At 34.9% G+C, this 61,599-nt stretch overlaps 1 protein-coding gene across 3 annotated transcripts; it reads right to left on the minus strand.

Annotated features, from left to right (window-relative positions):
• Positions 1 to 8,675: 8,675 nt before the first annotated feature.
• On the minus strand, positions 8,676 to 40,908 carry LOC131928564 (beta-adrenergic receptor kinase 2). 3 transcript variants are annotated; one of them, XR_009383802.1, is made up of 18 exons: positions 40,813 to 40,908; positions 39,551 to 39,637; positions 38,105 to 38,166; positions 37,370 to 37,421; positions 36,926 to 37,017; positions 36,035 to 36,134; positions 22,117 to 22,329; positions 17,778 to 17,872; positions 17,474 to 17,581; positions 17,228 to 17,294; positions 15,970 to 16,011; positions 15,173 to 15,273; positions 14,714 to 14,876; positions 14,366 to 14,528; positions 13,967 to 14,124; positions 13,592 to 13,705; positions 11,923 to 13,358; positions 8,676 to 10,596 (listed from the first exon to the last, which is right to left on the minus strand). XR_009383802.1 is itself a non-coding variant. In XM_059284632.1 (16 exons), exons 1-16 carry the CDS (start codon positions 40,837 to 40,839, stop codon positions 13,170 to 13,172), a joined length of 1,791 nt encoding a protein of 596 aa, XP_059140615.1. In that variant the 5' UTR covers positions 40,840 to 40,908; the 3' UTR covers positions 12,923 to 13,169. The 3 variants fall into 3 exon arrangements, 2 of the variants coding, with proteins under 2 accessions (XP_059140615.1, XP_059140614.1); XM_059284632.1 differs by lacking the exons at positions 8,676 to 10,596; positions 15,970 to 16,011 and having other exon boundaries at positions 12,923 to 13,358; XM_059284631.1 differs by lacking the exons at positions 8,676 to 10,596; positions 15,970 to 16,011 and having other exon boundaries at positions 12,923 to 13,358; positions 17,216 to 17,294.
• Positions 40,909 to 61,599: the final 20,691 nt, after the last annotated feature.

Raw genomic sequence — 61,599 nt, forward strand, 5'->3', positions numbered from 1 at the left:
ATTATCTGTACCCGTGTGTCTATATTTTAAGAGTCTCTGACTGTAACTGTATATCTTTGACAAACTGTTAATTTTTCTTTTGTTAAAGCTAGCTAAAAATGGTAACATACTGTGACTTCCTGGGAAAACCGCTGCTCTTTTCTAAGAGTAAGGTTGAAGGCTACTCTTAAGGTACCATGAGCTTAAGGTTTGGATTAAGTATCGCTGTTGTAAAATTATCAAAGTAGATTTGGTCGTTCATTATTTTCTTGGCTGCCTATGTAAGTTCTAGAAAGTTATTGATTAAAACACGCAACACTGTTCAAATAGAACGCATTTAATTAATCATAACTGACAAATTGCATCGCGTAATGAACGTGGTACTGAGGCCTGAATTATGCATGAAGAAGCTTCCTGTTGCCTCGTCAAGATCCACCAAATCAAAGTGTAACTACACAACTTGGTGCTGGGGGGACCAGAGTTTCTTCAAGGTTCGCCCCCCCGAAAATTTTTTACCGCCCCCCCCCCCCGAACGAAATGAAATTTATATAATTTATATAGAAAATATATAATTTTAACAGTGTCCGCCCCCCCCCCGAGAAAGTCTACCGCCCCCCCCGAAAATTTCAAGTGCCCCCCCCCCCCCCGGAGAAAAAAGTCTGGAAGAAACACTGGGGGGGGGGGGGGACTTTCGTTCTCCTTTCCTAATTTCCCACTCTATATACATATATATATATATATATATATATATATATATATATATATATATATATATATATATATATATATATATATATATATATATATATATATATATATATATATATATATATATATATATATATATATATATATATACGTGGTGTGTTGTGGAGGTGATGGGGTGTATTGTGTGGGGTATAGGTGTGGGGTAGGGGTGGGTGGGTGGGTGGATGAATGAATGTAGGAGGGTGCGTGCGTGTGATTGTGTGTATGCCTGTGCTAGCTACCTTCCATTTTCCTTACAAGAATATGGCTTTGTTCTTTAAACCTTCGGACGCAATATTCTCCCAGTGTTTAAGTAATTTACACCCCCCTCCCTTTTCACTATGTTTCATGTTTTGTCCCTCGAGGCTCTCCCTATAAATGCTATCTTCCATGCAAATCATCCCGTCTTCGCAAAGGAAATTCCAAATGCCTCTACCGATGTGTTTAAAAACACTTAATTAAAATAACGGATCAACACCCCCCCCCCAACCAACTCAAACGTGTCACTGATTTAATCCACTGATCCAACATTCGACATCCTACAGCTCCGGAACCGATATGGTCTGTCCGGTTGATAACTACGAATTCCGTTAGTTCCGATATCGGATTTTTTTTTAAGAAAAGACTTTCTAGCCGCACAAATAAAAAAAAACAACTAAGGAAAGCTCAAAAGAAAACAAAGTAGCTCATAAAGTATTAGACATAAAGCACACACTAAACCCAGACTTTTCAATGCGGCAAAGAAAGAAAACACAGCTCAAAATTTTTTTTTATCCACATTTTCGGAAATTGGAGAAACCGTAAATAGTGCCATGAAGAAGTGATAAGGGGAGATAAACTCAAACAGGGGACGTCACCAAAAACGACTAATCTGATCTGCGGGATCCTCTGTTCAATGAAAAGTTGAAATGATTGGAAAAAAAGAAGGGGTAAAAAAAAACACGGACTGTAAATCAATACACGTCTTAGGTGGCTGATAAGATTTCACAGACCTATTGGCACACTAGACAAGTGTGTACTTAGGGCAGATTATAAGCAATTTATTATTAGTATGTGTGAGAATTAACTTTAAAATCGAACGGGCTTACATATGTTAAAGTTAAAGAGATAAAATACATACGGTAGTCATTTCTTAATACGAAGAAGATTTTAAAATGGGTTTAGAGTTTAGAGTGCAGGCTTTGGTAGGCATACCCATGATCCTTTTTAATGTATGAGTAGGTTTGAATTAGCAGAAAAAAAAAGATAAAACTAGTCTATTTTTTTAAAATGCTATGGAAAATGAATGTGGTCTATATTTAGAGATTAAGATATCTCTTAGGGGGTTGTTATTCATGTCGTTATACTATGATCAGGGGCGTAGCAGGGGGGGGTGCGGACCGCACCGGGTGACACCATTTAGGGGGGTGACACCAAGGCAAAAAATAGCAAAATATATAGAGAAAAACTTGAAGGGGGTGCAAATCGAAAGTTTGATGGGGGGGGGGGGTGCAAATCGAAAATTTGAAAGTTTGTCCCCGGGAAGGGTCGCTACGCCTCTGGGGGGTGACACCATTAAGTGCCGCACCGGGTGACACCCGACCTCGCTACGCCACTGACTATGATATATGGGGTAGTGTGCTTGTATATAGCAATTTAACGCTGCCTAAGATTTTCTTTATTGTTATTTTTGCAAAACGTTGGCTAATCTCAAAAATTTATATTACTAGGTTGACACAATTTGACACAGTTCGATTATTAACTTAAAATGAGGCCTTACAACTTTTTTATGTGAAGATACTAGTAATTTTCTCCACAGTTATGTAAGTTGGCCTCACATAAAATATTTTTTAAACGCAGTTTTTGCAGTAACAAAATGTGTCGTTGTTTATGGAGGGGGATAGGTCCTATACTTGTTATAGGCCTGTAATGTGAAGGGTAAATGTCTATGGAAATGTTCTTCAACGTTATAGACTTTTGGGTAGGGAGGTGTGTCCCGCGTTAGTGTTACAGGCCTATAAAATGTGCACATTTGATTTAACCGTCATTATATTTGGTAGATAATTAATTAGATGTAATGGATTTTTAAAAGGCTGTTTTGAAACACACAAGTTAAATTCTGACCCGGCCTGGGAACAATCGACTAGAAACACACGTACACACACACACACACAAACACACTAACACAACAACAACCTAGGCTTAGACACACAACATAGATCTGAACACACATACACACACAGACTCACACCTTAACAAACACAAAACAACAATCTAGGCTTAGACACACAACATAGAGCTAAACACACACACACACACACTAACACAACAACAACCTAGGCTTAGACACACAACATAGATTTGAACACACATACACACACAAACACACATACACACACAAACACACACTTTCACACACACACAAAACAAAACAACAACCTAGGCTTAGACACACAACATAGATTTGAACGCACATACACACACAAACACACACGCTTTCACACACACAAAACAACAACCTAGGCTTAGACACACAACATAGAGCTGAACACACATACACACACACGCAACAACAACAACAGCAATAACAACAACATAGGTTTAGACACATAACATAGAGCTGAACACACAAACACACACACTTTCACCCACACAAATCAACAATCTAGGCTTAGACACATAACATAGAGCTGAAAACACACACACTAACAAACACACACAAGCTCGGGTTACCTCTACGTCAGTTCTATGACGACCTGGCCTCCGTCACAGGTGATATCCGCTCCAGAAGCTTAGGGTAAACAGCCAGACAACACACTAGTCCATGGTCGCTTCAGTACAAGGGACTTGTGGTGCTCTAATTATAATTTATACATCAATATATAAATAAATGTTACATTTATATTTACAAATATTGGTATTTACGTTTACACACACACACACACACACACACACATACACACACACACACACACATATATATATATATATATATATATATATTTATATATATATGCTTATATATATGTAGGCTATATATGCTTGTATCAGAGTTTTTTCCAGGCATCTCTTAGGGGGGGGGGGGGGGGGGAATTTATATAGAAAATATATTCTTTTGACAGTGTCGTCCCCCCCCCCCCCCCCCCCCCCCCTGGAAATTACAAGTGCACACTCGGAGCAAAAATTCTGGAAGAAACACTGACTTGTATATTGAATATAGGCCTATATATATATATATATATATATATATATATATATATATATATATATATATATATATATATATATATATATATATATATATATAATTATATATATGCATATAGGCATATATGATATATTCACTTATTTATATACGTCTATATAAACCAATGGGTTACATTTATTAAATGGGTTAATATAATATTTACTATACTTATTTAGTAGCTATTCTGTTGTTCTGTTGTAATTAAGAACTATCTACTTACACAATGTCACAGAAAATCAATGCAGCTCAAGACTTAAACCGTGTGCCATAAGTCGAAAAAGTTGATATAAAATAAATAAATTACGGCTCTTTGCACTACACCTCCCCTTTTTCTTTCCCTATTCCAACACAGTCTATCTCGTCAGACGAGCGTTCGTATCCTCGGACTGAAACGTTTCTAATCTTGCTCGGCTCTACTCGGCTCGCTTCATGTTCTTTCGTTCGTGTTTTTATTTCACCCCCGCCTTTGGTAACGTTCGTGAAAGGGCCCCGTATCCAAGGACGCAAACAATAACGACAACCCCGTAGAGCGGAGTTACCTCCCTTGCCCCGTTAAACAAACGAATAGGGCTGGATTATAAAATCTCAACACAAAAATCGATTTGTATAAAGAGTTCGGTCTATGTTAACAGCACGGTAGCGTTATAGACTTGTTTCTTTAATGGATTTATTTTATTGGTGTGTTCATTAATTTTTTTTAAATAATTCAAAAGAAACAAACCAAGCCGATGAACGAACAAAGTAAAAAAAAACGTTTACGAAGAAAAATTTTCGGCATCGATCTTATGCCTTTGATTGTAGTGATTTATATGTTAACATGATGACCCCGTGCACTTTATGGACGATGCAGATTGCTGAAGCGATTTAAAGAGGAGGAATAATTAATGCTTCATCATAGGTAATTCGATATAAGCAGTGGCAGAGACAGGTTTTCGACAGTAAGGAAACGGTGTGTGTCATATAAGGCGCACTTAGATACATACATATATATATATATATATATATATATATATATATATATATATATATATATATATATGTGTATGTATTATATATATATATTATATGAGTGTGTATGTGTGTGTGTGTGCGTATATACAAGTTGTGTTGTGGGTGGGGTTTTAACACCAAAATCACAGATCTCTCAAAATAAATTACAGCATTTATTAACCGCATTTGTGTTTATATATAAATGTACACATATATGTATATATATATATATATATATATATATATATATATATATATATATATATATATAGGCCTATATATTTATAATTTGAAAGCTACCTTGTTATTTAAAAAAAAATATTCTTAGATTCAAATGGCTTGGTTACTTCCCCTTACAAAATGGAAACTGCATATTTTTTAATTTATCAAGGGAAAAACGGGGTTTAAACCAAAAAAAAATTCTAGTTAAAGTTTACTCACCTTCTCAGCCTTAGCGTGTGATAGATCTCATTCAATCATGATTGATCTCATTCAATCACTGTGGCACCAACGTGCATAAAAACAGCTTAAGCACACAGAAACACAAAGCAATAACCCACAATCCAAACCAAACACTGAAGAGACAGACCATATCATCAACACTAAAAACATCAAGTATTTGAGAAAAATCATTTATTCTGGTAATTAAAAAAAAAATTATAATATCCAGACTTTCTCTCACAAGTAAAGATTTTATACAGCTAAGCTGTACTAGCTCATCATTGGACACACCCAACAAGCACTCACACACAGGACCGGCCAGATACTGAACCATTCGCATGGGCAACATGATGAACAACCACCAAAAATATGGTAGAGACAATCCAAGACCTTATACCACACTTAAACAAATGAAGAAAAAAAAATGGTTTGATACAAATAGTCCACTTGTTATTCAAGTGAATTTGTACAAAGAAACATGTAAGACAAGCATTGTTCTAAGAATAGAGAAAAACATGTTGAATAGTTTAAGATATTTTAAAAAGATCTTTTTAACGTAAAATTCATTACACCTTTGACTTTGCAATTAAAAAAAAAAATTAACAATATTTTTACATCAACAGTTCCAAGATTAATTAAAAGTTACTTTTTAATAATAATCTTATATTTTATGTAATTATTTTTTTTTTTTTACAAAAAAATCAATTATAATATGTCAAACTGGGAAAACAAAGTTCTAAAATAATACTAGATGAAACCCTCTAGCTAAACAGCAGGATTAGACCCCAGCCACGATACAATTTGATGTTACAGACACAGTAATGAAAGAAACAAGTCCGCCATTGATTACTACAATTCATAATACCCAGAGCAATAGATTAAAGAAATATCATTAACTTTAATTCTCTGAGTATGATAAAATAAGTTTAGTAATATATATGAAAGAGATATTATAATTGCGTGAATATAATCTATTATAATGAAGTAAGCTCAATTTTGCAAGAGATGCTGGGTGTTTTAAATATTTTGTCAGTGTAACTGTAAGTACCCTCAGAAAAGTTGCTGATTAAGGTAGTCTACAACAGTGAAAGGTCGTTTTAAATTTTTCTTAAATTGACAGTGCAAAACCAGTATACAATTAGCTTTTCAAGGTTTCTAACATTAATTGTTGTTCATTTCTGTAAAATCAGGCAAAAGCATATCACTTAATTCAATTTAAAACTACAAATTACTGCGTTCTTTGTCCTTTTGTCAACATTGTCACTATATCATGCAAGTTATACATGTATTGAATAAACAAAATACTTTTGGTAAAATGGTACATCTTTTAAAAACTTACCCAAAGCTAGAACCTTATGTGATATTACATACATTTTTTTAAACACTTAAATGTTTATTTAATATGACAAATTTTATGAAAATGCAATCCTATTATTTAAGCTCTTAAAAATTCAATTTCGGAATTGGAAATTCCTTGAAATAAAAAAATAAACTAAAACACTCTTGAAATATACTCTATATGAAGATATCTAAGAACAGTAATATCAGTTTTTAGTTTAACATAATATAACATGCAATGAGTTCAGTGTTTTAAAAGTGTTACAATCTTTTAATAGCAGAGTGTCTGTGTCCCTGATGTTTACTGTGGATTTCATAACCATGCCAGCAAAAAAAAAAACAACATAATGGTTTAATTCCTAAGTCATTATTTAACCTACCAACTAAACATAACTCATATGCTAATGAGTTATTTGAACAACCACAAAATGTAGTGTTAAACAGCAATTACTGAATGTATTATTAAAAAGCACATACTGAATGTATTATTAAACAGCACATACTGAATGTATTGTTAATAAACAGCAACTGCTGATGACATTACTTAAGTTTAATACACACTTGGCACATTGCTTACTAGTCAGAACTTTTGTTAAAGACCCACTGAACTATGCGTTCATTGATAAACAAAAACAAATTATGTATTATGTCGAAGCATGCATCTGGTTTAGTACTTAATAAAACAATCCATCTGTAACTGCATTTTATTTTGTCTATTGTCTAGACTGGTGGACAACATTGAGAGTCGAGTCAAACAGAAAGAGAAAAAAACCAGTCAACTGCACCTGATTGCGATGTAAAACAAAAACCCTGCTTAAGACCATCTTTGAGGGAAAAGTAAATGTCAAACTACTATTTCATTGAAATTTTTCTTTTATACTTCTCTAACTATATCAGTATTATATATATATATATATATATATATATATATATATATATATATATATATATATATATATATATATATATATATATATATATATATATATATATATATATATATATCCTTATTTCTTTAGCCCAAGAAATTGGGAACTATTGCAACCAGTCAGATCATGTTTGCTTGTTCTTGACAGGAGGGATAATGTAGATGAGATTCTTAAATGAGAACAACAAAAAAATGAAGGGGTGGGGAAATTATTCGTACAAACTTATCAGCTTGACACTATTCTACAAAGACTGCTTCTATCCAGCACAGTAGGTCTACCTCTTTATTATAAGGAAACAGCTTTATTAATTTGTTTTGAAATAGTTTTTGTTGACAGAACACTGTTTAATTAAAAGCTGTATAATTTTATATACATATAATTTTGTATAAATAAGGTTTAAAGTATTTTACTTCAAAAAAAAAGCTATTACATAGTGTTAACTTAAATCTAAAACAGTAAAAGTGAAGAAAAAAGTTAATACATGAGAAGTTATTTCTTTCTAAGTCCACTGTCACGAACTTGATAATTTTATATTGCAAAACAAAAAGTATGTGGTCTATGGGCTTCTATTTACATACTGGGGAGATACAAAGTATACTGGGAGCATTTACCGAAACAAAATGTTTAGTGTCAGACAACGGTACAGAATGAAACAGATGCATAAGGAAGTGATGAGCTCTAGCAAATATACCATCAAATAGGGAAAAACCTCACTTGCATCACACCCAAGACTACAAAAACAGTTAAAAAATGGAAGCTACTCAATCTAAACTATTGAAATTGAAAAGTGATTTATAAAGAAATAGGTAAGCATCACATAGTTTTCAGCACCTCCGAGTTTGAGGTACTTCTTCATCAATCCCAAGACAACCAGTCTTAGGCGGTTAATGTACATAAATACACTGAGTGGAACAGCTCTGCATTGAGATTTTATAAAATACCTAAAACATACATGTTTTAAGATATTTCTTTCGTTTATAAAAATAGCATTTTAAAATTACAATTTGCTGTTATGGATATTTAAAAAAAAACAGATAATTTAACACTCATCAAATAATTATTAAAATGATTTCAAAAAGGTGGTTTGTTTTTTTTTAAATTAAAAAAAAAGATATAAAGACTAAGGGTCAGAGTTTCTGACTTTAAAAATACACATAACAGTAGACACTATCAAAACAAAAGTTGTGGCAATTTAACCTAGCATTTATTAATCACAAGTTAAAGGAGTGAGCATTTAATAGACAAACAAATAAATTAGTTTTGAAATTAAAGTTAAAATTATCAAACATCAATTGTATTCATGTATGACAAGATGAAATTTCAAATCTGCTGAATAATAAAAAAAAAAAAAAGTTAACATTAAACTTTGCAAGATATCACATCTAGAAATGTGTGTGAAAATGAACATCAGAGTGCTAACACACTCAACAGAGTGAGGGGGAGGTGATTTGAAAAATAAAACGCATACAACTTAGACAGCATGTTATTTTAACATGATTTTTAATTGGATAATAACAATGAAAGAGTTACTTTATACAGTTGTTGTAGTTTCACAAGAACAGGTGTCCCCCTTCAACCCCATGCTGAATTCATACATTTTTTTTTTTACATGTGCAGGCTAACACAGTAATCCATTCATATGACAAGCACACATAAAAATATAGAAATAACACAGTAGCCCATTCATATAACACACACATAACAATATAGAAATATGATATCCAGGGCTGACAGTGATTTTTGAGGGAGAGGGGAGGGAGAGAAAAAAAATAATCACATCTGATGGTTTATTATCTGGGACTTGGGCGGCAAGTGGCTCATACACGACATGTCATGGTGCTTAATCACATGTCCAAGTTGAACACTAATATTTATATTTAACTATGCTCCTAATGGAAGGCCCACAGAAAGAGTCATTTGTATACATGTGCAAGCAGTGATGAAAAATAATAAAAGTGAATAGTAATGTTATTTTTACAATATGTATATATATATATTTATATAAATAAATAGTGGTAGTCGTAACAACACTGCACCCCAACAATGCAGAGAGCAGTATTTGTAATTTGCAACACTAAATACAATATTAAACTACAGAGAAAGTGTAGAAGGGGGCTGTTGCAAGGGGTATGTATATAAGACAAGCTGCTAGTTATTATATAGTTTTTAAAAAAAAAAAACCTGGTATGATGGTCAGCAAAGGGAAGAAACTTTAAAAAAACATTCATACACTCTGTGATATCTGTTTGAAATTGCTATTGTTTTATACAAAAAAATACTCTTGAGGTTCAAAACAGTAAATATACTAAACGTTTAGTTACTGTCTTTTACACTGGTAATTATAATAACATCCACTGGTAAATATATTTTTAAAATACTTAATGCGTTAAATGCAATGAATCTTGTACAATTTTTTGTTTTATTGTAAAAATACAAGTTGTAGTGAAAAGCTAGGACTATGTAGTAGGGTATACTGCCATCTAAGCCAGGGCTTACCACCATACAGAAGAACATCTAAGATATGAGAAGTATTAAAATACTGTACAATATGGGATAATCACAATAAGGTAAGTGATAAAGAATGAGACTAAATTAAGATTACTGTTGATAACATATTTTTTTTTGGTAATGGGGTTATATTTTTTGGCTTTGTTTAGAATACAGTACCAACAGACTTGGGCATTTCCTTCCTTTCTTTTTTATCAGGAAAAAAACAGCATACTTTGAACACAAAAATAAGTTTCTGTTTTAATACAATACTTCAAATAACTAACTATAGCAACACATTTACTTATTCTTTCAATGTATACACTTTTTTTGCAAAAATTCTGTGAATTCAATATTCCATAAAATTGCATTTAATTTTGGGCCAAGGTTGGTAGGTTAAAAAATCACTGCCTGCAGCGAATGTAGAGGGAAAGTGTTGAACATGAAAAATAATTATACCTGAAATTGAAGGGAGACAATCAATACAGTGCAAGTATTGGCAAACACTAACAAATTATCTAAACAGCAAGCGACTTAAAAATAACAGCTATTAATGACTTATGGATGACTTATAATAAATCAGTGGGAGAATTTTTAATTGGGATATTTTTATTCAATGTTACAATGTCTAATATATAATAATCCTAGAAATGTGAGTTTTATAAGATGGTATCTAAATAATAATTCATTGTAAACTATTTTATACAAATGAAATTTTTTAGTGTCAAAATCTAAAATAGGTCATCAATGAATGATAGATTCTCTTTACATGACACCTATAAATAATAATTAAAATATTGCACGTATCACCTAGCATTAGAACAATATATATTGTTTTCAAAATATATCATCTCCATTTCCATATATACTGTGCTAATGAACTCAACACAAATTTCGAATTTCCACAAGTAAACAAACAAAGCAAACTATATATAATTCAGTGTGACGAAACTTGTCAACAAAACAAAAAACCTTGCAAACATCCAACCCTCAAGTTTGTTAAAGAGCAACCACCCAAGAGTTGGGAATATTAAACTGCCAGTTTGTTTAACATAATTTTTTAACTACTTAAAACCAATGGGACCAACTATGATGTACAACAGCTCAGTCATTGTTGTTTCCTTATTTAAAAAACATACGTTTTTGTTTTGAAAAAAAATAATTTGGCAAGTAGAGATCTACAATAAACAAACTTTGTCAGCATGGAAATGGGAATCAACCCATCAGTAAAGTGTAAGTGATCCATGAATATATCACCATTCATCCATGTAAAAACAAGAATAACACAGTAAGTGGGATGGAGTAGTGAGAGTATTTATGCTCAGTAAAAATAAAACTGCTCCCCAGTTATTTAATTTGTGCTAGTTACCTATAACAACAAAATTAAAAGTAGTGAGAGGATAACCCCATGATGTAAGTGTTCTTTCGTTAGATAAACATATCTGTGTAAGTTTCTAAATAATACAATAGGAACATTGTTCTGGTAAAAAAAGAAATGCATAAGTTGTATCGGGTGGGTGGTATCAACATCCAATGGATTTCTATAATTTAGTTAGCTAGTAGTCACCAAGACATTTTTGACTTATTTCAAAACAATATTTCTTGTAAGAGTGTATAGAAAACCCAATAAATCACAGCCTACAACTTTGATTCAGTTCATTTACACCCCTTAAATTGTACTTTTTTCTTTAAAACAAAATTAAAACAATAAAAAAAAACATCTGAAAAACAATCAACTGAGAAAACCAAATGGTTGAACTGCCAACAAAGCTTTAAAATTGTCACCTTAGGATCTTCATCTAGACAGCATAAAAGAGCTCCTGCTGGTATATTCTCCCATTCAAAAAGGTTAACGTGATCATTGTAAACAAAATTGGGTAAAGGTAAGTAACTCATGGGGCAGCTGGTTATTTTTCATCCACTTAAAGTTATGAAGACAAAACCAATATTTTACAGAGCCATTGCTTGAGTTTTTTGTGTAAAGTTTAAAGCGTTCATTTAAAGCAAGGGGGAATTCAGATGGTGTACGAACTTTCAAAATTTGCTTATTTCTGAAAAGTAAAATAAATTCAATACAGCTTAAAATAGCCTAAATTGTTTTGGAAGATCCAAATTTTTTTGAAAATGTAAAAGTATTGTAGGGACAGATCACATGAAACAAACCTTTTTAAAAAATAATCCCTTCATATGATTACAAATATAATTTTATAAAAAATGTTCCCCCAAGCTTCACAATACTATGATATGACACAACAGCAGCAACAACGACCACGACAGCAGCAGTTGCAACAGCTTGACTTTCCTGTAGAAACATTTCATAAGCTGTGTTAAAAATCTGATTTTACATTCATTTGAAAAGCCCCATTTTATGGAAACTAAAAAAAACCAAGCATCAATCAAATATGTTATCTTTTCGCTGTACTTTGATACTTTTCAGACAGTTATAAAAGGAGATTATACTAGACTGTATGCAGATTCCATATACTAATTTACATTCCTCCTCAGTAGAACTGATATTTTTAAAAACTGAAATAAAATTATTTTCTGCTTCAATCCCTTCCCATTTAATAATAAAATCCTTTCACTCTTCAAATAAGCTTAAGCTGATAATTCTGTGATCTTAACTAAACCCTAATTTAGTCGCTAAAGAGGAGCAATAAAAAGCCAGTTAAATATTGCAATGGAAGATATAAATAGCAGTACGTTACTCTAATCATACAATGTCTTCACACTCTATTTGAGACATTTACATAAAGAATTTAAAATTATTTCCATTCTTTTGAAAAAAAAACAAAAAACCTTAAGTTCGACTAATTAACATCCAACTCAAACTATGAATACAAATTTTTTTAAACTATCACATAATTAACTATCCAACAAATGAATACAAAGTTTAACTTTAAAATTTTAGGGGGGAAAAATAATTTCAGTAATTCTTTTTAAAAAAAAAAAAACAATGTGAAAAGAACAGGATGAAAAATACCAGTAAGTATGAATAATCAATGCAATACAAATACAACTCTAATACGGAGCTAACTACTGCCATTGCCATTGCTGTTGCGATGCTCCAATGGATTCCGAAGGCTCTCTGTGCTTGGTGATCCTGGAAGTTCTGAGCCATAAAGTTTGCTAGCTTTTTTGTTCATTGTGGCTACAATCTGTGTTGACAGGTTAAAACCCTGAATAATTTCATCCTTCCACTGATTGATTAACACCTTGTCCTGGGGAAGATAATTCAATACATGAGCACTTATTTGTTCAAATACCAAAACAGTTGAGGGATGGGTAGGAAGGGGGGAGGGTTACTCTCACAACATTAAAAAATGATGTTTATTGAAAATGTAGATAGAGAATCTACTACCACATCAAATAAAACAGTAAAACAAAGGGTAGCTGCTTTAGTAAAGGGGACACCTGTTCTACATATTTAGTTTGAAAAGAAGGAAAAACTCACAGGTGAAGTGATGATTATTTTGTCTGTCTTAAGATTGAGGACGATACAGTTCTCCATCTTTTGGTACTTTTGAAATTCAGGAACAACTTCTTTTATGTCTAGCATTGAGTATAACTGAAAGTATACACATTTCATTACATCAGTATAAAACTACAAGATTCAAAACATAACTAAATATATTTTGCCAAGTGTTTTGTTTTATTTAGATACATCAACTATAATTTTTTTTTTATTTAATGATATGATTATTAAAAAAATTGAAGAATTTTACTGAAGTGGTTGAGGCTTCCTTATTAAAATGCTGTTATTTAAATAACAGGACTTTAAATGATATATTGATTTCCAACTATGTGAAACAGACAAGCAGTAACCTACTTCTACAGCTTTGCCTTTGGGTACAGTCCCATCTCTGGCTTTATGGTAAAATTCAAGTCTGTTGGGGTATAATTTTAGATGTTTCTTAGCCCACGACTGATTGAAAGGCCCACCCAGTTTTAAAACTTCACCTTCCACAATACAGTCAGTAGGCCCTGCTGAAAAGTTAAATGCGTTACAATGTTTTAGTAAAAATGTTTATGAGCAAAATTTAAAACAAAAAAGACTTAAAAACTCTAGGTTGTAACTACAAACATAAAACAAAAAAAAATTATTTTTTTAAAATCCGGAATGTTATGAAGATTTCAATAGATACTAATATAAAGCAGATACCACACAACACAACCAGACAGTTGTCTTTCATTCAGTTTCTAGGTGAACTTAAGTTTATTTTTTTACCCAGATCTACTTCATCTCCTTTAGGTTTCTGTTTGCGTTTCTGTTCAACTTTATCTGTGTCTGTGTTAATGGCTTCAAATACTGTTTCTGCCACTTCGTGTTGCCAACGCTCAGACACAACCAGTGGGAAGTTTTTATACAAGTCCTGGTCTGCCTCTGTCAACTACAAGATTAAAAGCAATACAGTCAGTCATTTTTTCATTAAAGACAACAAAAAATGTTTGAGGATAATTTTAAAATATTTTAAGAACATATACGGAAAAGTAACAAATATTACTACCTGATTCCATAAAATATAATTAAACGAAAAGCTTCTTTTCTTGAAATATAACTAAAAAAAGTAAAGACCTTAATTCCTTTAGTATCTTCTTCGTCAAATGAGCCAATATCAAAAGCGTCGGCCGCATTTACTTCTCCCTTGGGCGGAATCAATGGTGGGGAATATTTTTGCAGATACACCTGGACCCAATCAATACCTTTAAAAAATGGATGTTCCTTCAATTCCTGAGCTCTAAAGAAACAGAATAACAAACAAGTGAAACATTTTAATGAGTACATTCTAAAAACTTCAACAAAACATCAACTTAACGTACACTACATACAGTTTAATTTTTTTAAAAAAGCTTCTGGTTTCTTTCAGTTGAGATAAAAGTTAAGTCCTCACGACTGTCACTTGTAAGGATGGAGAATGTACCCACTCTTGCCAGTCTGGATCCTCACTGACTCTCCACCGGTGCCTGCAGTGACTGACCATTTTCCTTTATTCCCTCACCATTACGTGCTTACTGATGAGAATCACATACATACCCCCTTCCACGACAGCCGACTCTGTCGTCTACATCTCGCCGAAGCAGCCCTTCAAGAAGAGTTTTCATTTCTATGGACATTGTTTCAGGTAAATCAACATTCTGCAAGTAAAGGGAAGAACATTAGCCTCTACTTTTCTAGACTGACAAATTGAACCAGTGACTGTCTCAGTTAACCAGTGCTTTTATTGCTGCCGTTAAAGTTACAAAGTGCAGAGGCTTGGTGTTAATTTTAATTGTTTAAAGAGCAGATAAATTGGAAATATTTTTTTATAATAACTAAGCACTCATACAGGTTACCATTAGGAAATGACTATATTTTACTTTTTTAAATTGCATATAACTTTATTTTTAAAACACTTCATTGAAAATTTTAAAGAAAAATTTTTGATCATTAAAAACTTGATAGCTTTAAAAAATTAAGTGTTTTCTGTAAACAATTGCATAATTAAGTAATTAACTTGCTAGCTATTAAATAAAGTAGACTATAAGTAACTAATAACAGCTGCCAATATTAAACAACAATTTAAACGTTTAAAACCAAAAGTAACATGAATAAAAATTAAACTGAAGTAAAGAAAAAAAACATACTAAAATGTAATAAATCAAGATAAAATACAGTAAAAGTATATCCAACTCTCAAGTTTTGCACATTCATGCTTGCTTCCTAATCATACAATTAATAACACAATAAGTAGAAATCAAACTTAAAAGTTGAGCATGTAAAAAAATTCCCCAGCAACAGCTGGGTAAAAGAAATGTCTTGCTGTGTGCTTGTTTCAACGTGTCAAGACTTACCTTTACATTGAAGTTTAATTCATTTTTAATTGACCCTGATGACTGGAACAAAGTGGTCAAATGTGTTATGGTCATGCCTTTGCAGAGCCGATAATCAACTGCAAATGGTCACTAACTCCATTTTTTTTTTTAAAAGTCAGATTTCAATCCAAATATTTTTTTAATAACAAGTGTCAAATTTTGACTTTAAATTTATCTGGGACAGCAACTGGGGTTCTTTGTTCCAGCCAACAGGGACGTTAAATTGGAGAGAAAAAAAAACGTAAACAGGTAAGCCCTGTTTAACTTCTGTATTCATACCCCAACAGCTGACTTTTAAAAAGATCAAATAAGATTTTACAGGTTTAGTGACCATAAGCTTTTAGAACAAGTATCCTTGAGGACCACTTGATAAGCCTTTTGCCATAAACTTGAAGTGAAAAGAGTAAATAAACCAAACACGAAGAAAAATAATTTGAATAAAACGTCAATTACAAAATTGGTGTAAACGTGATGGGAACTAGTGGACCAAGCTTATACCAAGTTAAAAAAATGGTTTACAGGCTGCACATCTTGATTGTGTCGTGGCTTTTAAAATAGCTGAGTAAATTACAATTTATTTTTTTACAAAACTATACTGTAGAACAAGAAACGTTTGGTGTTTAAATCTGACTTTGGGTCCACTTAAAATATCAGCCCTAAAAAAATCAGGTTTTTAAGTAACTGGAATACACTAATGTTTAAAAAAAAATTCATGTAAAAGAGAAACCGCATTGCAAAAAGTGTAAATCAAAACAAATTGAAGATATCTTTCATGAGTTTTTTTTTTTCTTTTGACTGATACACATTTATCTTAGGTTGTTAAATTTCAGCTTTAATTTCAATGCTTTTTACTGAAAACTTTCAGTTTCTAGTCCAACTACTATTTGGTGCTTTTAGTTTCTTTTAGTTTTCAGTTCAATAGTATAAGATATTTCTAGCCCTCGTTCATTTGTTTTTTGTTCAATTACTTTTTAATAATATTACTACATGAACAACCAACTAATCTTTTAAATTCAACTATTTTATGTTTCTTACAAAAGTATCTATTTAGTATTTATTTGACAAGAGGCTCTGCTAAGGCTTTTCCATATCATTTGACTTGAACATCAGCTGTTGCAGTAAAATACGTAACCAAAACAAATATAACAATATTAGTATTAAAAAAAACATATTGAACCACCAAGCGTGCGACACAAAATTGTGAAAATTCAATAAATTGTCGTACCGATGGACCTACCATTGTCATAGTCATGCGATCTATCTCATGCTTATCTTTGGTCTTGTGTTGTCTGAATGGGCTGTGCCTGCAAGTGAACACACACACAAGAACACATTCAAATTTAATAAAGCATCGTATTAGAATTTTCTCACAACATAAAAATTAAAATACATACATACTTCAATACTAAAATAAATAAGAATTTTTTTTTTTTTTAAGAGATACAAGTTTAATTTAACAAGACATATATCAACCAAAGAATACCCTTTGAGCAACTTGTAAAGCATACAACCAAATGAAAACCAGTCAGCACTTGAGTCATAAGCTGTGCCTTTCTGTAGAACTTCAGGAGCCATGTAACCATGTGTACCACTGGAAGAGAAACCAACAGAGTAGATCAAACATTCTGGTATTCATAAAAATGATAACTTGACATTCCTGATAAGTAAAGGAGGTGATGATAGTCAATGGAAAACTTAAATTCAATCAGTCTAAGAACTATTTTAACTAAGCCTTGAGCCAAGATCAAAACCATTCATCAGCATGATTTATTAAATTTGACACTTACACACTTGCATGGGGTTTTTTCTTTGAGAAATCACAAGCCAAACCAAGGTCAGATATACGGACATGTCCATTTTCATCCAGTAAAATGTTCGCAGGCTGAAACAAAATAAGTTTAAAATAAATTCTGTTTTCATCGTAGTTGCATTTTTAAAACAAAAATTTTGCGCATCAAATGAAGTGCTGCATTATGAATCACTAAATACTTAGAGTTGTTGAAAACATAAAATGAAAGCAAGAAAGAATTATTCTATTAAAATTATATACAAAAATAAGCCTCGCAATTGTGGGATGTGATTGGCTGCCACAAAAATAAATAACTTGCCAATAGAGCTAACATAATCATTTTCCCAAGGGAAATGATTTTTAAAAATAAAATGATGGTTACAAAACTTGAACAACTTAACAAGCTTCTAATATAAGCAGCAAATATGTCAAATGTCAACCTAGATAGACCTTAGGGAGTATTTTAACAAGCTCTGTGAGAAGAGAAAGGATGTGAGTAGGGCTAGCTGTTCCACCAACTAATGACTGCTACACAAACCAACTGACACAAGGTTGGGTGGACTAGAGAAGAGAAAGGATGTGAGTAGGGCTAGATGTTCCACCAACTAATGACTGCTACACAAACCAATTGACACAAGGTTGGGTGGACTAGAGAAGAGAAAGGATGTGAGTAGGGCTAGCTGTTCCACCAACTAATGACTGCTACACAAACCAACTGGCACAAGGTCGAGTAGACTAGAAAAGAGAATGATGAAAACCTGAAACTTCTCGATCTAATAAATCTAATGTGCCCAACCTTAAACCCGCTCTCCTCAGAATATTTAACTAAATTGGTGTTCTTGTGTTTTAAAATGGTAATTTTCAGAAAGTGCCAATGTAAGTCATATAGAGCCTGTTTTGAATTCTGCATGAATAAAATAAAAACTGTCTGAGAAACAGCAGTGTATTATCTGAGAACATGGATCCCCTCACAATACATAGATACAACTCAGCTCTTTTTTCTTATTAAATCAGCGACCAGGGTAAAAAAGCATAGATTAAACCATAAATATGCAAATGATGCCCACTGCAAAAGAGACATCAAGGGTTCTTAAATTCCTGATGTATTACCTAAACATCAGATGCAAACATATTTCAAACACTACCAAGAGTATCAAGTAAATATTTTTTTTTAAAAAAAACCTCACTGCTTGAAAAGCTCACTATTTTTCTATTAGTTACATGGGCGCTTGCTTTATATTTAATTCCTTTATGCCCATGAAGAGACAGAATATGCAATAAAGTGAAATCCAATGGGACAAAAACAAGCAATCATTCTGTGCTTTTGTTGCCACTTCTGAATACACACTCATTTATCATAGAAAATTGAAAAATCAATGCAGGCTTTAACAGAAATGTTTTAAATGCTCTTGTGCTTTCCACCAGGAACATTTGACAACTGCATCACAAAGAAGTTAAACAATTGCAACATTATAGATTTTCACATCAGAGGAAGTGACTAAGTTCTGTACATTTGATCAACAGTAGGTGGGAAGGGAAAAAGATAGGTCCCATAAGCTGGTCCATCTGAATGAATAGAGGCCTATAGAATGGTTTTGTAATCCCTGAGCTGAGGCATCTAGTAGATAAAACAGGATACAAACACTTCACTGATGCACGTGTTGCGGAATTGTTAAGTATCAGTGTTACATGATAAACAATAATAGAAAATATAAATCAGTATTACACAAAATACCCGTACACTGTAATGTAATGAAGCTACAACATACTTAATTTTTTTAAATATCAGTGTGAGAGAAATAAAATATTTAGTTTTTCTCCTCGGCATGCTACAATGTATCACTTAAATATAAATAATACAAGGAAGTTGTTTGATGATTTTATTTGGTTCAAGTATGGGATATGCTCTGTGTGCAAGAAGCATACTAACAACACCATGATGGAAAAGAATTATTCAACTTTATAAAATAAAAAAAATGTTTCTGTAATGTAATTTCAAGTAGACAGAACAGCTGGGTTCAAGAGTACTGCTAACCCTAATTGGCTGGCAGTGAACATTATGTCTAGACTTCCACTGGTGTATGACAGGGGAAGCAACTAGCTAATCAAGGTAAATTCTGACCTAAAGAACTGTGGTGACTAGACTAGTGTGGAACTAATACACTAACAGCCCCTCCCCCCCCCCCCCCCACACACACACACTTATACACTTACATACCTAATAAAAGTTTATAAGTATCTAGTGTAGCTGAAGAGAAAGAAAGAATATTCACGAGCACACAGACACTTGAAGCACACATACTAAATAACCCCTGGGTGGAACCTGAAGTATCTCTATTACTATACAGTACACTTAAACATACAGAGATGCCGAATTAGGAAATAATTAAAACCATAATAAGCTATTTACTTAATAAATTGTCTTCCTGCTTATGAAATAAGATATGCTATAGGCTATAATAATTCAATGCTTATTAAAAAGCTATTAAATAAAGATATTTTAAGCCTTCTTAAGTCTTAATTAGTAAAATCTATTTTAAATTAAGAGTTTCTTTGGAAGCTCTTAAAAACTACAATCTATAATGAAGAATAATGTTTTGTCTTAAATCTTGAAATAAATTAGCCATTATGTGGTTACATGAATACAAACTTCAAAAAATATCAACCTGCTTTCTTTCGCAAAGCCTTTAAACAAGTGGTGAGGATACTCAAATTGCATTGTGGGAAACCTAATGTGCTGATGTGATGTTCCCAAAAGAAGAAGCTCTCAAAGATAAAGTTGTTTATTCTCAAATACTAAGCCACTATACTCCAAACAAAGGCATGCAGTATTAGATCAGCCTGTGCGTTATTCAAAACCAAGAGCTAAAAGCTACTATAACAATATATTGTAAAATGCTGAGTCAACTTTTTCTTCCCAGTACAGGAAAATAGACAAAAATAGACAAGGCTTAATTTAAAAAACAACTACATACTTATTTTAAGATGGCTATGTTAATAAAAATACAAAAGCAATACCTCTAAAAACATCCTAGTTAGATTGTTTATAGCTTCATACATCATTTAAGGAATAAAAATAGCTGACATTTCAACTGTTTGTTTATCTTAGCTTACTCATTAAAACAGCTTATGGATCCAAAAATTCATTGTTTTCAAAAACGTCTGAAATATTTAGTTACCTATCTGTTCTTAGTTTCATCTTTTACATTTCTAAAGCCAGGGTTCAAGATGTCTGTGCATGTTACACACAGCAGATACATATTCTATTATAATAAACTGAACAGTAAACAAAGTTTTCTTGGTTAACTATTTCCTATGAACAAAAAATTATATGCCTGAGGTTATAGTAATAACTGAACGAAACAAACAGTGTATTTTAAGCTGTTTAAGTCAGCATGTTTGATTAAGCGTAATAGATTTTCCTGAAGACCTACTTTACCAAGAATACCACTCCAATCTTACTACATAATTAGCTAGCGCCATTCTATAAAAAAAAAAGTCAATAAGGAAGCAGCTAAAATACCATCTTACCACTTAATTTAGTAGCGCTTTTTTTTTTTACTTCATTAAGCCAGAGCATCTGAACAGAAAACCCTACAATTTGTCACTCTGAAAAATGTTCTGTATCTCCTCCCCTCCCTCCCCTGCAATCCTCCTTGAGTTCAGAGCACTTCCTGAGTACGCAGTGTATGTGTGAAAGGGCACTGCTATTATTTATAATTAACCAGCTCACATTAAAAAAAAAAAATCTATAATGTAAGTCTATGACGTTCTTCCCTACCAACTGCTCCATGACAAACAGAAGTAAATCAGTGCATTCTACAACACATGAACTTTGAACTTTTATACGCTGTGTTGGAAAAGTATTAATTAATACAAATTGCTAGCAGTGTATACTAGTAGCACAGCTTCATTGATCAAAATAGCACCAAGTGTAAACGAGCAATTTATTTTTGGAATAATTAAGAATATTTGATTTTTATAATAATTAAAATTATTGAATGTTTGAATAATTTAAAATGTTTGGATAATTAGGAATCGATATATTTAAGAACCCAGGAAAATGGTTTCTCACTTGGGATTTTCACAAACCATTATTATTAACATCTTTTAAAATTTTATTTTCTGATTAAAAAACAAAACAAAAAAACCAACCTACTTGTTTGTTTATAGATCTAGCTACTTACTGATTTTTGAAAACTTTTATTACCTCAAATTTTGAACTAACATCTATGCCAGAAGACTAGCGGCTATAGGAATGTGTTGCTCGTTCTACTATTTGAGTGTAGATTGATGAGAAAAGAAGCTGGGCCCAGCAGAAGCCAGCATGTATTTACCTTTAAATCTCTGTATACAACATAGCGACTGTGCATATGTTCCAGCCCCAAGATGACCTCAGCAGCATAAAACCGGACTTCTTTTTCTGTGAACACACCATGCTGGGACAGGTGGTAATGGAGGTCACCACCATTCATAAGATCAAGAATAAAACAAAGCTTTTCAGGGGTCTGAAATGCATATGTCATGCACACAATGAACGGACTTCCTTCCTGAAACAGCAGAAGAAGAAAAAATTTAATTGATAAAAAATTCATAAAAGTGAAATAAATTAGTTAAAACAATAGATGAAATAAAACTGTAAATGTTTCATAAATGTAGGGAGGTTTGGTTTTGAAGTAAAAGCTTGTGATCTCTTATCCATGAATCCTGGGTCTTATAATTTATAAAAATAAAACTTGCATGACAAGAAGGGAATTTTAAATAATAAATAAAGAAAAAGTGAAGTCACTGGGTTGTTTTTTTATTAGACCACGTCACAATAACTATTTTATGTCTACACTCAACCCTATTCAATCAATAAGTTTAATCATCATTAATATATAACAATGAATAAAATACTACATTAATAAAAATAAAGAAATGAAGTAAAAATATGATGGTAATAAAACAATGGAAAGGTTTATTTGTAAATCAAATTTTCATAAAGCTATAAACAAAGCCAAAGAAGAAACAAGCACAGGTTTTTATAAGGAAATAATTAAAAAATAAAACACCATAACTTTTCTTTTACATGTAAAAGGATAGACTATCTAAGCCTGGAGACAAAGAGTTATTCCCCTTGTCTTAATAGCTTTCTCTTCTCTCCCCCCCCCCCCCCCCCCCCCCCAGTAAATATTTCTATTTTAGTTCCAGTAAATATTTCTATTTAAGCTGTCTTGAACTTGGGTTAAATGATCACGTTGCCTTTTTTAACCACAGCTCATTAATAAATTTCCCACATTACAACAGAACAATGGTAGATGAGACAAGAGCTAAATAAAAACCAGTGTAAACTGACCCAACTGTGACTCAGACGTCATGTTTTTAAAAACTAATTATGAAAATATTACCATAGTTAGTTAAAAGATAAATTCTCCACGGTAAAATGTCATTTAAGCTCTTGTTTATCACTATTATTTAAAACATCATATCAAGTCAGTAAAAACATCAATGAGTTATTTTTATTAACAAATATGATCATTTCAAAAGCAAAATAATGTTGCTTTGAAAGCTTTTCAAGGAATCCACTCACTAGATTACCATTTTCCTGATAAGGTACACACTATGTAAATGAGATAAACTGTAATAACATTGTCAACTTCCAAAAGTAAAATAAAAATCAGTTGCAGTAGAAAAATAAAACCTGATGTGCTGTACAATCTTTGAAAGGATGAGCAGAACATTATGACTCAGAGACAAATTGATTACCCCTGGACTGGCAAGCTCTCAAACTGTTTCCTTACTTTTACTGTACAACTTAACCAGACTAAGGCTATGATCAATTTATTCACTCAGCTGTGCTGTACCATGTTAACCATTAAAGTAATGAGGAAAAAAATCCTGTATGGAACTTTTTATGAAATGATATTTCAGTTCAGTGAAAGCTTGTTCAGAAATAAAAAGAAGAAAGAAAAGCAGTCAATAAAATATACTCCTGTTAGGTATAAAGATAGGCTCACACTTGGATACAATTAGGCACTGTGAATAGATGGTCACTACTATTATTACACACGTATATCTAGTGTTTATAGTGTAATGATGGTAGCTATTAAAATGGTAAGGTATAATCTTAAAGTAAGCCTTGGACGGCGTGGCCTAAGCGGTAGAGCGCTAAGCTGTAAACCCGAAAGTCTCGAGTTCGAATCCGGGTTCAAGTCAACTGAACATCCCTGAGTCGACACAGCTCTGATGGGTACCTTAACTCAAGTTAGGGAAAGTAAAGGCGGCTGGGCAAAGTGCTAACCACACCCTCCCTTCATATGTCGAAGTCAAGAAACACGAACTCTACTTCATCTGCCCCATGGATAGCTAGGTCTAAAGACAATTCTTTACTTTACAGTTAACCTGTAGGACTTCAAATTTTTTTAATTGTCTCTTAACAAGTGTTTACTCTGGAGGTAAACTTACTACTGTCATTACAAAAAGTTATAAAACTTTATTTGCTCTAATTATCACTCTTTAAGCAGTATAAAAAAGCCTTTTTATGAGTTTAAGCACTGTAAACCAAGCAAGCACAGTTACAAAAGCTAAAAAAATTAGCATATATCCATGGACCCAGCTGTGTCCACGATATAAATATATACCCTATATGACGTAGCGTTGATTATTCCTTTCATAAACCTGGACTTGTACCAGGTTAGGATGTGAGCTCATACCTGTGCTCCATTTGGACCTCGTCCAAACGATGAAAGAGGGGGCGGAAATGATGAATTAGATAAGCCAAATTTTCTTTTTAATTGGTTAACTCAAGCCTAACCGTAAGTCCGAAGTATCAGATTTATTAACTTTGGTTTCTTAGAATAAACTCTAATGTTTACGCTGGGCCTGAAACATAATCAAAGCAAACGCTAAGTTTACATTTTAATTGGGGTAATTAGGTGAAAGAAATTGTGGCGGGCGGGGTGAGAGGGGAGAGGAGAGATATGATTTAGTGCATAAATGTTGCTTTGTACAGGTTTAAGTAGAAAAAAATTAAAGAATACATTACAAGAAAAAAATCTAATCGGGTTTTTTAAAGTTTTTAAAAAGGGGTAGGGGAGGAGTAGGATACAACACAGTACTTGACAGCGCTATTCAGCAGTTAACTATTAGTTAACCGGGGTCGCAGACGCTTGCTCCTCTTAGCAGGGAAGGGGGGAATGATGGCGATCAACCCCCACTGTTGAATTTGCGGTTGTACTCCATCTTAAAGAAGGTCAATGCTCTTCCTTTAACCCCGGCCTCCCCTTGACCCCAAGGGGACAGCAGAAATGGTCGTGACTGAGCAAGGAGAGGGAACGTGATACTCCCACCCCTGGTGTAACACACGCGCGCAGATTTTACTAGGAGAACCAAATTTTTTTTCCAAATTGTATTAACTATCGTAATTTTACAAGCCCTTTCAGAAATGTACAATTAAATTTAAAAAAAAAAACGTACAACTAAATTTTAACCGGCGAGCAATAATTAAATCAACACGCCCACTAGTAGTTAGCAGATGTTTAAAACTGAACACAACAGCCCGGGATATCCCTAGCTAGAGCGCGTGTGCTTACACCGCCACACGCGCGCCCAGTAATCGAATTGTGCAATATCTTCTAGCACATTACGTGCACGGCCAGACGTGTCCAGCCTTAGTCTCTGGCCCTGTGGCGCCTCTTAAAAAAAAATGAAAAAAAAACCCACACTTTAGACTGGCCATTAAACGGAACCAAGAAATCAATGTCTGCGAGTCATATATAAACCAAAACAAAATGCCGATGTCGCAAGAGGCGTGTGTTGATAAAGCAAACAAATCCCTTGAAACAACGCATTACCTTTCCCCTATGCAATCAGGTTTCAAGTCAAGTCAAAACATGGCATGAAAAATTCATCTCTTCGATGTAAATGGACTTAATTAAAGAGACAATGTTACTACTCTTGCGATGAATTCGTATTAAGACTTTCTCGTTTACGGCGTCTTAAACTGTTAAGTGTACTGTATGTGAACTGTGGTACACTGTAACAATGAGTTTTATAAAGAACTCTTTCATTCAAGAGTGAGATACTGTGAATACGACCACATTTGTTCCAGTGGTACAATAGAACTTTAAACATGTACACAAATAAAATAGTGTACATAGAATCTAAACTTAAAATTACCGGTAACAGAAACAGTAAGTAAACATTAAAATATGTCAGTTTCGGGAATATTTCTGGTCGATGAATATCAATTTCCTTGTCTGAATGCAACTTCCGCACTATGTTATTCTTATATAATCTTCCTCAAGCTATGATCAATTATTATCATTCTGGCGGTATAAATATTTATCACCTGGATCACACATTTTTACACCAAACAAGTGGCACGTGCATCTTGAGAATTAGTTAATTGCACTCTTGTCCAATAAAAACTCGTATAGGACTCATTTCAAGATTTTTACCATTCGTTATTAAAGTGAATCGAAGTTTTTTAAGCCTTCAATTATAAACGAAAGGTGCCTAATAAAAACTAATAGACTGAGATATAAAACTATTTCTTGTCCATGTATCCTATCCTAGTTAATACAATGATCAACAATGACTAAATTTTATAAACAAAAGGTGCCAAATAAAAACTTAAAGACTGAGATATAAAACTATTTCTTGTCCATGTATCCCAATTAGCACAATTGTCAACAATAACTACATTTTATAAACAAAAGGTGCCAAATAAAAACTTAAAAACTGAGATATAAAACTATTTCTTGTCCATGTATCCCAGTTAGTATAGTTATTTACCCTATACATTATACAAAACAAAAGATTTTTTTTTACAACAAAAATTAAATCTGTTACCATCACACAAGGGGACCACTGTCTTCATTATTTATTAGTTGGGGTTGTTGTTTTTCCCCCTTGATCTTATTCCCCGAGTCAGTTGAAACCAAATGAGAAACCATCATAGTCGTCAAGGTAAAAAAAATGTATTAGCGGCAAGAAGAAAGTGGCTAAGTACGCCATTAAAGCGAGGGGAGAGAATGAAGTGAGGGATAATCACGAGAGAGTCTCGTTGCGATTCTCAGTCGTCTGCTGCCCAGGGCGGATTTGTAACATAATAGGACTATGATACTGTTTATTAGAAAATCCTGCTTCAGAGGCAACGTTCAATAAAATAATTCTCATTACAAAGGAGGGGGGACTTCATAATAACCTTTTTTTATATATTAAAACCACGAGTATAGTATATTGACACAGTTTTGAAAGGTGAGTAATAATTCACCTTCAACGTACGGGCACTGAGTGCATCAGAACCTCTCCACAAGGAAAAGTAACCGAGTACGACATACATCGCCTCAAAATCGGGTTTGAAACTTCAACGTAGCCTACATACCCATGGTTTTAAAACGGCTTTAATTTAACTATCTGCTTAGATTTGACTACTGTACACACTAAAAAAAAAGTGTATCGATTTTGTGGAAAATAATTCTCCCCGCTTTTCCCGGTCAACGTCTGACAATGTCCTGTGAAGTCCCGCGAGAAAGATGCTATGAAATTTTTATGTCGTGTATGTTAAAAACCTTTCCGCGCACGTGACGCTGGACGAATGAGATCATGGGATTGAAAGGGGGGGGGGGGGGGGTTGGGCAAGGACTAAATGAATCAGTCGGGATGGACTAACTCAAAATCTTACCTTTAAAAAAAAGTTGTTTACGAGTTTTATAAATTCGTTTGTTGTCTCGGCCAATTATAAATCTATAATATCTTGTTAATTTTTTTTTTAAATAGCACTATGACAGGCAGATATTAGATCTATGTTATTAATCATCACTCGGCAGACATTTTACAATTTTAAATGGAAACGCTGAAATTTGTTGTTTTTTAAATACACAACACAAAACAAACATGTTATATTACTCATTAAAATTAAATGGCCAGCACATTCTTAAAACTAACGAAACCGCAGGTCAATACCTGATCTTGTCCACCTATTCATGGTTTTTCCAGCCATAAGAACCATGTCGTTGGGCCGCCGCTAATCAATAAAACCGCTCTTTTATCCACCCCCTTCCCACTACTATATATTTAAAAACTCCGGTTTGTTTAGACTTTTTTTTGTGCTCCAGGCACACTTGGCTTCTTCCATTTGTCTCCAGGTGCCGAGGGAATATCTCTGCTAGATCTTTGTCCATTGTAAGAAGCGTTCAGCACGCCGCGACGAAGACACCGTAATACTGATTGATCGCGCTGTGCGATTGATTGATTCTAATTTGATTGAGTGCATAATTTAGGCGCCCGTTTGCATCGGGTACGTCTGCAACGCGGCGTGATGCTTGACTGCCGAAATCAATGATAGAATGATTCTACTTATCGGGTTGGTGTCGCCCCAAGAAAGAATTGCCGGCAGCGTTAGACCAGAGGGGGTGTGAGAACTGTTTATGTAACAGCAAATATAACCCCGGGGTGATAGAATTACAATTGAGAAAAACGTTTCACTTGGATATTTTTTTACAGCGCTGGTTAATTTAAAACAAAAACACAAACTATTTTAAAAAGCAGGTTGGACATTAACTCGGCCTATACATTTTTATGGTACACATCACTGTAACAGAAACGACACGGGCAAATGTGGGCGTGCCATCAATCACGGAAACAATCACCGACTGATCATGGTTCACTGTGTTGTTAAAATTAATTGACGTTACGGCTGGTAATTAAAAGAAAAAAATGTCAGGGTTTTTTTTTTTAAACCCGGAGATCCATTTAACCTTAATCACTCAATGATGGGCTCAGGCATGTTACATTTCAGATGTTTAATTCAACTTTTTTTGTTACAAAAATGTCTCTGTAAAAGTAACAAATAGATGCGGTGATATGGGAAGAAAGTAGAGTTTGAAGTTTAAAATTGAATTAATTAAAACAACATTAATCTTTTACATTCACGATGGTAAAGCGGCATCTTCACACAACTGAAACCAATACCACGATTATTCTTCTTCCTCCCTCCGCCCTCCCCGCTGATTCAAAAAACAAAAGATGCGGTGATATGTGAAGAAAGTAGAGTTTGAAGTTTAAAATTGTATTAATTAAAACATTAACCTTTTACATTCACGATGGTAAAGCGGCATCTTCACACAACTGAAACCAATACCACGATTAATCTTCTTCCTCCCTCCGCCCACCCCGCCCGCTCGCTGATTAAAAAAATAACAACAGGAAGCCCCAATTGTGACTAATGAGCGGAAAGGTGTGAGGAAATTACAAGCCTGCACACCAGTGGGGGGAAATTAACAGTCATTAATTAATGGCGTGTAGGGTCGTGGACTTTGGCAGCCGACCAATGAAGCCACCCGGTCGGTCGTTACCCCTGGGTTTAAGGGGGGTGGGGGGGGGGGGGGGGAGATGGTTAAAACCAAAGTAGAAAGGCATGTCTCGCGAAATCTGGTCATTTGAGTTAGGTCGGTACTCAGTTATGATTATGTTCCCATCTCAAAATACTGAACAATTTTTTTTTTAACTTCAATCAACATTTTTTTTTCTTCTACAACTAAAAATGTATCTCTAAGTAATAAGCATTTACAACATTAAAATATTTTTATTCGCCTTATTAGGAAGTGTATGAAGATTATCCAGGCAGACATTGACAAACCCATTAGCTTCTCAACAAACGAACATGAATGAAGGGAAAAAAAATCTAAATGTTGCTATGTTCACCAGCACGATGGACATTTGAACCAAAAACGTGTCATCGGAAATAATTATCCTCCTATCAGAATATACATCTCATATTGATTTCATACGTATCATAGCTATTAGAGACGGCTAAAATGCTTGCTATAAACGTGTATAGCCAACCCATTCATATACGGAGAATTACAAGCTTTAAGGTTTTATATCCGTCTACAAGATCGACACGGAAAAACACGACGATTATTTCTTGATTTCATACAGAGGCTGGGGCAGTTGGAGTTTGTTGTTGTTTTGGTTTTGTGTTTGTTTTGTTTTTGTTTTCTGGTTGTTTTTGTTTTGGGTTTGTTATATTCTAGTTTTTTATTTTTGTTTTACGTAGGATTGAGTCCGGTAGGTTTTGATTAAAGTTACTAATGAAGCACCACGTATAGAAAACAAACAAGATTCAGGATTGTTTGAGTTGTGTAGGGGGGTAGCGTTTATTTTTACCTCAGGTTGACTAACATAACGTTGCTCTAGGTAAGCTACTCAATATAACAAAACAACCAGACATATACGGGTACATCAGCATTCAAGTATTAGATTTTTGTGGGCCAACAAAACTTGATTACATAATTAATTTAATTAACATAAAAAACTTTAAAAAAAAAAAATTAAACTATCGAAAGCGGAATGTGATGGCTTGATTAAGAATAAGCAGATCATGAACAAAGGTGAGTGACCGATCGTGCAGGGAAATATTTTAAATACAGGTAAATAACGGCGCACAGCCATTCATTAGACGATAAAAATGGCTTGGTTAAACAATAACCCTCACATCATCTCTCGCTTTAAAGACAACGCTGCTCAAAATATTAATACTTAACTCAACAAATAGAAGGGCTACTGTAACTGACGTAGGAACTAAAGAGAGATTCAGCCCGGATTACCCATCACTATTAATCATGCTAGCAGCTTTTCCCCTGTGCCCTCCGCACAACGTCGTCGCCAACTCTAGTGGCTGGTCCACATCGACATAAAACACTTCCAGCACCAGCTTCTATATATAATCTAGTAACATTATCACGTCAGCAGCATTACATCTAGAGCACGGGTTCCCAACCTGGGGGTCGCGACCCCCCTGGGGGTCGCGAAGGTCTTTCTGGGGGGTCGCCAACTGGTATACTAAACCTTAGTAATTTGAAACAAAACATAAATATTTAGAAGAATTTTTGAAATTCGGCTTCATTAACATTACTGGAAATGTAATAGAGAAGAAACAAAGCGCACTGTACAAAGTTGTTCTCAGTCACGAATCTATGAAATCTTCAAAACTAAAACGTCATTCGGAACACACCAAAAAATATATGGAGTTCTTTCGTCGGTAAGAAGCTAGAGACTTGATCGAACAAGAAGTTTTCACCAGCATTAGTGAAAGCATCAAATAAAGTCACAATAGAAAATGCCAAGCAAAAAAAAAAAAACAATAGGAGAAAATCTCATCAAACGCTGCATGTACGTAAATGTTAAATAACACATTTTTATTGAAATTAAGCTTTCACCATTGTTTGCTTTTCAAGTTGATAAATCAACAGACGTGAGTTCTTGTTCGCAGTTGCTGGTCTGTGTCTATATTCACGCGGATGATAGCAAAGAAGAGTTGCACTTATGTGAAGATAGCATGGAGAAAATAAATACCTTTTTTGAAACTGGATGATTAAAATGGGTTAGAACGGCTGTGGGGGTTTGTACGGATTGCGCGCCATCTATGTTTAGCTCAAAATCGGGCTTTCAGAAAACAGAAAAGATTTAGCTCCCTAACCACTGCCCTAACCAATCGACATCAAGAGTCCATTGCTAGTATAAGTCGTAAATTATATAAAATCTGGAGCCTTCAAAGAACTGAGCAAAAACATTAATATAGATCACGAGGTTCTGCTCCTCTACACTACAGTACGCTGGCTGTCAAACGAATTGTTGTTGTGTTTTTGAATTGAAATCTGAAATCAAATTGTTCTTGGAAGTGCAAAGGAAACAAGACTTTTTGGTATACTTAAAACGACATAGAGTGGTTGAAGAGAGTATCATACCTAGCAGATGTGTTCGAACATCAAGATAAGCTTAACTTGAAGCTTCAGGGAAAATGAACGAATATTATAACTTTCCATGATAATCTCGGGGCATTTTCATCTAAACTGCAAAATCGGTAAAGAAAATAAATCTTGGAAATATTGTAAATTTTAGAAACTGCGGTGTGGTAGATGAATCTGATTGTGAGATAATTAAAATTTTGAAAGAAGCGATTTCTGGGCATCTTGAATCTCTTGAAAACACTATTTCTCTGAGCTGAAAAAAAGAAGAATCTGCATTTATGCATTACTCATTCTCTTCTTCCCTTGATGTTGCCAGCATTCCCGATGAATTACAAGATGAATTCTTTGATTTGCAGAATGATTCCGAGTAAGATGAAAAACTGCAGACACAATTTTGGTGTAGTATTCACCATTCATACCCAAACGTAAAATTGATTGACTTTTCGATAATATATTTTCAACACTATTCTTCGATTAAAAACAAAATTAAGATAATTATAATGACATAGGTTGGCGTTAACAAAAAAATTTTTTAATTAAAAAGTTAACCACGAAGGTTTAGTGAATAGTATGCAATTTTACTCATGCTATTAAAACAGTTATCAAGAGTAGTTCATATTGAAAGTCTACTAGAAAATCTTATTTTAATGCTTATTAATTTCCATAGTAATTTCGGCTTTTTAATTCTATGGGGGTCGCGGGTCACTTACTTTTTATAAAAGGGGGTCGCCACTCGAAAAAGGTTGGGAACCACTGATCTAGAGCAAGGAAGTGAAAGAGAAAAGGTCAAGCCGTACTGTAATACCAGAGTTAAAATACATGCACGATTTCACTTTAACATGCGCACATATAACAAATCTCAAACCAGAATATGATATCATTTAAACAGAAAATATGAGCAATGCTATTGCGCTAATAGCATAATAAAGAACACCCCGCTGAGCCGAATCACATTACTGTTTAAATATACATATAATAATACTAGTAATAAATGTTATTTACTCTATGCTTCTGTATAAAAAAAAACATTGAATAATGTACGACATTTTTAATGGCCATCGTATACAGAGTACATTTAAAAGCAATCAATATTTCCCAGAGTGGCCTCATCGATTATCGAACATTTGAAGAAGGTAATCTCTACAAACGACCAGGCAATGGAGTGTATTACACTGGCCTTCCACGAGAGGTAATGGCCCTGGTGGAATGAGAATCTGATATGTAACATTAAGCACGGAGGGGCAACTATTAAACTTTGTCACACGTTCTGAAGAGGTGGAAATACCAGGAGGACAGCGGAGGAGGGGGGTAGTCATATAAGAAGATAACGATGTTGCTCGTCGCCAGTACAAACCTGTGCTATGAGTTCTCCCAATAAAGACGTAATGATGAGACACGGCGAATCGATGGGGCCGGGGAGGAGAGGGAGGAGAGACTTTGTCCCCTAGAACCAATACCTCGGATGACATTCGGCCAAGCTATTTCTTTCCTAGACATTACGTAACGGGCGTCTTCGGACCGGGGAAGGATGGAGGGGGAAAAAAGGATGGGTTACTTGTAAAATCCGGGAAAAGGTGATGGATAACCAACCAACCAGACGGAAAGACGAATTCGTTGTAACAGGTCTTTAAAGAAAGGAGTTTTCAAGATGGAGAACATACTGCACGGGCTGTTCGTTGCACTTTCATTTTTTTTTTAATGTAAAGTGCTTGGAATCGTTTTCCGTTTAAATGTTTTAGGGAGATAACGCTTTTTGTGTGCGTGTAATAAAGGTGATAAAACTCGTGTGTTTGAACTGTTCTGTACAAGTAACGGATTTGACTTTTAAACGTTCAAATAAGTAGCCTTTTTCTGAGTGTTGGATTAATGGCGTTTATTTAAAATTCTACATAAACAAATTGAATCACAGTATTAATCCTAGGTGAAAATAGATCCTTAACAACCAAGTATCAGCACACCTTAATAATCATCGAGAAAACTGAACTTGATTTTAAAACAAAACGAAAAAAATCAACAACAAAGCGGCTAATGCACAATGACTTCGTGCTTACATTATACATCCATTCTATTCTAGGCCTACTACCTATGTCGCCAGTTTATGACCTCACGACTAGTTTCTCCAACAAAAAGTTGAAGAAATAAATTAGTAAAACAACAATGACAGTGGTATCGACCCAATCAATACACTGTCCCCAGCAATTCGCTCCCAGCAGGGTATTTTGTTTTATTCAGCTGTGATGCTAACAGATCTAACTACAGATATCAGCCAACAGCTTATCTAGTCTGGTTTCATCACTAGATGTTTCATGTTGTTGTATTCAGCTGTGATGCTAACAGATCTAACTACAGATATCATCCAACAGCTTATCTAGTCTGGTTTCATCACTAGATGTTTCATGTTGTAGTATTCAGCTGTGATGCTAACATATCTAACTACAGATATCATCCAACAGCTTATCTAGTCTGGTTTCATCACTAGATGTTTCATGTTGTAGTATTCAGCTGTGATGCTAACATATCTAACTACAGATATCATCCAACAGCTTATCTAGTCTGGTTTCATCACTAGATGTTTCATGTTGTAGTATTCAGCTGTGATGCTAACAGATCTAACTACAGATATCAGCCAACAGCTTATCTAGTCTGGTTTCATCACTAGATGTTTCATGTTGTTGTATTCAGCTGTGATGCTAACAGATCTAACTACAGATATCAGCCAACAGCTTATCTAGTCTGGTTTCATCACTAGATGTTTCATGTTGTTGTATTCAGCTGTGATGCTAACAGATCTAACTACAGATATCATCCAACAGCTTATCTAGCCTGGTTTCATCACTAGATGTTTCATGTTGTTGTATTCAGATCTAACTACAGATATCAGCCAACAGCTTATCTAGTCTGGTTTCATCACTAGATGCTTCATGTTGTTGTATTCAGAAGTGATGCTAACAGATCTAACTACAGATATCAGCCAACAGCTTATCTAGATAGGTTTCATCACTAGATGTTTCATGTTTTATTTAGATCTAACTACAGATATCATCCAACAGCTTATCTAGCCTGTTTTCATCACTAGATGTTTCATGTTGTAGTATTCAGCTGTGATGCTAACAGATCTAACTACAGATATCAGCCAACAGCTTATCTAGTCTGGTTTCATCACTAGATGTTTCATGTTTTATTTAGATCTAACTACAGATATCAGCCTATGTATTGATGGAGATTCCTTGCTTCAATGCACAACACACTGTGCATTGCACAATGTCAAAGAAGAGGTAAACGAAAATAATCATGTCTGTATTTGTTACTCTGATTCACTTGATGTAACCAATATCTTATCAACTGGTGAATATAACCCTACACTGTGTATCACTAACCCCTTGAAAATATTTTCATAATGGATAAGGCAACTCATTGGTTTTGTAAGCAAATGGGGAGAAGCTGTTCAAGAGGACCTGGGCTGGTAAGCTGCAATAAATGTAAGCTTACAGGAATCTAGGCTTGCATTAATCTAAATCTATATGTTAGAGTTGTCTTGTCTAATTGCAAGGGCTGTTTTTCTTAATCTCAATAGTTTTGCCTTAATCTAAACAAGAGGGTTGTCTTAATCTAAGCAATAGGTTACTGTTTATCTAAATGATATTGATGTGTTAGTCTTTCTGATTAAGTTAACTAAATCTAACTGCTATAGAACTGTATTAAAAAATTTGGTTGATTTTAATGTTAGGCTATTTGTTAGGATTGTGCTAAAATAAACGTTAGGAGCCTAGGGTCACTGCGACCTAGCATGTCCTCATTACTAATTTAAAAAGCACTTTTACAACAAAGTTAAAAAAAATAAGAAGTTTTAAAAAAAGAAAGTTGAATCAAAGATTATTTAAAAAATGTAATGCAACAAAATGAAAATAAAGAGAAAAAACTTAAGAAACAATACAAAAAAAAAAATACAAACTATAAAAGAAATATTTTGACCATGATAAAAATGTGAGGGAGGCATCCTGAGAACCCAGGCATCCAGACCATATGATTAATTCAGTTACGACAACAACACAGCAGAGGTCCCATTAGGTGCTGTGCATAAGCTAATTTTTAACTTCAAACATAAGACACGGCAGAACGCTGGCACAGCAAAAAAAAATAAAAAAGGGGCATATTTAAGTTTTAATTTAGAATAAGGTTTTGCCACATGGACAACACATGTAGGACTGGACAACACATGTAGGACTGAACATGTGAATTTAACTTGTTTAAATATTATGACATATTCTAGATTTTTATATATTTTATCAAGTGTAACACATACCACAACAGTAAAAAAAATTACCCTACAAAATTTGTTCTAATTGAAGTTTTATTTTCTAGTTAACATGCATAAGTTTAAATAAAAGCTTCAAAGTTAAGGGATTTGTAATAAAAAATAATAAAATAAAAATGTAACAATAATTGATTGAATGTAACAAAAAAAATGACAATACATGAGTGTTTAAAAACAAAAAGAATAAACAAACCCACTTACCCCTGTACTGACTAGAGACAGCATAATCCTCTCATTGAGTGCAAGTGTTTCACCTCCCTTCATCTTGATACGCTTTTTGTCTAAACACTTCATTGCATACCTGAAAATTTATAGCGATTTGTTTTCTTTTCAGTTACAGCTTAAATTTTTTTTAAAAATAACCTTGTTCCAATTTGGGATAATACAGTTATGCTATAACTATAAGTGATGCAGTTCTGCTATAAGTAATACAGTTCTACAATAAGTGATGCAGTTCTGCTATTGGGCTGGTAAGTTGGTCACCAACCAGTTCTATGTCTCATGCAGGTTTTATTGAGCCATAGAACTGGTTGGTGACCTACTTACCAGCCCTGTAAGTAATATAGTTTTACAATAAGTGATGCAGTTCTGCTATAAGTAATACATTTCTGCAATAACTCATACAGTTCTGCAAAGAACACTACTGATAACACTGCCTCTTCTAAGTATAAACAAAAATGATTTTAAAAATATTTTATAAAATTACAGAACCTAATAAACAGTTAAGAATAAAAACAGTTATAAGAATATAATTAAAACGATACAACTAGACTAACATTATTCAAATCTGTTTCCATTGTTATTGATTTAAAATTTAAAGTGTCCTCCAAGTACAGCATCCTAATTACATAGTACTATGAAAAAAACATGACTATTGAAAAAACATTTTTATTGTGTTGTGTTTTAAAAGTGAATAATATTCTACACAGATTTGATCATTTGGTTCATTTTCTTTAAATTTATTATGTCAAGCTACTTATTCTCACATTTGACAAGTAAATCTCACCAAGTCTGAAAGGTAATTGAAACAAGTATCCTATCAAGTTAAAAGTAGCAGCTAATATGTTAAGAACAACACGTTGTAGTACTCACATTTTGCCTGTGTCTGCTTTCCTGCAGCCGTACACCTCCCCAAAACCACCCCTGCCGATGATCCTATGTACACTAAAGTCATTCATTGTTAACTGTGGATAGGATGCATCAATGATCAACTAACATGTAGCTTAAATGAACTCTTAAGCATTTCTGACAGATTAATGTACCATCAAATTCAAAATACTTAACAGAAACTTTATTAAGAACTTTTGTAATAGTTATTGCAATTCACACACAGGAAGAATTTGAATTTTTTTTAAACCCAAACCCCTGCTTTTTCTGATACAAATCTGGAGGAAACTTATAAAGAGTTTCAATGCAATCTAAAAGATAATACAGTAAAAGAGCTGCAACCCCTAAACAATTGTAATCCTTCCAGTAAGATATTTTATATACTAATTTCAATACAGATATGTTTCTACTTTATAAACTTTTACTTACATTAATATTTAATTCTAAATTCTTCCATTGACAAAATCTGGTGTACTTTTCGCTGAAAAAAAGAAATAATATAAGCTCTTATTTACAAAAGAACAAAAGCTTTGCATCTAAGAAAAGATGAATCAAAATGAAAAACTCAATATTAATTATTATTTCATAATGAAAACTTGAAATCTGTTAAAAATTACTTTACAACTGCATTTCCCAATAGCCCCCTACTCTTTGAAGATAAAAAGATCAATAAACAAGCAATTAACTGTCTATTAGCCCCAGGCAGACACTTTGCCAAAAGCATTTAACATTTTACTATTGTGTGTTAATAGCCAAACATTTTAAACAAGAAAATAGCTGAATCCTGCTTCCATGTTTGTTCAACAATCTGTATGGTGCAGTGAGCAGAATAAGACTTTTTCTTAACAATACAGCTAGCAACACATCATTTACTAAAGAAAAGAAAACTTTTAATGTGTTTTTTATTCATTGAATGTTTCTCAATACATTTGTTGACTAGAGATACCCATTTCATTGAAACAAGTTTAACTTAAATTAATTTAACTATTACTTTTGAAAGGTTGAAACTGCCATTTTCTGTTCAAATGCATTTGGCTAGGGCTTTTTTAAAAATCATGAAAAACTACTTAGGAACTTAAAAAGTTTGAGACCTAATATAATTTTATGCTGATGATAAGGTATCAAAAGAAATCTAATATTTAAGTAGTATGCACCATGTGTTACCTTTCTATAAATTTTTCAAATATATGGCCCCTCAATGAGTTGCAGATTTCATTTATATAGGGCTGAAACAGAAAACATTTTCATACATTAAAACATAAAATATTGTTTCAACTTAATCATGCATACAAGGAGGAAATGAGATTTTTTTAAACTTAAATAAGGCTTAGAGAAAAACTATTGGAACAGTCTTTTATTATATCTTAAATTCCATTAGACTTCTTTATACGCCAGCATTGATATTTTATAAACGCTAACTAGAAAATATAAATACAATTGCAAGTTTTTTTTACAAAATAAAGCAAATAATACACCAGAAAATTATTTATTACTAGCTACTTTCATATTTATAATTTCCATTTTAAAGCCAGTGAAGGCTTTGAAAGCAAGCAATTCAAAAATGATAAATGTCAACTTTGAAAGTCTGATCAATTTTCTAAACACAGTGTCATGACAGCACTTTTTATATTGTAGCAGTAATAAAAGAGAAGTAACTTTTCACTTGTATTATTTACCAGCACTGTTCAATATTTCTGAATATACTTTCAATAATGTTAACACATTTTCCACTACACATTGGTAAAAAAAAATTGTTTCAAAATTTAAAAATTTATTTACCTCAACAAAAAAAAAAGTTTCTAACAATGTTCATTATTAAATGTGGATTTTTATAAACAATCAATGCCTTTTCTAATAATATTTTATTTTTTAAAATCCCAACATTTTGTACTACACAAACAAAGTAATACATTAAAAACCTCAGACTATTTTTTATTAAAGATTTGTTCAAATCTGTAAAATATTTTTAAAAACATCATCAATCTCCTTTCAGTACACAATAAAATATTAATACTACTAGGGATCATGACAAGCATTAATGTCATACATTTCAATCAAAGGCAGGGGACTGTTGTTTCTTTTGTATTCAGCCTTGAGACAGGTATTATTTTCATGATTGATTTTATAGCACACAACCTTCCTCCCCCCTCTTGTAATTCTATAGTACTTTATACCCAATGGAGAACATGGAAAAACCATAGCTCTGTTTTTGTATTTAAATGAGATTGAGACCTAATGGCAATGAGATAAGATTATAGTTACACCAGCGCTTCCAAAACCCTAAACTTGGAATTTACAGCTTTAGCATCTTTATAGTGTAATGTATACTTTGTAATCTATATGACCTGGTCTCTCCTCAACTGATTCAAATGCAGGCACTCAGTCTTCAAAGAATCCTAAGGAATGAATATGTATTTTAACTGGTAATTTATTCAAAAACCTCCTTGCCAAGTCGCTCTTCCAGTGATTTACACACGACGGGCCTTACAAACTTCAAAGAGCATATGTTTAAGGTTCAAACAAATACAACACACACTGACATACAGATATAGTCGAGAAATACAAAATTTTTTATACATAAAGCAATAGCAAAGATAAATGTCAGTTTACCGCAAATATTTCCGCATCCAGCTTGCGTGTCTTTTGTGCTAGTGTGAGTGCTTCTTGTACATGTTCTACTGCTGACTTTGGGTATGTCTGGTTGAGAGAATAATGCACTTTTATATAAAACACATACACATACACTCACTAACTTTGTTTTGTTTAACTTTTTGTAAAAATCACTTAATAAAACTAACTCAAGAATCATCGATAAACCATATTAAGTTGTTCTAAAAAGGTGGTGTAAGTCTGCTTCTCAAGTTTGACAGAAACATTGTGCTTTGTTTATTTTACTCTAGAAGAGTTCCTTTAAGAAAACCAAGGGGTAATAATCTCTTTTCTTACTACTATCTTTCTCTCTAGCACAAAGACTTTCCACAGAAAACTACTAAAGATAACATTAAAGATATTTTGTTAACTTAAATAATGAAACTTGCATAAAAACAAATTTCAATAATAATTTTTGCAATAAGATGTTAAAGAGAAGATGTCTTAAGCCAAGGTCTATGTTGGCACCATACAATTTGTTGGATTTAATTAAAAAAGTAAAGTTCATATTTTGAACCTTACAGTTACGTGGGACCTGTTTTGGTGACCTCAGTATATAAAGGGATAGTGTGTGGACAGCACTATTCCCAACTGCCTTTACTACCCCTAACATGAGTTAAGCACTCAACAGAGCTGGGTGGGACATTATACTGACTTGAAACTGGATTCAAACTCAAGACTTTTGGGTTAGCAGTCTAGCTCTACCTCTGGGCCACACCTTCCCCCATTGGATCCAATTAGCTCTGATATATTTTGTTAAATATAGCACATGGTTCTGCAACCACTGCAAGTAAGATGGATATGTGGCCATGTCTTAAGCCTAGGTTTATTGAGACTTATACAATGTGTTGGGGCCACCTAGCTCTGATATATTTTATCAAACAGTTTACAAAAAACAATGCACAGACCAAGTTATCTCTATTAACAGCCACCTTTACTTATCTTAAACAGTTGTTACATTTTTTTTAGAAACTAATAGAACTACTTGACTATTCCAAGCTGTTCTTCACTTTCACTAACTTATGGCAAGTAGGCCTACTGGTTAGTAATATTGACTCATGACTCCCACCAAATGTAAAACAGCATCATGAATGAAACAATGGTCTGACTGGGATACCAAATAAGCAATCAACTACTAGATATACCAGAAGTTGTTTATATTTTAGTAAAGTAGCCTGAATGAGGGAAGTATTATCTTCAAGCAGACTACACAGTGTACTTACATGTGATTGAGATAATAATTCCTTCATGATAAAAGTATCATAGATTTGCCTGCCTTCTTTTATCCTCTCTTCGTCTGTCTCTAACTTCTGAAACCGTCTGATCTGAAATTAGTTTTTAAATTATTAGTTTCTTGTGTTTTCAATGCATTTTATTATTATTTATTTCAATGAAAAACAATAACCTATATCAAACTATTGGGAAAAACTAAACAACTTTCCGTTAATCATATTTTGTCTGAACAAAATACTGTAACAAACAGAAGAATTAGGCTAATCTGAATAATTTAAAAAAAAACCCAACAACTTTTAAAAAAATGACTATTTGCATATCATTAGTCTGGAGAATTTATTTTGACTGGGTTTAAAATAGGACTTTAAGGAGGGTGGTAACTTTAATGAGTTTACTAGCAGTGTAGAACTCTTCTAAAGGCCAAGTGGAACTGCAAGCATCCCAACTTGCAAAGATAAACATCACTTGTGCCTAGAACATTGTGGTAAGGGGGGGAGGAGGTGGAGGAGTACTTAATCATGTTACATCAAGCACAACTTGCAAAACACACAATTTACATCTATAAATCCCCTAATCTAATTAGGTTGCATTTGTAAACCTTAAGAAAAAAAATCTTATTTTGTGCAAAGGGCTTGATTGCATGCTATGCAACAAATCTCTTATTCAAATCCAAAAGAATTTAAAAAAAAAAAAGAGAACCAGGAAATTGAAAAGAGTAGGAATGTTTATGCTGAGTGAACAAGAAGGATGTCACAGGACAGTAGTGTAGTAATAATTTGAATAGACAGCCACTGTAAGTAGGTGACAGAGCACAGGGTTGCATTAGAATGATGGGACACAACTTGTGTGTACACATACAAAAACTTTGCAAGCCAAATTTTTTGCTTACTCCTGCCTAGAATTGCATGCCTGGAAATCACATTTTTATAAGGCTACAGAGAGAAAAATTAGTTTTCCCCAGTAACACACACCACTGTGTAACAGCTGCTGTCTGTACTGTTTTATCATGCAACAAAAGCTTGAACAGAATCCCTAATGGATTAACTATACTTTAATTGTTAAAATTAAAAATAGCTGTGTAGAAAACTGTATTCCTTCATTAACTGTCAGTTTTGTAGTTACTGAGTAAGGAACATTAATAAAATAAAAAGTAAGAAAAGTTAGGAGAGTAAGGAACACTAAGGGGAAATGAATCCATAAATACACCAAAACATTAACCTACCTATTACTGTATATTTAGGTAATTTAAATAGAGACTGGGCTCTCCACATCAGAACATAAACGGTAACAGCCTAGAGCTCCAATAACTCAACAAAAGCACTGATCAGATGAAATTGTATGGTAGTATTTGTAAAACTTCCTTTTTAGCCAATTAATTAGGAAACCTTAATTAGGAAACCTATTAGTTAATGGAAATAAATCAATACAAATATTCTGTCTGTTTTTTTACTAATACAAAATATGGTTAAAAATAGTAAAAATGAGCTAAAAATTACACTCAGCAGGTGATGTGACTATGGACTAAATGAAACAGCTACTGTGTGCTATGTTATGAGAACTACAAACTACCATGTTGTTTATTTATTTACACCAGGACACATCTATATCACACCTATTTAGCAAGAACTATTAATTGAAATGTCATCATTAGACCATCTTGACAGGACTGGTGTTAATTAAAGTTCAACATATAAGTTGAACACAAAAAAATAGTAAATATCAAAAGTTACACATTTCATTAATGAGGTATATGATGGTGTCATGTTCCAATAGCAGACTCACCAGGTCTTGTGATAAAGTGCTTCTCTAACTGACAGTACTGCTCTCTACCCAAAGAACAGTTGTAGTAGGCCATGGTCTCACATCCCCCCCCCCCCCCACAATTACATTTATATGAGCAATCAAAATGGGTTTTATCAAGCCACTCCAGCTATATGAACAATCAAAGTTGATCTGTCAACATTCGATCAACGTGAACATTCCAGATCGATCTGTCAACTGTCCACGAGTTAAGACATAGGCTTATTTCAGCCATGAACAAAATGAACAACGCCCTCGGTTATGTTTCAAATTGAGTCTCGACAAAGCACCCGGGGCCACGGCAGAAGAAAATGTTTGCATTAACTACTGGATGGTAATAACAGACTCAGCGCATTTCAAAAGAGGCAAAGTCCTTGAGATGAGAAGAGACAAAACACGTTCAATGCCTGGTTTTATCTACGACACGCTGACGCACACAAACAACGATATAATCCTTTACTCGGTCTTACATGTACTTAGCCCTACAAATCAAGAATATCGAGTATTACCAAAAAAAAATACATTGGGATATATAAGGAATATAAAAACCAGTCAATAATCGACTACTTTCACACTATAGAGCTTCCAACTTCCTTCCTCTCTCTCTAAACCAACAGACGACACTCCGTAATGCAGTCTATTTGTTCATGTTTAGTCTTACGCCCATCCACACGATAACACGTCGTGCGAAGAAAATGGGGACAAGATGAATAAGGGATTGAGAGGAGCCAGGTCGAAAGTATTTGTCTTGTATCTGACGATGCCGGGGGTAGCTGAGATATAGCCACTGTATTATACACGGTATTGACTCACACCTGTTGGAGAGGCTGACAAAAAACTGATAACGGCCCTAAATAGCATTGACTTATCGATAACAGAATTAGCCAAAAGCTTGGAGGTAAACAGTATTCTTTATACCAGAGCTGCTAATTAATTAGTTCCTATGGCCCGGGTGAGGAAAGGATCAGTGCACACGTTTTTCCATACAGAACGCAGAGGAGCTGTGATTTATTTTTTCGGGGCATAATATGTATGTTAAAACATAATAAACCTTTTAATTACAAAACATTTTTTTAAATGTGAGATTCGACACACACGAGAACCCCACTATAAACGTCATTCTGTTGATCATTAAAATCACGTGTTTTTTTTCAAATGGTTAGCTTATTTTTATCTACATAGCGATGTATATATTTGTTAGAAATTAAGAGTGTTGAATACAACAACAGTGCTTACAGCTACAGATAGAAATAGAAGCACGTTGTGTAGGAGACCCGCACGGGTGTTGGTTGCTACGTGTCGACTGCGTACGTCACTGCTACAGATGCGAGGCACGATCGCCACCACGCCGCATTTAGTCGGGGTAAAAAAAAAACGAAACCGCTTAGCCATAAAATAAAGTGATTTCGGCGCCATCAAGCTCCCGTTTTAAACAACTACAAAACCATATTACTTTCTAAGTCTGCCAAGAAAGCTCAAGCTAGAGTACAAGCCTAAACTGAATAAATATCATTTGAAAGATCGATTGCATAGACTAAAAAAATGCTGTGTTAATCAGCTCGGGGTTTGTGAAATAGACATACACACTTCGACGTCAAAATGTACAGATAAAAAAACTAAAGAGCGCCCCTTAGTGAAGGTCATTAGACTTAAGTGCTTCTTAGTGGCGTTGACTGTATCCTGTCGTTAGATGTCAATGTTTCACTCGGATTCAGCATTTTAAGCCGCACTGTAAATCCAATCTTTATAGTAGAGCTACAGCGTATAACGTTTGCGTATATAATGGCTACTGTAGTTTTAATGACCAAAATATTAATAGCAACACAGGTAATGCATGCTGCTCTTTAAAAAATAAACTGTTTGAAAATTGGGCATCTGAGTACAAAAACCCGCAGAAATTCGTACACTAGTAAACACACGCTGTGTAGGAGTTTGTAAAAATTCAAGCAAATGACGTCATAGCATTTTTTTTTAAATCAACACTCGACCTCATCAACTGAAAATATGATCTCAACCCTAATCCTAAACCACGAGCACCTGAAACATTTCTATTTGAAGAGTATCAGCTGTGGACAGGTGACTGGTGCCCAGGTACAACTAGGCACCTCCACGCCTTCCTGGGAAAATTTAACAGGTAAACGGTTTAGAAGTAGCGACAATTAGCATAAAGCAACCAATTATCGCACCTTTTTTTGTTTTTTAGCTAAACGAAGTTTCGAAATTATAATCAAGTTATGTCCGGTGATTTTATCAGTTGAAAAAAATCACTGCTCGCAAAGCTAAATCGCTTCAAACAGTGTAATAATGTTTTAACGAATTGCGACAGCACCAAAAAAACTGGTGCTGTGATTAAAAGATATCTGCACTCAGTACTTATGTACACCTTTATTAATGTCGCTTACCTGGCAACCACGCTCATACATATAGCGACGGATTACTTCATATAATTTAAAATGAGTACACATTAATGTAATTTGACATGTATTCAAAGATTCGAGTTTGAATCCGGGTTCAAATCAGTGAAACGTCGCTGAGTCCACCCAGCTCTGATGGGTACATAACTCACGTTAGGGAAACAAAGGCGGCTGGGCATAGTGCTGACCACACTATCCCTTCATATGCCGAGGTATCTGAGGCAGATGAACTCTACTTCATCCGCCCCATGTGTCTTGAGCACGAACTGGAAATGATGATGATGATGATTAAAAGATTATTATTAAAGTCAAGTATATTAATCTGAGAAGCGGGATAAACATTTGTATGTAGCCATTTTAAATATTTTAAACGAAACCATTTTAAGAAAACCAAACCATTCAATAAAGACTGATTAATAAATGATGCTCCCCCTATACGGTAAAATAAGATCGATGTTGCGTTTCAAAACTGCGAAGCAATAACCAAGGGAGTTATTTGTGCACAGTGTAATTAAATTGTACGCTGTGGATAGTGAGTAAAAGATAAAAGACGCGTCAAGTGCCAGCAGAAGAATAGACTGGGGAAAAAAAAACAACAAAGTCTAAGACAAGCGAGTCACCTTGAAAGCAACAAGCGAAACACTAGATACCCAATTGTAATCAACCAGTCTTCACCAGCAGGCAAGCATTTCATTACTCATGGAATTTTAAGTTTTGACGATCTAGAAAATTGTATTTTAATCATTCTTTTTTTTTCTTTTTTTAAATTACAGCTCCAGTGATCCAGTTTTAAAATAAATTATTCGTTACGCTATCGTGAATTATCTACAGCAAGTACATGGCAATAAAGATAAATAAACCCGGTTTGAGGATAAATGGAGTTGTGCAATGTACAATGAATCATACAATGTAACCAGCGCTCCACCTTTAGTTCAGGGCCAGGAACTTAGTGAAGGAGGGGTGGGGGAGGGGAGAGAAAAAAAAGATAGACACAGAACGTCAGACATAAAGGTATGTCTAATTTTGTTAAAGAGCTCTGCTGGTTTCCTAGCGAGTCGCACACACAGAGAATGGATGTGCGTGGTTGTATCCGGTTGAGTGAAAATTAGATTGTAATTGAAGATACAGACTGCGACTTTTTTTTAAATCAGCGTGATGACGCAGTATTGATTTATTTTAAACTTGTTTAGAGACGCAGGCCATTCATCACAATGCATTTCACACTACGTGCAGCGATGTGATAATACTTTTTTTTTATTAAGCCCAGACACCGTTGATAAACAGTTCTTACAGCTGGCTAATTAGCGCGGGGATTACAAAACACTCTGCTATAATTGTATATTTATGAGGACGTGCATAATGAATAAGCCTAACGACGTTTCGACCAAATGCCTTCGTCAGAAAAAAAAAGTATTTTAAGTATAACACAAAACAGCGATAATTCATTAGCTTGTTTTCTTTCACATGCGAAAACTAGCTACTGACTATAAACGTCAACGAGTAACAAATAAATTAGTGAATCTCGCCATTTTGACACGCTACACAACGGTAGCACTAATAAAACAAATTCGATTCATGCGCGTTACAGTGAGTTCATTGCTCTGAGTTACGTAGCCCTCGTTTATCTATTCAGAAACCATTCCATTAACAGCACGTAGTTTGTCTTGTAAAGAGCCGGAGTAGAGAGCAAAATAAAATAAAAAAAACACGACATAAAGTACATTCAGATGGATGATACGGCACTTACTAGAGAACGGTATAAACCGATCTTTATTTACATTCAATAATCGTTAATGTGTCGGGAATCTTTAGTGCTTAAAAACAACCCACATAACTGAAGATCTAGATCAAGGGTTCAAACGTTTTCGTTGAAAGCAGCCCCACCGCCCATTTTGTTTTGGATGTTTCAACTTTTCAACGAAAAGACAAAAAAAAAACATTGGGGACTTTTTCCCTAACTATAAAAAAACAGTTTTTTAACTGAATTTAGATCTGCGTGTTATAAAAAAGAAAAAAAATGAGTATAATGAAAGAAGAAATAGAAGCAGGCGTATGACATTTTTGTCGAGTTGACTTCAATTTTATCAAGCTGTATTGTTGTCTTTGTGATAACCATATTCAGCGCGTTGGGGGAAAAAAAACCGGTTCATACACATGTATAAAGTTATGTCAACAGCTCTAAAAGCTCTGAGCCTGAATCAAACCTAACCTAAAGGCAATGTGTCTGTTGTCGGTGTGTCGCCCCGCGATATCGATCCAATCCCGACGTTGTTTATTTTTTTAAAACACCCGTTTGTTCACCATTTCGCGGCTACAAAACACTGAACTCTCCGGACCCAATCAGCACGGGAAGGGGATGAATAAAACGTGATTACTTCATTCACTCCAACAAAATCTCCGAACATTACAAAACATGCTGGTGGCTGGGCGACGCCATCGAGTAGATGGAAACGTGAAAACTCTATAGCCGAGGCTCGCCCACTAACTTGATTAGCCCTCGACTATCCTCACGCTCTGACCTCTCCAGCCAATACACAAGAAGACATTTTAACGCCTTCGCGGGCTCAAGCGTCTCTTTTGGTTAGCAGTGGAAGACTTAACACTGACCTGGCAGAGGCTGTAATTAACCGCTCCATTGCCGGCGCTTGAAAAAGCTGGGCTCCGTCTATAACCAAATTAAAAGCTAGCGATTAGAGTTGACAAAGCGGCATTTGCTGGGTTAGCTTTAGCAGTCCGGATAACGGATAACATTTAACGGCTCTTCAAACAAGTTTTTTTTAAAGGTTGTGGTTCATGCAAAAGAGCTAAATATGAAGAGATAAATAACTTATTATGTAGGGGGCTATCATGTCTATCACAGATGGACGAATTTTGTGGCGTTTCTGATTGCGGTGATGTTATGTAGGCGAGGGCGGAATAAAATGCAAAGCATGCTTAGCAATGCAAGCAATGTGGCCAGCTGTAGTCACTCTTTCCATCACCCCCTGGTGACTTCTACGGAAGACACATTAGCAAAGAAGTTAAATCCACATCCGACCAAACTCTAGCGACATTTATAGTGGACGGTAAGGCTATCGATTTCTGAATTACATACTTGGGACCTAGCAATAAAGCTCCCCACGTCTTACGTACACAATGCCGTTTAGAGAAGTTGCAGCACATTTGTCGCTTAGCTGGTAGGAACAAGCTAAACTTAAATGTCTTAAAGGTGTTGTTGTATACAATTTCCGTGTATGGGCTAGGCTAAACGGTAAAAGAGAGTTGTGGAACCTTTGAGAGAAGAAAAAAAAAACACAAGCTTGACCCTTTTTAACGGTTTCAGACAAAAATAACAAAATAACACGGGCAAAGCGGAGCTAAAGAAAACAAAAAATCCCAGAGGATACCCGTACATTAACAGTTGGTGTGCTAGAACTCTGCAACGTGGCACAGAGTCTATATATAGTGGGGGCAGTCAAAAATTATCAATTGCATCTTTTTTTATTCGTACAATATATAATCAATAATTTGTAATCAACACTTTGATATTGTTGGACATGAGCGGTACCTCACAATACCACATCATGTACCTCCAGCAGAAACTAACCACCAGCCTACACACAAGGTGTTCCTCGCCAAGATAACAATCACAATCGTTTTTTTAAAGCGGTTTCAAAAATCAATCTTCGAGGAAGAGTAGGAGTATCTTCGATTTCACCTATCGATCATAAATTGCGTCCATACAGAATAACGTATATTACACGTTCTGTAGTTAGGTGGTGATACTTTAAAAAAAAAAGATTATATCGATGGAGCGGTTCAGATTGAACGAGTGCACTGAGGCAACCGGGCAATATATGTCGTGAGTACAGTTACTCTCCATAATAAAACTGTTACTATCTTAATTAATGTGTAGAGGAATTCAATGAGAAAAAAAAAATTTAATTATTATTAACAAAAATATGAAACAATTTTTTAATACCTAAAGAGCGGCAAACTCTAAACGGGTTGGGGAGGAGTATGGTGTAATGCACCTACTCAACTTTCTAGTTTTAAAGAGCTACCGCTGGTTCAGTTTTTCTTTGATACAAACGTGCACAGTTGGTCCAACATCACTCAGATGTTAAAAAAAACTATCAAAAAACATTTTTTTACTTTAAACTTTTTAAAAACGTTTGAATTATTTTAATAACCCTTCAAGTCGACTGCACTTTTTAACAAACTATTTGTGTTCAATATCACTTTGACGCTCAATTGACTTCTAAAAACAGAAAGCCGGTATTAAACAACAATCAAACAATTTCGTTTCTCCTTTTATAAAATGTTAGGGAAAATGCTGCTCTTTGAAAACATAATTGTTAAAGACGGAGGTGTTGCAAAAAAAAAAAAACTGAAGTCAGCACCAAATGTATTACTAACCCACATATCATAACCCACTCATGCATATTATTTAATATAGATCGGTCAGATCGCCAGGTTATCGATCTATAATGCATGAGAGTGGTGCTGGTAATTATGCCGTGTAATGGCCGACTGACAGCTGTGTTTATCCTCTCCATAACCTTCTACGCGTATCTGCTTTAGGTGTGTCACAAATGCGTTCATTGGTGACGCAACGACTACACCGCACATCTGACCCACTGAGTGAAAGCTTCAATAAGTGTCACACTTGGTAGGCTACAGTTAAGAAAATCAACGGATTAGTCACTCGAGTCCAGAGAAGAAAGGTGGCATTAGCAGCAAGAACTACCTTATGGGAGACCAAACGGACACCTACTACGCAATCAACTACCTTTCTTTACAAGCCTTCTTTTAATATTATCACGTGGTACCGTTTCCGACCAGCTAACCTGTAGCTAGTATTTCCCTTGAACCCAGCAGGTAGGCCCGGAGCAAGCTGTTACTTTGCAACTAGACTACACTGGCGATGTAACGATTAGACATTCAGAATTACTTCTCAACTTACAGTTGCAATATCTTTTACGAACGCTAAATTTATAGTACGACAACTATAATGAAAGCCTAATACCGTTAATTATAATTAATATTAACTTTATAGAATTATATGTGTAGAACAATATTTCTATTAGCATTGTAACCATCAAAAGTCTTTTTATCTACTAATATAGTTACAATCAGTAATTTTTTTTAAAGCTGCCTTCTTTGCAGATTGCGTAAGAAAAGCAGTTTTTTAGAAAAAGGCTTTGTATAATTAACATTGCAAGAAGAAATGTATTTTTCAGCAACAGCTTGCAAATAATTACCGAGCAGCCAAAATGTATAATCCTGGCATAATCTCAGTTAAACCTTTTGTGGAGAGCTTCATCGATCCAACAAGTGCTTTTTTTTTAACAGTTCACATTTAATCTTTACAATTTTAATGTTACTGGATGTGGTGTTCGGCATTATAGCTTTGACCCTAACGCTTTATATTGAGCCACGTCTAAAAAAAAATTAGCTAATACTTTCGTGTCCATTCAAATACAACACATCAAATTACCAAACAACTCAAACTATAACTTTGGAGCATGGTTTTAATCTAAATAATAATGTAGAAAAATTAGTTTCTTTATAAATAATTTACAATTTTTTTTTAATTGACTGAAAATAAATCGTTCACGTAAAGGCCATTCGCTACTAAAGTAGTGTAAAGCATTACAGAGGGGCAGAGGGCAGCTTTACTTTAATGGGTTGTAGAAACAGTCGCTTTGATGAATCCATCTTCTAAAGACGTTTTCAAAATCAAAGCCAGCTTAGACAGAGATAACATCAATATTCACCTGACAATCAAACATCACCCCACTACACTACACATCTATTCTACACACAAAAATGGGTAACTCGCTAAACGAAAACCAGATGTTAATGACTGCTTAGGCTAATACATTGTTAATGCTAAAACAATGATGGTGTTAACATAACAAAACAATCTTTCTGGTTATTAGGGTAATTTCAACTGCCATCCAGGAGTCTGTTTTATAAACATAATGGGGAATTTGGTACACCTTTCGATAGATACGTGTGCATTGTGTCGAAATAGAGGTTTTAGGACTAACCATAATAAAACAATGTTTAAACATAAAAATACGAACAAAGTCTCATTGCTAGTGAGAGCGATACACCCCCGCTTTTAACTCGATAGGCTGCGCAGCATGTGCTAGTACACGATGTTGAGGTTCCACTCACTAATCAAGTGGAGAGCGACCCGCATAAACAGTACGCTTGTCCACGGCCGCGCGCTGTCAGGGCTACTGCATTATTTAAACTGGGCAAAAGGCTAACAATCCTAATGTGTGCGATAACAACACACACAAAAAAAGGCCGACATGTGTATGTTTCAAGTTGATTTACACTTTGCCGTTACGTGCTTTTATAGCATTCGGCTGTTTTAAGTTTTGGAGCTTAAAAAAAACTAAATAAAAACAAATTTAAGCCCCTCCCCCCCCCCTCCCTTAAAATCGAGGGGGAAACCGTTTCCTGGTGTGTTGTTTTTTTTAATACAGCTTTTTTTTTTCTTTCTCATTTGAAGCGTTTTATAGAAATCATTTGCGCATCACACACAATTTGAAGACATTTAAAATGAGCAATAAAAATGTGAATAACATGCACAAAGTGATGCCTCGTTCATAACACAACACTGTGTCATTAGTTAACATTGAAACAACAGAGGGTATCCTGATATATACATCTACTTAGATGCTCAAAGTTGTATCAGTAAATAAACGATATAAATAGTCGGCAATGAGGATAAAAGTGCGATCCGAATATACAGAAGATACACCTTATATAACTTAATCATACACCATTACCGTGGACCACTTTGCATGGATGTTTGAATTTAATATGATTCTAAACTTGTAGTGATACTTTATTTAACGCAAACGAATAACCTTTACTTCGAATTTGATCATAAGAGTATCCTAGATATATGTTGTAACTACTTAATTACTGTATACGGCAGCTGTGTTCTATCAAGTAAAAGAAAATACGGCATCTATGCTATTGCATGATTTTCTTGGCGCGTTCGTTGTTTTTTACCATCGGCACCAGTTTCTGCGACTTTAGGCTTAGTTTTCTCGGAGAGCCGAGTATACCATTCTGCTCCTAGCTGTCATTCAGTTTAGTACATACGATATCATACATGTCACAATTAGAAAAAAAAATGACGGATTAGTTTTCGCCGGGGCTAAATCTCCACCATCGATAATCGATAAGGAAGGGTTAACGCCGAACAGTGACAAAGTTCCGGACTCTGGCTAACAGAGGGCATGATCATGAAACCCAGAAGGCTTTTGTTAAGCGCGTCGAGCGCTAGTACTGACCGCGTGTAAAAATCCCAGCAAAACTCGCGGCCATGATGGCGTCTAACACTGGCATCTGGAGGCGGTGATTCTACTCTACACAACCTCCACAAGTAGTGTTTGTTTAGCCACCACAGCACGGGAGTGGTGCACAATTTTTAGTTAGTCACAATCACTGTTACTGTGTGCTACAACTACCGTGACCAAGCGAATACGTATACAATACAGATGTACATATATGGGAAAATCTAAGAATCAAACTGGATGTTTACGTGGTTTTGGTTAGATCGATTCCGTGAACCTTTCTACAATCACCGGTATACAATACAGATGTCATATATGGGAAAATCTAAGAATCAAACTGGATGTTTACGTGGCTTTGGTTAGATCGATGCCGTGAACCTTTCTACAATCACCGGTATTCACCAGATCAGATTACAGCCTCGTATGGCTAAAAAGGTGTTCACATTTCTGATCCTGAACTGTGGTTGATATCTGAGCACAGCGCTTAAGCCGAGTTCAATAGATTTTGACACGTTGACCTTCACATTCACAAAGCTCTAATTATTTAAAGCACCGTGAGCTATTTTTTTATTAGTGGCTATTTTAGAGGTGTAAAAATATTACCAAGTACGACAGAAGAGACTGGATTACCTTAACGTAACATTTATAACGATTGCAGAACATAAAAACGGAAGGTAATTTAAATGTGCAAGAAGTAACAGATGTTGACCTTTTTTTTCAAATTTACGTGAACGATTTTAAATTCATGTGGTTATTTTTTTTAATACTTTAACTGATTAGACGAACCAAAACAGTCGTTTGTTTTAATAACCAAACACCCAACAAGACTTGAGCAACAACTAGATTCTAGAACCCACGACCGGAGAACTTTAAGTCATTATTTTATTAACGGCGAGCGTCGTTCAAACCAAATGATTTGTTTGAAGGGAAACAAATTTGATGCCTTTAAAAATGTATAGTCGCGGTAAACTTTAGGTTGTGGCTGCCCAGAGTGAAAACGTGGATATGAATAATCCATTGAGCTCACTGTTCGGCTCAAAAAGAAAATTGATCTTTTCCTGTTGACTTTTTTTTTAATCGTGTTAGCGCTGTTTTCTGTGTTGCTACACTACCGTTCTGTAAGTGTGTGGCGGAAACTACATTACAAACTACATCATCATTATGGCACACAAGCATCACGGGGAAAACAACCTAAATGTGTATTGGGCTGACGGGTGTCATACGAATGTTGTTCTGTATGTAAAGACTAAAACATTCATCACCATCGCCTCTTAACGTGGTATCAACAACAGAGCGCATTTTTTTCAAAACATAACTCGTGTTGTTTGAGGAAGAACAAAATAAAAGTATCTTGATACGGGTGGGATAAGCAACACCGAAAGACAAATACAAAATGGAGTATGACGCAATTTTCTGCGGTGTATTCTTTGTGTAGATATTTTGTAAAATAAGCACACCAGAAAGTACTTCATGTTTAGGATGTTAAAAATTGCGATCTTGCTAATGATCTTGCGACATTGTGTACAAATATTTGTGCTAATATTTATAACAAATCTCCTGATATTTAATCAAATCCAGGTGGCATTTTGAAATAGATTAATATTAATGAATATTATCTGTTATTTGAAATTAAAGTCTCAATGAACTTATGTTTGCCTAAATGGCTTCGATAGAATCCTAATATTTAATAACAGGTGTGTGTTATTCTCTAAACATACAACAACAGTACCAGCGTGGAATAAGTGGCTGACGAAACTGGAAATCATTCCAGCAGTCGTATTTGTTAATGTACTTTGGTCTTGCATTCAGAAAGTTGCGGGGGTTCGAAATCTCTAGCTAAAAGGAGGTTTTGTTAGAAAGATGTGGTTGGTAATTATTCGTGCGGAAATACGCCTCTATCGCAAGGGTAGAGAATATTTCCGTTGCTAAATGTGTGGGCCCCGCATATCTTGTTGTGTCGCTATAGACACCTTTTGCACAAAGAGATTTGTTCAGGCGTGACGAACGCTGTAACGGTGTGTGGGGAGGGCTTATCACAGCAGCCAGTAATATGTTGATCACGCTAACACAACTCCTACGCTCCCTTGGGTGTGTTCAACAACCTTTTGATACCGACTCCCACGTGGATTGACTAAAGACCCGCTCTCCCGGCTTTCGTGGTAAACAGCTGCTACAATAATGAAACTTCATGCACATACTCATTAGAGAGCACGTGGATACTTATTACCTCCAACATAGTCGCAAACTACACAAGAGTCATGACTCCATGTCTAACAATTAGTTAACTATATAACGTATTACACCGCATTTACACCTGCGAGTTGTATACTATACATATAATGTATAAAAAAAAGGAAGCAAGTTAATAATGTATAAACGTTCCGTGGGGAAAATGTTTTCATATAACATTAACTTGTTGCGAAATATATATTTTTTTGTCGAGAGATGTATAATACACATGTCGCAGGTGTAAACGCTGTGTTAGACTACAATCATGCAGTAAATACAAGAAGACGGCGTGTATCGGGTAGTGGGTTTAAACTAAATCTTGTCTGGCCAATTCTAAATAAGCATCAAATAAGCTTTGCCTAGCGCTGCTGCAGCACTGTCGGGTGAGCCCAGTAAAACCAAGGCTGGAATTCGAGATCAACTGACGGTCAGACCTACATTCTGTATGGGCAGGACAGCCGTCGGCACCCCAACAAAATCACGGCTGCAGCACTGTCGGGTGAGCCCAGTAAAACCAAGGCTGGAATTCGAGATCAACTGACGGTCAGACCTACATTCTGTATGGGCAGGACAGCCGTCGGCACCCCAACAAAATCACGGCTGCAGCACTGTCGGGTGAGCCCAGTAAACCAAAGGCTGGAATTCGAGATCAACTGACGGTCAGACCTACATTCTGTATGGGCAGGACAGCCGTCGGCACCCCAACAAAATCACGGCTGCAGCACTGTCGGGTGAGCCCAGTAAAACCAAGGCTGGAATTCGAGATCAACTGGCGGTCAGACCTACATTCTGTATGGGCAGGACAGCCGTCGGCAACCCAACAAAATCACGGCTGCAGCACTGTCGGGTGAGCCCAGTAAAACCAAGGCTGGAATTCGAGATCAACTGGCGGTCAGACCTACATTCTGTATGGGCAGGACAGCCGTCGGCAACCCAACAAAATCACGGCTGCAGCACTGTCGGGTGAGCCCAGTAAAACCAAGGCTGGAATTCGAGATCAACTGGCGGTCAGACCTACATTCTGTATGGGCAGGACAGCCGTCGGCACCCCAACAAAATCACGGCTGCAGCACTGTCGGGTGAGCCCAGTAAAACCAAGGCTGGAATTCGAGATCAACTGGCGGTCAGACCTACATTCTGTATGGGCAGGACAGCCGTCGGCACCCCAACAAAATCACGGCTGCAGCACTGTCGGGTGAGCCCAGTAAAACCAAGGCTGGAATTCGAGATCAAGTCAGACCTACATTCTGTATGGGCAGGACAGCCGTCGGCAACCCAACAAAATCACGACTGCAGCACTGTCGGGTGAGCCCAGTAAAACCAAGGCTGGAATTCGAGATCAACTGGCGGTCAGACCTACATTCTGTATGGGCAGGACAGCCGTCGGCAACCCAACAAAATCACGGCGAAAAAAAGCAAAAAAGCTCTTGCAGATTTTTTTCAGGTCACATGGAAAAAGTAAAATAGCCTCTGGGTCAGAAGAAGATGAGATTTGTTCATGAGCCTAAAAAAAAATTCCTTGACATAATCAAACGTATTTAGAACGCGTAATTTTTAACCAGTTCGAAAGCTTAAAAGATCTTCAACTATTTAGCAGACGTATTATTTTCGGATATAACAACTACATATCTGTTATAAATAAGTAAAACAATCACTCCAGTATTTACAAGACAGTCTAAACTCGCCAGATGTGACCCGGGCGTAAAAATTTTCGAGAACCACCCGTTGAGAATCACTGACCTACATAATTCATTTCACCAGGCGGAGAAGCCATAAAGTTTCCTTAAGCTTACGTAATTGCAGTATCGATCTATGCTAAAAGCATACTATCAATCAAACAATCGGAAATTTAAACATTACGCAACTATTTAACTGATTTACCTGCCGATGAAGGTCTCATTTAAACAAGAAGAAAATAAACTCATAATTTTAAAATCTGAGTAGGATCGGATAAGCAGTGAGGTGTATACATCGTGACTCAGGCGTAAAATCTAAAAATGTAGGACAACAGAAAAGTTTAGCTTTTAAGAGCAGCCAATAAAATAGTTTGGCAGGCAAACTTGGTATAATAACCTTTCTAGTAGCGGAACTTAAGCACAATATACCAGGGGTCGGCAACCTTTTGAGACGGAAGAGCCAAAAGTTACAATTTACAAAATTTCCCAGTTTTTAAGGAGCCACTACAATTTTATTTCAATATTATATTTGATTAAGTATTTTATATATATATATATATATATATATATATATATATATATATATATATATATATATATATATATATATATATATATATATATATATATATATATATATATAAAATATATCTTACATTTATTAAATAACTCAGTTTTAGAAAACAAGGAAGTACATTGAAAAGGGGAGTATCTAAATTATCTTATAGAATAGCAGGGGTTTATTGTTTATATTTATTATTGTTTAGTTCGAGTGTTGAAGAGAAATATTTTATTAGTTTTAACATAAAATAAAATAATTATTAACATTTGTGCATGGAGCTGAAGAGCCGCATCGTGACATCAAAAGAGCCGCAGGTTGCCGATCCCTGCGATATACCCATTGATATGTGCACAGCGTGCAGTAATAAAGAATATTGTGCAACTCCGACTTTTTTTTTAAATTACAAATTTAACCTACAGGCAGCTTTTAGTATACAGAGATGAACACATTTATATACGAGAAAGTTTCGAGAAAATGATATTGAGTTAGGACGCCATCTGACAAATGTTACTGGCATATTTGCATGAGCGTTTGAAAACTATTACTGCTAGTCACGGGGGGCAAATAGAATTCAGGTCATATTACAGCGAATCATATGACGATATGTAATACACGGTGGTGACACCATGCACACCTTCTGGATACAGCGTGTAACTGTAGTTCAAGGTATTTTACTACAGGGATACTACAAACCTTACTATCAAATGTACGACCCACTCATATAGCGGGACGACAAATTTTAAACAAAAAAGTCCCCAGTCCGACCATATAAAGTCTCGAGCCTGAACAGCTCTGATTAGCAGACTTCGAGCCCAGGACGATAAAGGCTGATTAGACAATATATCACATGTAGAACTTCATTTGTCTTTGACGACTGTCTAATATAGTTTCGCGTGTATACTGTTCCTGTCGCCAGAAAATGCTATAATTACTATAATTAATTATTACTTTATACTACTTGGGTGTTCGAAAACTATTAGTCGAGAATTTGAAACCCTACTATACAGCAGGCTAACTAATCTCGAAAATGTTTTTTTTTTAAAAATAAATATAGATAGAATTGTTTAATAAATAATATTTTAAAATAGCTGACAGGTGCTAAAATGTTTATCAATAAACTGGATCGTAGAATGGCAACAAGGTGGCATAAGCAAATCAGCTTTTCAAGAAGTAGAATTCCACGCATTACAAGTCTTATTCAGTTTACTCAAACCGTAAATATACTAGGTAAGTTATTACAAAAGTGTAACTTTATTTACGAAACGAATTATAATTTCAAAATATAGCAGTAGAAAACCTTTCTAAACTAATTTTAATTTTAAGTATATGAAAAGCGTGTCCAATAAGATTTTTTCCAAAAAAAAAACATTGTTTTCTATCAGTCAAACAGGATAAACACTTGAACAAAATTATCCAGAGCAATATCGGTAATAAAATGTGCAAACGGCGAGTCGATAAATAATAAAAAGAGACAGAAGCAAATGAAAACAAGCAGTTATTAAATGTACAGCTGGAAGTCTAGCGCCGATCGATCTAGTATAGGACCTATCGTGAAGCGCGTGAATAGCTCTAAACGACGATCCTTTTGCTATCGATTTTTTTTTATTTCAAGATGCAGGCATGAACAAGCTGTGGTGTAGCTCTAATTTTAAACTATCGATGTTCTAACACCCGAGATGGTGTCAAATAAACATCCACAGGCTACAAGTGCAAGGCTCTCAGTGTCTGGTATTTTCATGGCTGGGATTTCTTCACAGGCTCTCCGTGTCTGGTATTTTCATGGCTGGGATTTCTTCATAGGCTCTCAGTGTCTGGTATTTTCATGGCTGGGATTTCTTCACAGGCTCTCGGTGTCTGATATTTTCATGGCTGGGATTTCTTCATAGGCTCTCAGTGTCTGGTATTTTCATGGCTGGGATTTCTTCACAGGCTCTCGGTGTCTGATATTTTCATGGCTGGGATTTCTTCACAGGCTCTCAGTGTCTGGTATTTTCATGGCTGAGATTTCTTTACAGGCTCTCAGTGTCTGGTATTTTCATGGCTGGGATTTCTTCACATCACCCACTAGGCTCTCAGTGTCTGATATTTTTCATGGATGGGATAACTCCACATCAGCCACTAGGCTATCATTGTGATTTCTTCACATCACACTGTAGGCTCTCATGTTAGTGCATGTGATATCATTTCTTTACATCACCTACTAGGCTCTGTGTCTGGTGTTTTCATGTCAGAGCATGTGATTTTTTCACATCACCACCTCACTTAGTAGGGAAACAATCCACAACGCTGTTTACTGTTTACCTTTTTTTCCTGGTGTTGTAGAAGGTCTAAAGTCGTAAAGTCAGTTGTATTTAGCTTAAATTCGTGTGTGACACTTATATTTGTCATGATACGTGTTTTTAATGAAAATACAGTGACCAGAAATTCAAAAAGAAACTAAAAGGCTTTTGAAGATCAAGTTCAAAAATTGAATACGACAAAATACAAATCAGAACAGTTTATCTTCCAACAGAGCTTTATTTGTAGGGTTATTTAAAAGTGAACGCACGATGAAAAAGAAAATTGACACTACCGCCGCTTCAATGTTGAGCAATAGTGATTAATCGCAGAGATATCGACGTGATAATTTTAGGTTAATCTGCTTGTGTTGCTTCTCGGAACAAAAATGGCCAGGAAGATTGCGTTTTTATGAGCTGGCTTGAAAAGAAGAAGAGAAACCGCGACGATTGCATCCTCATAAAAACAAAGCCTTAACTCAACATAGAACGCTGCACCAAATAATATCTACCACTTATCCCGACTTAAAATTAACGTGTATATACATAGATGACAATATAGATTTTCTGCTGAAGATTTTCTTCAAATGTTATTTATATACTTGGTCTGAACGTGCGTGTGGGGGAGCGTGAATCGTGCCTCTTAACATTAGCATGCATCGCACTAGGGCGTTGTCGTGCACATGTCTCTAATATGCTCAGTGGGAATAATACAATTAAAAGTCTCTAAAAACAAATGCCGAGGAGGGCAGATTTTTTTTAACCATGCGATCCTTGGTGGGACTAGTAGTTACGTAATTGACAATAGATACTTAAAAGGTCAGGCCGCAGTATAAATATTGAGTAATGTACGAAATGTGTTGGTCTAGATAAATAGAATGTATTTAACATAACCGCTATTTCAACTGAGCAATTAGTTTTTCTCTGGGAGAACGGAAAAAGTAAATACTGAGTTAGTAAAGACGATAACAATGCCAAAGCGTACCATATCTCCTAACATAAAGAGTAGGATGGTCTTTTTCTGTATTTCAAATTTTAAAATATAAATGATGTTTTCATTATATCCCATTCCAAAATATTTGTTCATCAAGCTGGGTCGCAGTGCACTTCTAAGATCCAGTCAAAACAAACTTTGCCAATACTCGCCTTTGATTCTGTTGTTTTTACTCTAAACCAAAATCTGGCCAGATTACAACAGGCAGCGTTATTTTATCCGCTCGTTGCATTGGACACTGGAACAGAGGTAATTGGAAGACTCAAGTACGTAGCAGAAGACCACACGAGATGTAAAAATCAATACCAGACCAGCACAAAACTGACATCTTGGTGTGTTCAGCTAGGTCCAACAGGCCAATAATGGAAGATGGGGATAACAACAGTTGCAACACAAAGAGCACATGCAGGCATTTGCAAACGTCAACACATTATGCCTATTGCAACAACAAAGCTGGAATATTACTTAAGTAAATGATTGGATGTAGTTTATGCTTGCATTGACAATTTTAAAGAAAAGATGTAGTAGGAATAGCAATCTAAAAACAAAACAATTGAAGGGATTTCCAGTTACATGTTAATCTGAAGTTTAAAAAGATGTGTTTTCCTAATATTGCCTTCTTCATTAGTTTTGTTGGGGGGGGGGGGGGGGGGGGGGGGGGGGGATGTAACAAAAAAGTGTAAGTTATGCTGCTCGCTGGGTCGTAAGGTCAAGCTGACAGAGGACGAGGATTGCAAGAATTGCGCTGTGTGGAGATGGTCGCCATACAATTGTATTTACACAAAATTTTCAATACAAATTAACTAGAGGTGAGCTATAATGTAGAGAAAGGTGCAGAACTCCCCCCCCCCCCACCTTTCCACACACACACACACACACACAATGTAAAATAAACATCGAATAAACAAACTAACCCACTCGGGATTCATTCAACGGGTCAAGATGTCTAGCGGTAAATAAACTCTCAACAATTCTTAACCTGATGCCTTTGTTGGTGTTTTTTTTTTCTTCACTTTTTTCGCTTAAAAATTAATTCGTAAAATGCTTACAAATAAAACTATGTTTGGTTTATAATGTAAAATTTTACAAATGAAACTATTTTTACGGTGTTATAATTGGGGTTAATGCACAGCACTGGAAAGAAGTAGTCCAAAACGAATCAGATCTTTATCTTTTAAAGGGTCAATGGTTCACTCCAAAGGTTACAAGACTTCAAAGAGTCAACTTCAGGCCAAGGCCGAGACTAAACTGTTCCCGCAGCAAATGATAGACAATTATGGATTTAAAAAAAAAAAAGACCACCGTCTCTTCTAAAGAGTTTCAGACTATCTATGTCGACTAATCACAAGCCTACTTGAGCCGGCAAGCTTGATCTTCTCGAATGGATAATGCCAATTGCGAAATTGAATTTCATCTCTAATGAAGCACTCCAACCAATAGCATTTCTCCACTAAACACCTCTCAACCTCGCTGAGACGATCGTAGCGGCTTTACATTTTAAAAAGAATGATGGCTGAATGAA

This window comes from Physella acuta, unplaced genomic scaffold (genome assembly GCF_028476545.2).
Source record: "Physella acuta isolate Inbredline_101_S28 unplaced genomic scaffold, ASM2847654v3 ptg001519l, whole genome shotgun sequence".
NCBI classification, from domain to species: Eukaryota; Metazoa; Mollusca; class Gastropoda; family Physidae; genus Physella; species Physella acuta.

Excerpts from the sequence above, each read along its gene's own strand:
- LOC131928564 (XM_059284631.1), bottom strand. The coding sequence starts at position 40,839 with ATGAAGGAATTATTATCTCAATCACAT. Across the intron at positions 37,422-38,104 it reads TTTGAAAAATTTATAGAAAG|CGAAAAGTACACCAGATTTT; the intron begins GTAACACATGGT and ends TCTTTTTTTCAG. Across the intron at positions 37,018-37,369 it reads ATTTAGAATTAAATATTAAT|TTAACAATGAATGACTTTAG; the intron begins GTAAGTAAAAGT and ends TCCTATCCACAG.